We start from the raw sequence: 72089 nt of genomic DNA, 5'->3' as shown, positions 1-72089 counted from the left end.
CGGTCTGTCCTTCCTTGTCGGCGCGCGACCTTCCGAAGAGGGCATCATACTGCCCCAGGACTTGCTCCACCAGGACAGCAACTTCGGTGGCAGTGAAGCTGGTGGCCCTCTGCCTCTCTGGCTGGGGGTTGCCAGTGGTCTCAGATGGTGGTGTGCCCGACATGGCAACCCCAGAGACAGGAGTGGGTGGGCAACTGGGTCCTGGGGTTGGGCTGTGGAGTGATGGAATCCCAGTCGGGAGTCTTCGGTTCCAGCAGGGGTGGTCACAGCAACAGCACCCCTGGCTGACGTGCAGGCAGCAAATGGCAGGGCACGTGGGCAGCAGGCACTCAGGCAGCAGCAGATGGCAGGTGGAAGCGTGCTCGGGGCTCTGGGGGGCAGTAATTTGGCCTTCTGGGCAGGAGCGTGGTGTTCCATGTGTGAACGCGTGGCCAGCTTGATATGGTGTGATTTGGCACATGAAAATCTTGCACGTCAGCGTGTAATTCGAGGAAAGGCCCTTAGCGCGTAAGTGCATCAGCGCACGTATGCGATTTCATTGGACCAAAGGCCCTTAGGGTGTAAGCGCGTCTGTGATGTGATGCGCGGGGGTGTTTCCCTCATAGCACGTGATGACAGAGCACACGTGGAAAAGCTGCACGTCCGAGTGTCAGTGCGTGTAATTGGAGAAAAGGGCGTGTACACGCGTAAGTGACGTGTACGTGTGGGCCGGTTTAAAAGGTACGTGTAGGACGCCATTTCCTTGTACGTGCTTTTTGTGCAGAGCGAGTGGGTGGATTCTGTTCTTCTTGTCGGTTCACACGCGATTACTTCACAGCGTTTCAAGTTCGTACTCCCTATTACCTCTGACAGCTTTCATTTTTCTACTTTTTTTGGGCCTGTTTCCTCAAACAATATTCACTTGTCCTTTTGTCCTGTCCCCTCAGACAGCGTACAATTCTTCTTTTGGCGGGGGTGTTGCCAACGCGCACACACGCATATTTTTCATGTTCTTTTTCCAGGCAGATGGTGAGTTTCGCACGTACTTAGCAACTGTGCTTGCCCCGTGTGTCGCGTACCCCTTCAGAGGTCATTGTAGGCTGCGTGTATTACACGTACACTTATTTTTGTGTTTCTGGGTGCCACAACTTAGTGCGGGTTCATTTTTCCACGCATGTGGTATACGAGGGGTTGCGTGCACGTTTATTTTTGTTTTTGGGCTGCCTGTGCGTTGCGTGACCCGTCATCTTCCCCCAGGGGTCACAGACAGCCTTGTTAGAGCACTAGGGTACAAATTCCATCTAGTACCCTACCCCTTTGACCCCCAATTGACCAGGACAATAGTTTACTGCTCCTCCCATACCCACAACGACATCAGTGCCATGTTTGGGAGGCGATCAAGCGTTAAGGGAGGCAAAGGTGGCCGACCTTCAAAAGGTGGATGTGGTGGGCGCGGTAGGGGACGTGGCCAGGATTTACAGGGTGCCCGTAGACCCCCATGTGTGGAGGACCAATCAGGGACAACCAAGCCCCCCCACCCGATGGTTATGGGAAACGTGGCTGAGACCATCCCAGCTCAGCCCCTATTGGACCAGCCCATTGTGGCACCTGACCTGGCACAGGATGACTCCATGGCTGACTTCCAGGTCAGCAAGTCTAGGCCACGTGTGGCGGTGCAAGTTGTCACCAAGGCACGTGGATCTGGGGCAGCTATGTCATCTGCTGCCCCAAGTATGCAGGGTGGTGAGGCTGCAGGAGCAGCTGCAGCTCCATCCGCCCCAGCTCTGACTCTCCCAGCCAGGACAGTGTCGGTCCTGGTCCATCATTCTGATGTTCCCCCTTCCAACATCATACTTCAGACAATGCCTGCACCAAGTCCTATGGTCAATGTGCATTCACAAACTCCAACAACCCAGTCCACCGGTGATTCTGCCCCTACTGACCAGAGCGGCGTTAGCCACTCTGGCTCCGCACCACCTTCTAAAAAGAGGAACAAGGGTGCTCTGGCACGACAGGCTGAGACCCCAGGCACGGCTACACACTCTGGCACGTCAAGGAAGCCTTGCTTTAATGACGTGGAGCTTAATGCACTTGTGAGCTATGTGTTGCAACATAGCCACGAAATGGTGGTGACTGCAGGGTCCAAGACCACACCTGGTCAACGTAAGGCACACTGGCAAACCATCGCCAACGACATAAGTGCCCTTGGATTTGTGAGGCGCTCAGCTGATGATTGCTACAAGCGGTGGAACGACCTGAAACGCAGAGCAAAGGACAAGCTGGCCTCAAGTCATGCCGCTACTCTGGTGACTGGCGGTGGGTCTCCACATGAGGACAACAAACTCACTGAACATGAGTCTGTTGCTGGGACCTTCATCACAGAGGAACAGATCTGAGGTGTGGGAGAACTACCCGATTATGAAACATTGTCCGGTGAGTGCCCATGCGTGTGTGTGTAATGCATGTGTATGTTGTTTGGTTGATGGGTTCTGATTGAGTGGCAGGTGAGGGTGTGTGTGACTGAGTAGTATGCGTCACCCATGTGCTTCATCCAAAACATTCTGCGGCCTTGAATTTGGGTGTGACACTATCCCTTCTGCCCACAGTAGTAATTTAGCGCAACATTACGCCAGTTGCCCTTGAGGTGGCATCATGCAACAACATTGTTTGTATTTTTCACTGTTCTTTCAGGCTGATTGTTTCAATTCTCCCACTTTTGCAAAACATTCCTCAGCCCTATTGTGACATATGTGACATGCTTCTGTCAGTGAAGAACCCCACATAGGCCCACATGTGTCACCTTGGTAGTTGAAAGATTTGACCATTCAGGCTGAATGAGTATTGTCCTGATCACATGATGTTTTTGGGCCTGTTTGAATGTGGAACATGCTAGTTGTTTCCTGTTATGTTGAAGTGCACAACCATTGATGTGTACATGGCCTTGCAATCACTGTATTTTTGTACACTGGATGTGTTGCAGTGTGTGGCACATGGCGTATCTTTTCACACTATGTGGCATTTTTCATCTCTTCATGTCCATCTCACATGCGTGGTAGTACTCATTCACTGACATATGGATGTACTTGTGGAATGTACCATGGCTATGGTATATGCCATCTGTGTGATGGCATGTGTCATTTATGTGTATAGGACATGCCACTCACAGGCCAATGTGTAATGGCAGCGCTACCCAGCATGCAGCAAATGTGTTGCTCTTCCATCTTGGTGTCATCAGTGTCAGACTTTTGCCTCCCCTTCCAACTCTGTGACAGTGCATGCATGGGAGGGTTATAGTCATGTGGGACATGTGTAAATCATGTACTTGTTCTGTAGCTTGTCAGACCTATTTGTGTGCTATGGTGCTAATGCCTGTTTCCATTTTTTGTCTATCATGTTTTTGCAGGGGATGACGCACTTGATGCTGGTGAGGTTGAGGAGATGGTGCAGACCCAGGAGGAACCTGAGGCACAACCGGCCACCAGTGGGGACGTGGTGTGGTGGTGGATGAGAACCCACTCTTGCTGCAGACGATACTGTCAAGGGGTGTCTCTGGGTGCACCTCCCCAGACCTCTATTCAGGTGTTGATTCGGATGATGAGACCTATGTGGCGTCGTAGGTAAGTGTTTCTGGAAGGGGTTCTGTTCTGTCCAACCCACCTGCACCAGGGGTAGAACCCTCTATGGGGATGTCAGTGTTGGTTAGTCAGCCTTTGGCGGTTACGGGTACAGGGTCACACTCCACAACATCTGATCCTGTTCCTGGGCCAGCAGATCAGAGGGGGAATGCAGTCCTGCAGCCTCAGGCAGTGCTGGCACAGCAAGGCGCAGATCGCCTTGCCCCAAACAGGTGTGGTGCCCGCCGACGCGGTGGCCGTACGCCACCAGGCAATACCGCATGCGAACAATCCATTTACGGTACGGCAACCCAACAGGCAGCATCAGTTGAGATGATGGCTCAAGCAATGGAGAGGGTGGCCACTTCCATTGTCCCCCCTGAAAGGCAGATGGAGCTCCTAAAGCAGGCAACAGACTCCATTTGCCAATCACACAGGGAGGACATGTTGGCGTCCAACAGGGACAGACAGGTGGCACTGGAGACTCTACGCCAATCGATTTCAATAGAGTCCCAGGGCCACAGGGAAGCCCTGAGGGTAGAACTCCATCACCTCAGGGAGACTCTTGTTGACCTTGAGACTTCCACTAACTTGAGGACAGAACAGCAGCTGGAGCGGCTCACACGTTCGCTCTCAGCTGAGATGCAGGCAACTCGGGAGGAGATCCGGGCATCACGTCAGGTGCTGCATGGGGATCTCTGCACTATAATCCTCCAGAACGAGACCTTCCACACCCGCATGCTTGCTGCCATGGAGGACCATACCAGGGCTTTGCGTGGGCTGCCTCCCATAGCACCACCACCTCCTGTGGCAGCAGCAGAGGGTGTTCACAGTGACAGCAGAAGTTCTCCCACATTGGCATAGCCGTGCAGGCCATGAGCCCATGGAGGTGTTTCTTTTTCCCAACATCCACACAGGCGGCTGTTGGTGCGCACCCTGTCCTCGGACCTCCTGGGTGGCCTCCCCCCCTCCCTGGCCACCACATGGCCATTTTTGATTTTTGATTTTTGATTTTTGCTTTTTTGATTTTTGATTTTTGATTATTTTTTGACAGTGTGTTGCCTTGTGTTCGTGAGACACACACCACTCCTGCTTCCCGTTTCCATGGGCTTGCAAAGGGTGTGACCAAGTGACAGTGATGTACACAGTGATGTTGGGCTCCCATGAGCTGTGTGGGCAGTCTGTAGTCAATACTGTGTAGACATTCCTTGTGTATATTGAAGTTGTATTGTACACTGCATGTTGGAATTATGTATGCTTCTGCTTCCATGTCTTCCTCTGAATTTGCAGGTTCATTCCTCATGCCTTCACAAGGCCGTCTACTTTGAAGATGGAGTTCATGTTGTATGCAGTACACAGACAAGTTTTGAAGCCTGCAAGACTACAGTTGGAAGGGGGCGATGTGGTGGCATATTCAGGTTGTAAGACTACAACTACTTTAACTTAGTACTGTCATGTTTTAGTTATGTTTGAGCTTGTATAGCTGCATTGTATTGTTGGTAAGTATTTGGTCATGTGTGTTGTTAGTTCAACATTACTGGGAGCATATTGTTTGTGGCCAGTTTCCATTAGGGACACTGTACTTTGTGACACGTGTGTCAGGTTTTCGGGATTGCTTTGTTTGCTCTCACATAGCATGACATGCCATGGTGTGTTGGGTGGTGGTGCTGGGGAGGGGTTGGGTGACATTGGGGCACTGTTCTCATGTTGTATTTTGCAAGGGGGTAATGCATTTAGCAGCATATGTGTCTTTTGATGACATAGCATTGGTGGTGTTTCTGTAGGTAGGTATGCACACATTGTGACACTTCCAGGTGATCAATCTCAGGCTGGTATGGTAGTGACAGTTGACTGTCCCTTGAGTCATCATCATTGATTGTCAGATGGTATGTGCCAGGGCTGTGTGCACTCCACAGGGGTGTGATTCTAAGTGAAGTAATTAGCCACCAGCTGCGTTCGGCCTGTCTCACCCCGTGCCCTTTCCCCTCCGATGCGCAGCAGGCGTGCATGTGGTTGGGGATGTGGGGGCACCACCATGTCCACGGGCAGGCCCCGGCATGTTGCAACGTTGTGCAGGACACATGCTGCCACTATGATCCTGCACACTACTGAGGAAGCGTATAACAGCTGCCCGCCAGAATGGTCAAGGGAGCGAAAGCGTGACTTGAGCACTCCGAATGTGCGCTCCACTATGCCCCGGGTTGCAATATGGGCTGTGTTGTATCTTACCTCGGGTGGCGTGGTGGGGTTCCGAATTGGCGTCATCATGTGGGTGCTCAGAGGGTAGGCACTGTCCCCTGGGGAGGTGATGATGGGTATCATTAGTGGGGTTGTGACATTACTCAGTATCTGACATGCATGCAAGTGCAGGGGCATTTATACTCACCAAGCAGCCATGTATCGCCATGCCGCCCAGCTTCTAGGTCCCGGTTTAGGGTTGACATTCTGTAAATGAAACTGTCATGGGTGGACCCTGGATAGTTGGCATATACTGAGGTGATGATTCCCTTGGCATCACATACTACCTGGACATTGATGGAATGCCAGTGCTTGCGGTTTCTATAGATGTGCTCTGATGCCCTGGGGGACGTAGAGCCACATGGGTGCAATCAATGGCACCTAGGACTTTGGGGAATTGTGCCACCCCATAGAAATCCTGGACGGCAGCCTGCCTTTCTGCAGCTGTCCTGGGCAGATATATGTGCCTGCGGACTGATGGGCGTGCAGTCATGATGGCCAAGACCTGGTGTAGGCAGCGTGACTGCGGGGCCTGTGACACCCCCCCACTATGGCAGTTGTCCGCTGAAATGATCCGGTGGCCAAAAAGTGCAGTACATTGAGGACCTTCTCCAGGGGGCTGAGTGCTTGGGAGCAGAGGGTGGGTGATGTGAGGTCTACCTCCCACTCACTCACCAGGCCGAGTATTATGTGAGGTGAAAACCTGTACCTCCCATACACCTGGACACCAGGCATGCCAAAAAGGCTGGTTCTGGGTTTGAAAATTCTGGGCCTGACTATCCTCCTCCTCCTCCTGCGGTATCCCACGACCACTGCTGCTAGGAACGGTATGTTCATCCAGGCGTCTGAGCTTGCTTGTTGTTTGTGTGCACTTTTATGCTGCGCGGGTCCACGTACGCCTGCCTCCTGCTGGCGTATGTGTTTCCGGATTAGCGCGTCTTTTTAGGCGCGTGCGCGTTCCGCGCATTTGCCTCCTGTACTTTCCCGCCCACCCCAGTAATACACATACCCCGCTCGCCCAGGCCCAATCGAGTGTAAAACTTCTCGCGAGCCCCTGAAGTACACGTACCCCGCTCACCCAGGCACAATCGTGTGTAAAACTTCCCGCGAGCCCCTGAAGTACACGTACCCCGCTCACCCAGGCACAATCGCGTGAACAACTTCCCGCGAGCCCCTGAAGTACACGTACCCCGCTCACCCAGGCACAATCGTGTGTAAAACTTCCCGCGAGCCCCTGAAGTACACGTACCCCACTCGCCCAGGCACAATCGCGTGTGAAACTTCCTGCACACCGCCGCAATGCACGCTATTTTTGACACAGCGGGTGTCCGTGTTTGTCGCGTACCCCTTTGCACGTCATTTGCCCTAGAGGGCCACAGTATGGGACATTCATCAGAGCTGTATATACAGGCTTTTTGTTAGAGCAGGGACGCTACCACCTGCCTTCGTGTGGCAGACATTTGTTGTTGTACATAGTTGACTTTTGGTTTGTGTCATGAGATTGCCATTTCACTGCTGGGGGTGGGGGTCCAAGGGGACATGAGTGGGGCATGAGTGGGGGCCTGTTGGCAGGTGCCCCTCAGTGCTGGGGGGTGGGGGTGCAATGGGACATGAGTGGGGGCCTGTTGGCAGGTGCCCTGCACTGCTGGGGGTGGGGTTGCAAGGGGGCATGAGTGGGACATGAGTGGGGGCCTGCTGACAGGTGCCCCTCAGTGTTGGGTGGTGAGGGTGCAATGGGACATGAGTGGGGGCCTGCTGGCAGGTGCCCTGCACTGCTGGGAGGTGGGGGTGCAAGGGGACATGAGTGGGGGCCTGCTGGCAGGTGCCCCTCAGGGCTGGGGGCTGGGGGTGCAAGGAGACATGAGTGGGACATGAGTGGGGGCCTGCTGGCAGGTGCCCTGCACTGCTGGGGGTGGGGGTGCAAGGGGACATGAGTGGGACATGAGTGGGGGCCTGCTGGCAGGTGCCCTGCACTGCTGGGGGGTGGGGGTGCAAGGGGACATGAGTGGGGGCCTGCTGGCAGGTGCCATGCACTGCTGGGGTTGGGGGTGCAAGGGGACATGAGTGGGAAATGAGTGGGGGCCTGCTGGCAGGTGCCCCTCAGTGCTGGGAGGTGGGGGTGCAATGGGACATGAGTGGGGGCCTGCTGGCAGGTGCCCTGCACGGCTGGGGGTGGGGTGCAAGGAGACATGAGTGGGGGCCTGCTGGCAGGTGCCCTGCACTGCTGGGGGGTGCGGATCAAAGGGACATGAGTGGGGGCCTGTTGGCAGGTGCCGTGCACTGCTGGGAGGTGGGGGTGCATTGGGACATGAGTGGGACATGAGTGGGGGCCTGTTCTGCACTGCTGGGGGGTGGGGTGCAATGGTACATGAGTGGGGGCCTGCAGGCAAGTGCCCTGCACTGCTGGGGGTGGGGGTGCAAGGGGACATGAGTGGGGGCCTGTTGGCAGGTGCCCTGCACTGCTGGGGGTGGGGGTGCAATGGGACATGAGTGAGGGCCTGCTGGCAGGTGCCCTGCACTGCTGGGAGGTGGGGGTGCAAGGGGACATGAGTGGGGGCCTGCTGGCAGGTGCCCCTCAGTGCTGGGGGTGCAAAGAGACATGAGTGGGACATGAGTGGGGGCCTGCTGGCAGATGCCCTGCACTGCTGGGGGTGGGGGTACAAGGGGACATGAGTGGGACATGAGTGGGGGCCTGCTGGCAGGTGCCCTGCACTTCTGGGGTGTGGGGGTGCAAGGGGACATGAGTGGGGGCCTGCTGGCAGGTGCCATGCACTGCTGGGGTTGGGGGTGCAAGGGGACATGAGTGGGAAATGAGTGGGAGCCTGCTGGCAGGTGCCCCTCAGTGCTGGGGGGTGGGGGTGCAATGGGACATGAGTGGGGGCCTGCAGGCAGGTGCCCTGCATGGCTGGGGGGTGGGGTGCAAGGAGACATGAGTGGGGGCCTGCTGGCAGGTGCCCTGCACTGCTGGGGGGTGCGGATCAAGGGGACATGAGTGGGGGCCTGTTGGCAGGTGCCGTGCACTGCTGGGGGGTGGGGGTGCATTGGGACATGAGTGGGACATGAGTGGGGGCCTGTTCTGCACTGCTGGGGCGTGGGGGTGCAATGGTACATGAGTGGGGGCCTGCTGGCAAGTGCCCTGCACTGCTGGGGGTGGGGGTGCAAGGGGACATGAGTGGGGGCCTGTTGGCAGGTGCCCTGCACTGCTGGGGTGGGGGTGCAATGGGACATGAGTGGGGGCCTGCTGGCAGGTGCCCTGCACTGCTGGGGGCTGGGGGTAAAGGGGACATGAGTGGGGGCCTGCTGGCAGGTGTCCCTCTGTGCTGAGGGGTGGGGGTGCAAGGGGACATGAGTGGGGGCCTGCTGGCAGGTGCCCCTCAGTGCTGGGGGGTGGGGGTGCAAGGGAACATGAGTGGAACATGAGTGGGGGCCTGTTGGCAGGTGCCCTGCACGGCTGGGGGGTGGGGGTGCAAGGGGACATGAGTGGGGGCCTGCTGGCAGGTGCCCTGCACTGCTGGGGGGTGGGGGTGCAAGGGGACATGAGTGGGACATGAGTGGGGGCCTGCTGGCAGGTGCCCCTCAGTGCTGGGGGGTGGGGTGCAATGGGAAATGAGTGGGGGCCTGCTGGCAGGTGCCCTGCACTGCTGGGAGGTGGGGGTGCAAGGGGACATGAGTGGGGGCTTTCTGGCAGGTGCCCTGCACTGCTGGGGGGTGGGGTTGCAAGGGGACATGGGTGGGGGCCTGTTGGCAGGTGCCCTGCACTGCTGGGGGGTGGGGGTGCAAGGGGACATGAGTGGGACATGAGTGGGGGCCTGTTGGCAGGTGCCCTGCACTGCTGGGGTGTGGGGGTGCAAGGGGACATGAGTGGGGGCCTGCTGGCAGGTGCCCCTCAGTGCTGGGAGGTGGGGGTGCAAGGGGACATGAGTGCGACATGAGTGGGGGCCTGCTTGCAGGCGCCCTGCACTGCTGGGGGGTGGAGGTGCAAGGGGACATGAGTGGGACATGAGTGGGGGCCTGTTGGCAGGTGCCCTGCACTGCTGGGGGGTGGGGGTGCAAGGGGACATGAGTGGGGGCCTGCTGGCAGGTGCCCTGCACTGCTGAGGGGTGGGGGTGCAAGGGGACATGAGTGGGACATGAGTGGGGGCCTGCTGGCAGGTGCCCCTCAGTGCTGGGGGGTGGGGGTGCAATGGGACATGAGTGGGGCCTGCTGGCAGGTGCCATGCACTGCTGGGGGGTGCGGGTGCAAGGGGACATGAGTGGGGGCCTGCTGGCAGGTGCCCTGCACTGCTGGGGGGTGGGGGTGCAAGGGGACATGAGTGGGACATGAGTGGGGGCCTTTTGGCAGGTGCCCGCACTGCTGGGGGGTGGGGGTGCAAGGGGACATGAGTGGGGGCCTGCTGGCAGGTGCCCTGCACTGCTGGGGGGTGGGGGTGCAAGGGGACATGAGTGGGACATGAGTGGGGGCCTGCTGGCAGGTCCCCCTCAGTGCTGGGGGTGGGGGTGCAATGGGACATGAGTGGGGGCCTGCTGGCAGGTGCCCTGCACTGCTGGGGGGTGCGGGTGCAAGGGGACATTAGTGCGGGCCTGTTGGCAGGTGCCCTGCACTGCTGGGGGGTGGGGGTGCAATGGGACATGAGTGGGACATGAGTGGGGGCCTGTTGGCAGGTGCCCTGCACTGCTGGGGGGTGGGGGTGCAATGGGACATGAGTGGGGGCCTGCTGGCAGGTGCCCTGCACTGCTGGGGCGTGGGGGTGCAAGGGGACATGAGTGGGGGCCTGTTGGCAGGTGCTCTGCACTGCTGGGGTGCAAGGGGACATGAGTCGGGGCCTGCTGGCAGGTGCCCTGCACTGCTGGGGGGTGGGGGTGCAAGGGGACATGAGTGGGGGCCTGCTGGCAGGTGCCCTGCACTGCTGGGGGTGGGGGTGCAAGGGGACATGAGGTGGGGCCAGCTGGCAGGTGCCCTGTACTGCTGGGGGATGGGGTGCAAGGGGACATGAGTGGGGGCCTGCTGGCAGGTGCACTGCACCGCTGGGGGGTGGGGGTGGGGTGGAGGGTCATGCATTGGTGATCAGTAGTTCAAGGTGACATGTGGCTTGGCTGGGGGGCATGGCCATGGTGGATGGGCTGCCTGTGGGACATGACCAGGGGTGCAGGGTAGTCCCCTGTGGTGTGGGCTGCCTGCAGGGGCCGTGGAGGGTGTAGAGGGAACATGTGTAGGACTCCCCTGCACCCCAGATATACACGTACCCCACTTGCACAGGGCCTGTCGCGTGTGAAACTTCCCGCGCACCCCCGAAATACACGTACCCCGCTCGCCCAAGGCCAATCACGTGTGAAACTTCCCGCGCACCCCAGATTTACACGTACCCAGGCCAATCGCGTGTGAAACTTCACGCGAACCCCAGGAATGCACGCACCCCACTCGCACAGGGCCTATCGCGTGTGAAACTTCCCGCAACCCCAGATTTACACGCACCCCGCTCGCCCAAGGCCAATCGCGTGTGAAACTTCCTGTGCACCCCCGAAATACACGCACACGCTATTTTTGACACAGCGGGTGTTCGTGTTTGTCACGTACCCCTTTGCACGTCATTTGTCCTAGAGGGCCACAGTATGGGACAATCATCAGAGCTATATATGCGTGCTTTTTGTTAGCGCACATTTTGGCGCACATTTTTTTCATCCGCAGGGACGCTACCGCCTGCCTTCGTGTGGCGTACGTGTTTAGGCCTGTGCGTGTCTTCGCCGGTGCGCTGGTTTGCCCTATTCGATTCCATGAATACGTGTTGTAGGCGAGCGTGTGGGCATTCCGCGCACTTGCCTCCTGTACTTCCCCCGTGACGCCCACATTTTCACACGTTTGTTCCCCATTCCATGTGTCACACCCCGTGTTACGCCTACTTTTTATGTGCGCCGCGCTATGTGCGCTTTCGCTGTGGCCGTAGCACACACCGTTAGATGACCAGTGCGCCCACGTGCACCACGCAGATTTTCAGCGCACATCCCACATTTTACTGGCGCACAGACTTCCATGAATCGATGTGCGCGGGTTTTGCTGCGATTTTCGCACTTGCACTGCGATTCGCGCTGGAATTTTCAGCGCACATTAATTCCATGAATCGGGCTGATAGTGTTCATGGAATAAGACAAGAATTGGACTAGTGTGCTGGAATGGTGAAATTCACTGTAAACTCACAAGAAGATCCACAAGATTTTCTAATGTACTTACTACAAGTACTGGAAAACAAAAACATACCTATAAATGAAATCTTCCAGATTTCATACATGTGGAAACATTCATGCACTCTGTGCAACAATATGGCACAGGAACAAATCCCTAATGAACGTTTTGTGTATGTATCCATACCTAACTGTGAATCTGTTCCACCTGCAATTCAGATAATCGCTCCACCTTACAAATACAAACACATAGTAAATACGTAATACTATTGCTTTTACATTACAATGCAGATGGAACCAAAAACAACTGCAAGCTGACTGGATTCACACATTGTCAAGCATCACTTGGAAAGAAAACCTTCACAACAATAGGTATAATCTACCATGCAGGAGCCACAACCAATGCAGGTCACTACACTACATATATAAAAAAAGAATTGTGGATGGTTCGAATGTAATTATAATACCATTACTCTGAAGGAAAGATTACCAGCAAATCTTATAAACGCTTATTTAATATTTTAAAACCAAAATTTAATAACTAATCTGTGCATAATCATTAATAAAACTTCAATTACAGAACTATAAACAGAATATGCCAACGTGTATCTAACTGCCCCAAGATTCTGCAACAACCAAACAGATAAATCAATACCACTAAATTATAAGAAATAAACAGTTAGAATACGCCAACAGGTATCTAACTGACCCAAGATTTTGCAACAACCAAACAGACAAATCAATACCACTAAAATATAAAAAGAAATAAGCAGTTAGAATATGCTGACAGGTATCTAACTGCCCCAAGATTTTGCAACAACCAAACAAATAAATCAATACCACCAATAACTAATCCAAGAATCTGCAACAACCCAACAGATGGATTAGCAATTTGAGAATATAAATACAAAACTATAACCAGTTACAATTTGACAACAGGTATCTAACAATCTGCAACAAGCCAACAGATAGGAAATTAGCCAGCAACAACTAAGTAAACACTGAAAACAAAGAAAGAAATGTACTGTACCATAGCAAAAAAAGGTTTTTTTCATGGATTTGTTTTTCCCACAGACCCAAAGATTTAAGCAACAAACACAGAAACTGAGCAAATTGCACAGTACACTGGTTTTTAAACTACTAAATATGAGGGTCGAAATAAAGCAGAAATATCTATTATTCAATGGAAAAATTCTTTATAAACTACCTACACTAACATGATCTTTTCTTTTGTCACAGAAATTGAAAAAGATATATCTGCTCCAGTTATCCACGTCATGAAAAAAATATATCCAATCACAAAAAAATCAAACATTAAGTATATTATAATAAATACAACTCATAAATACTGCTCCATAACACAACCATTGAAGCAAACATCTAACCATACACCACAATACAAAATGTTTACTTCCATCGATATGTTATACTGCAGTGCTTGTTACCAAACTCTAGAATCTTAATGACATGACATAGCCAAAACTTCACATACAAACTATACAAATCAAACAGTACACAAACTGCAGATTTGCAAATATTTGATAGATATTCCTTCGGCCATGCACCAAGAATCTAGGCCCTGGCCACAACCACCGCAGCATATCACGCCCATAGGTCACACCCATAGAATCAAACATTTTAACTGGCTATATGGGCTACTGCAATGCATTTTTTATGTACGCGGACAGCGTGTCACGCTCACTTGGTCTCCACGGGGGAGTAGCTCATGCCCGAAGGATGATATCTGCACTGGCGTTGTGCTGCTTAAATGAGGATGCTAGCCCGCGTCTTCCCTTCGTTCTCACCTCAGGAGGCGTTTGCCTGCAAAGTCGAAAAAAGATATTAGCCAACTGAATGGAGCTGGTTTTGGCTTCACCTCCTTCCGATTTTTCCCCTCTTCCTCTGGCTCACCTTGGGTTTTTTAAAAGTGAGCACTCCGTCCTGCACACTCTGGCAGGGGCGCGGTTTGTACAGTCTTTCCAGAGATCAAGTTACTTCACTGATCTGATGGAGGTTGCTGATTTGGAAGAACCGGAGTAAGCAGGTAAGTCTCTATCCCAATAGCTTCTTGCAGTAGCTGCATAACGTCTTTCTCACTCAAGTTTAACTAATGTTTGTTCTTTTCTTTCAGGCGCAGCGTTGAGCGGTTTTCAGATAATGGACTGACTCTCCTTACAATGATGAGCAGGTTTCCTCCAGGTGAGTATAGCGCTGTGCAAGGCACGCTATATGTTCTTTAGAATAGCTTTCCTTTGCTGTGCGTGACTAACCTGCTGTGTCTTTTCTGTTCAGCAGGTGTGGCGCAATTCCATGAAGAAGATGGAAGAACCGCTCGATGGAGTTCCTGTATGATGTCGAGGTGCGTCGCAATTCAGGATGATGGAAGAACCGCTCGATGGAGTTCCTGGAGGATGCCGACCACAGGTGAGTGTAGCCACCCGAGTGGGTACCTTCTTGTCTGCTTCTTCTGCAGATGCGGCGGTCCATGAATAAACCGAAGGCGAGGCAAGGATGCTAGACTGCAGGTAAGGCCTTCGACGCTTTAATAACTCCTGTTCTTCTCCTTTCACAGGTGTCGATGGACGGGAAACTCTGGACGGGCGTGGCAGAAGAGGTGCAAGAGCTGAACAGACACAGTGAGCGTTACGCTGCAGGAGTGCAGAATAACGCGAAGCGTGTTCTGTTTGCAGGGTGCGGTTTAAATAGCCTTGCAAGTAGTTCCAGGCAAATAGTTCTCTTAACCGTATCCTGCCTCTTCAGGTAAAGTAGTCCCAAGCCACACCCTGCACTGAAAGGCTCAGCCTCCCTAAACTGAGCATATAGTCCCATGAAGTCAACACCTACTATGAGCCTGGTGCCAGCGGCGCCAGGACTGAGTCCAGGAGAGTCTATTTGGGGCTTGATAAGCCCTTAAGGATGCCAGTGTTAGGGATGGGCTCACCAGTTTCAGGGGTTTGGGAGCATGCACCATGACACAGCGGTGGTGACCGCGGACATGGCAAACACATCAGGGGTGCCTGCCACCTAAACAAATGCAGCATTTGACCCATCTCTTACTCCCCCACACTCGCCAAGCACTCTTACACACCAACACACTTGCCAAATTTGTATTTCTCCCCCGTTCGTCACCACACTGTCTGCGGATTGCCGCGGATCCAAGATGGCGGGCGCATCGAAACAATACGACGCACCTCACACTTCATTCCAGCCAATCAGTGAACACGTTGCATATCCACGGACATGAAGCAAGCCGATTAGCCAATCGGTGTCCTGTCCGTGGAGCGAACAGTGAAGTGTGTCCGCGGAGCGGACATAGATATCACACATTTTTTGTGACCTACTTTTTGGTCTTTTTAATAAAAACTACTGGACGGATTTTCATCAATGGTGAAAATCCGTCCAGCGTTTTAAATTCTAAGGAAAGTAGTGTAAGAACATGTGAGAATATCAACATCTATAAATGTAATACCTTTTGAATTTTAAGTTTCTTACTGTCAGTAAATAAAACCACCTGGCCTAGATATGGCAGTGTACAAAAAAGAAGGGGCTAGACACGTGATACCATCAGTGATGTCATCAATGATATTTGTGATGTCATCTTTGATGTCCTGGGTGTTAGTCTTAGCAGTGCACGGTGGTGGCGCGAGTTATGGTTGCTTAGCTTACCATAACTGGCAAATTTCAGGGGTTTTTCGATTTTACTTGTAACCATAACGTCCTTTTAACAATGTTTTTTTACTGAATTTCATAGGTTTTTAGTAGCACAACTTAACCATAATGTCCCTTTAACAAAGTTTTTTCATTGAATATATATATATATATATTATATTATACGTTTTTTCCCAAAAAAAGGAAGAAAACCCGCAAAGGCTCCGCACTCAAGGAACACTCTGTAACTTTTGCATAAGTGATTCACGGTGCTCTCATTCATCAATTTAATTATTTCTTATTTAATGCATCCAAAAAGGCATTAAAAAAAGTTCCAACTGACGCATTTTGCCCTAATGGCTTCCTCTGAGTTGAAACCGTATCTGCTCACATTCTGTTTTTATACATATTTTTGGGAAAACCACCTTCTTGTAATACAAAGACATCCACTGATTTGTGTGTTTTAACATGTTACTTTCATTTGCCATCTTGGAGTGGTATTATCCATTCCTCCTTCTAAGTGATCGTTGGCAATCTTATTGGACACAATTGTGCTAGGATGGATACTTTAGGACACTCCAACAGTTCCCTGACTGGCATGGCTATGGTAAAGCCAGGATAGAATGTATTGTCATCCAATGCTTGCATTACTCCAGATAATACAGTACATTTAGAAATTCGCAACTTCACATCTTATACCATTACAATGCACAGTGCCCCATAACTCATGAACTGCATCATACTTCCTCTAAAATCACATCATTTGACGAATGCTATTTCTAGGCTTTGTCATTTGCTGTCAGATCATCTATACATCATAGGATCAGAGCAAGATGCACCATGCCATTGATGCTCAAAATGTTCCAGACAATACAGCATGAGTTCCTACTTCAATCATTGACGTATACATTGAGGTATCACATATACACACACCCACAATTACAAATCATCATTTTAATGCTAATTACATCATTTCAGATTTGGATGTGTAGCATGCACATGACAATCATAGAATATTTACGTCCTGATCATCAGGAAATAATAAAGTGCATAATGCAGATTGTAGTGCACTTTCTTTAAAGTGCATTGTGCATGACCAAAAACTCACTAAGGTGAACAATGTCTGATCATAAATAGGATGCCTCGTGCAAAAAGATTTTAAAGTGCATGGTGAAAATGATATTGTGCTCTTTTTGGTAAAGTGTATAATGCCGATATAGCACTTTCATTAAAGTGCATAGTTCATAATTAAAAACTCATTAAAATGCATAGTGCGTGATTACAAATTAGATGCTTAATGCAGAAAGAAATGCATGGCATGAGTTGTATCATGCTCGTAGTATCAAAGTGCATAATGAAGATAATATTGTAGTTATTAAAGTACATAGTGCATAACAAAATATACATCATTTTTTTAATTGTAATTTAGTTTATTACAAACTTTATTACAATTTTATTTTTGTTCATTTCCATACATAATCAATCCTTTCCAATATAACTTTTTTAACACATTTACTTAAATACTCTGTCATCACTATTATTGTCCATATCCTTTGTGACTTATTGCATAGAATTAATCAGAATTTTATCAAGATAGTCAATTGTGGCACAAATATACTTGCAATTCTGGCCAGTTCGTAAAGTCTGCCACCACTCTTCATGTCTTTGTTTTTTGGTGCGTATAGTCCAATAGATAATACCTGGTCATATATGAAGTACCTGAAGCAACAAAATAATAAAGTGCAGGATATAGATGTTATCGCCTGTAGCATTTAACAAGAATTCATTAAAATGCATAGTGTCTGATCATAAAATAGGGTGCTTAATGCTACATCCCACATTTAAGATCACAAAGTGCACTGTACATTACATGGCCGCGGTAGCGGCCATGTAGTTATGGTTAAGTTGGTGTTTCCATAGGAAGAGCACTTTTTGGGAGGCTTATAACTTCGCTCCCCCTGGACGAATCCTCGCCAAACTTTGCAAAAAAAAGTATATGGCCCACTCTGAATTTTTTTACAAGGTTTGGTGAGGATTCGTCCAGGGGGGGGGAAAGTTATAGTGGGGGTCCCAAAACTTTTTTTTTCCCCATAGACTGAATGGGAAAAAACTTTGCGCACGGCTACAGCCCGAACCGCTGGACGGATTTACACCAAATTTGCGGCAGGAGCGGCGGCCTGGTCCCGAAACCGTGCTTTTGCAAATTTGGTTTAAATCCGTCCAGTAGTTTTTTAAAAAGTGACCAAAATGTAAGGCAAAAAAATTAGTGATATCTGTGTTCACTTCGCGGATGGACTTCCCTGTTCGCTCCGCGGACAGCACCCCGATTGGCCCAGCGGCTTGCGTCATGTCCGCGGACTAGCGACGTGTTCGCTGGTTGGGCGGCGTGGTGCGTGATGCGCGTCAGATTTTCTGTCGCGCCCGCCATCTTGCATTTGCGGACGTCCGCGGGCAGCGCAGTGAAAGTTTGTTCAAAATGTGTATTTAGTAGGGTGTGTTGGTGTGTAGAAGTCTTTGGGGAGGATGGGGTAGTATGGGATAGGTTCAAAGTTGTATTTTATTTATGTGCTAGACGCTTTTGTTGTGTTCGATTTGTCCGCAGAGAACACAGCTGTTCTGACATTTTGTAAATAAACTAAATGGTGGGGTGTTTAGAGGACGGAGTATGTGTCATTTTTGTTCACAAGGAAGGTAAAAATGAGCTATGAACACGCGCAGTGTACTTAATTGTTCGTAAATACACAAACTCGGGGTGTCCTCAGGACGCTGTCCGTATTGTAATCTGTTTAGTTGAATGTGTTCTAAGAACACGTGCAGTGTCCCGAAATGGTTGCAATTACACAAAATGGGGGTGTTCTGAGAACGTTGTTTGTATTGTTCGTTGTCAGTGTGAAAGTGTTTTAAGACCAGTCCTTTTGTCCGCTAATAGTACAATTTCCTATTGGCGTCAACCGACTTTTTGTCCACTAAAGAAACGATAAATCCGGCTGGTGTGCGCCGACATTATGTGATAATCCTTTGACTGGCGCTATTGACCTGGCTGACTTGCTTTTGCGACACTAAATCATATCTCCCGCCCTAAGCCTGATATTATCAAAGCATTCATATTCCCCGCCTCTCTCCGTGACGTTACAGGGTGCGTCATCAAACGCGCCGAGTCCTCTCCAGTCCTAAGTGACTTTACACAGAACCCGGAAGACAACACATATTATGTCACAACACACCGCGCCACAATTCGGAATGTGAAACAGAGATTTAAAAGCAAACAACAAGATTGTACATTTTGTAAAGTACATTTATTTGACATCAAATGTTTAGAGAATATTCAGCAATTTGCATTTGTCTTTGTTGTCGATCCGCAAAAGTTCATGTTGAGGCACACGATGTTCCTTTGCGGTACAGAGGGTGTTAGATCAGCTTACAACTCAGTGCGCCACAATTCGGAATATGAAACTGTGGTTTAAAAGTAAACAGCAGGATTGTACATTTGGTAAAGTACATTTATTTCACATGAAATGTTTAGTGAATATTCAGCGATTTGCTATTGTCTCTGCTGTCGATCAGCAAAAGTTTATTTGGAGCCACGCGTTGTTCCTTTGCGGTAGATAGGCTGTTGGTTTATGATAAAAGCAGTAAATGGTTGCTCTGATAATCGGAAGGTTGCTCCAAAAACGAGCCATTAGACCACCCTATTGGTTGGTATGTTGTTTGTAGCCGCTAGTATTGCATAAGGGCATATTGGTCCTTGGCGACTGTCCCATAAAATGGTGAGGGTCATGAAGTTGCATATTTGGACCTGCACCTGGCAGTTGAAGACCCCATCCGCTGGAGTCTGTAAATCGTGACATAGGCAAAATGGGGCCACATACCTGTTTTAAAAAACATAAATTAGTCTCACCAGCCGATCTTCATTAAAAATCATCATTTTATTTATTAGGGCGTGAAACTATTTGCTATCGAAGATAGTGCAACGGAGTATGTTAATAATAAAATAATAATATTTTCCAATTCATATAGCGCTAAGAACCGTGAGAGATCTAAGTGGTGCTTATTATTAACCCCGGTGTGTGGTGCTCATTTATCAACCACGGAAGGATGAAAGGCTGAGTTTGGCCTTGCCAGGATTCGAACTTGCGTTAGCAAGCTGTGCACAGATGTCAAAGCGAGCGTTGTACTCGCTGTGCCATTTGACAGGCTACAGTGAAGTGGCACAGTGAGTAGAGCGCTTGACCGCCTATAGACCGGTTACATTATTTGTATTAACCCACCCTGTGTCGTCTGCCTTTTTCAGAGCACTCTAAACAACAGGGGATCAATTTGGTGGTGATAGTGCGCGGTAGAAAACATTATGCCACTTTCAACGAACAAGTTCAACTTGAGCGGTCTTTAATGCTACGCTATTGTAATTATATTTGGTATAAAATAATCTGAAGGGTTACTTACAGTACAATTGCAATTTCCATTGTCTACCAGTGGTGCAGTCCCAAAATACGACTCCGCGTGTGCCAACGATCTTTCGCATAGTGATATAATATATAAAAGTGGTTTCGTTTCATAAATTTCATCCTTATCTTCTCTTACGTTTTAGCAACACTCCTTCAAGAGAAGTCTTTCATCACAATCTCTGACTGTCATGGTCAAAACACAATACAACCTTATAGTCCGCTTCGTGAGCCTCTCCGGGGCCCGAGAAAAAAATGGAAGCAGCTGACCTTCACTGTGAACGAGCATAAATTCTTACTTTGCAACATTCTGTGTAAAGACATCTGTAGAAGTTGAATTCACAAAATGGGGGTGTTCTGAGGACGTTATTCGTATTGTGTGATTGCTTAGCTGTATGCAATGAGGGAATGGCACAGAGAGTAAAGTGGACGCCGTCAGCAGACACCGCGGCTGTTCGTGGACAGGGCGTGCTACATCCAGGTTTTTCCAGGAAATCCAACATGGAAAGAAGACTGTACGGATCAGCCAATCAGATGTCGAGGTTGTGGATTTGTGTTGAAAGAGACTGTGTGTGGTGAAGATGGCAGAAGTGGAGAAAGTCAGGGTGTTGGTGCTCGGAGATATGTTTGTGCATGGTTTACAGCAAGACGCTGAATGCAGGCATGTTGCAAAGAACTTTGATGTGAAAGGAGTGGAGGTGGTGTGGAGCACTGTGCCTGATTGCAATGTATGGGAATTGTACAAGTTTGTGAGGATATGGCCACGATGAACAGTCCGCATGTGGTAGTTTTGCACTATGGTGCTTTCCATTTGGGCAACATCAGTGCCCCTACTTTGTTGGCTGATTTGGAACGCTTGGTTCAAGCCGCAATATGGGACAATAGTTCAGTTTTTTGTCCTCAGCAAAACATTGCTAGGTGTGTCATCAACCGAGGCATGTGTGCCTTCATGCTTAGAGCTGGTATGTTCTTCTGTAACAATGAGAATATTGATGCCAGTAATGCTGTTAATTTTAAAGAAGATGGCATTTCTTTATCTTTTACGGGAAATGCCTTTCTATTTTGGAATGTAAGGGTTGCTTTGGAGAAGGTTATGTAAAGATTTTAGGAGTAAAGTAAGAAAAAAAACAAGAAAAAAAATACAAAATAACAGGTGTCTGTCAAGCAGCTGTAAAAAAAAAACGGCTCTTTTCAGAGCCAACTTCAAAGGGGAAATGGGGCACAATATTTAAATTTACATTCACCACGCTTAGATTTTCAATGTGTCCGTGGACATGGCGGTAGTCCGCGGACATGAAAATCACAACCAGGGGGTTAGTATGTTCTATGTTACATTTATATGAAGTCAGGGATATTATGGTTAAGTTGTGCTACTAAAAACCTATGAAATTCAGTGAAAAAACTTTGTTAAAGGGACGTTATGGTTAAGTTGCGCTACTAAAAACCTATGAAATTCAGTGAAAAAACGTTGTTAAAGGGACGTTATGGTTCAAAGTAAAACCGAAAAACCCCTGAAATCCGGCAGTTATGGTAAGATAAGCATCCATAACTCACGCCGCCACTGTGCACTGCTAACACTAACACCCAGGACATCAAAGATGACATCACAAATATCATTGATGACATCACTGATGACATCACATGTGCATTTACCTTTCATGAAAAGTCTGTACAAGGGATTCTTAGTGTAATGTTAATAAAAAAAGTGTCAAAGATTATTGGAATAAATATCAAGTGCTAATCAGTGCATTAAGCTATGCATTGATATAAATAGCATTCTATTATTAACTTCAATCCAGTATACTAAGGTACTCATGTAGAAACATAGGCATTCTGTGCAGCATACATGACGGAGGTGCAATATTCATAAGCTTGCGATGTTGAATATTGAAATGATAACTGTTTTCATATTAGAGTTTTGCATACAGTGAAACTTGTGATAAGTAGGTAATAAACCCACTTACTACATAATTGCATTATTATACACAAATCACAAAGAGACAACACCACATACAAATATGAATATATACAAGGGAATTGAAGTAGGAAAAAGAAACAGTAATAGTAGCAGAAAGTGTTCATAACCTAACTGATTACCTTTATGTCGAGAAATTATTGCTCTGTTTCAAAGCTGTTACTTACCCTATCTAAATATATCACATAATGTGTCTGGACCCTAAGGAAAATAGTGTGAGTACAACATATAAAAATATGAGCATATACAGGGAAAGTACAGTAATAAAAAAACATCAAAAGTATCAGAAAGTGCTGATAAATCTACTGATAATTTTAATGCACAAAAAGGATTGCTGTCTTTCAAGGTTGTGACTTCTCCTATGTATATGTTTCATATGATATGACTGGACCATAAGGGAATTATTCTAAGAACATACTTGAAGGATAAGTCTACGAATATAGTAATTTACAATTTTTAGTTCCTTACTGTTACTGAAGAAAATCATGTGGCCTAGATATGTCAGGAAAGGAAAAAAAGGGAGAGCCAGCCACGTGATGTCATCAGTGATGTCATCAATGACATTTGTGATGTCATCTTTGATGTCCTGGGTGTTAGTGTTAGCAGTGCACGGTGGCAGCGTGAGTTATGGTTGCTTATCTTACCATAACTGCCGAATTTCAGGGGTTTTTCGGTTTTACTTTGAACCATAACGTCCCTTTAACAAAGTTTTTTCACTGAATTTCATAGCTTTTTAGTAGCGCAACTTAACCATAACGTCCCTTTAACAAAGTGTTTTCACTGAATATATATATGTATATATACATATATATGTATATTACATGGCCCTTGGTACCGGCCATGTAGTTATGGTTAAGTTGCTCATCTCATAGGAAGACCACTTTTTAGCCGGCTTATAACTTCACTCCCCCTGGACGAATTTGCATCAAGCTTTGTAAAAACGATATAGGTGCCTCTCTGAATTGTTTTGAGACGTTGGGCGAGGTTTCGTGGAAGGGGGGCAAAGTTATAGGGGGTCCCAAAATAATTTTTTCCATAGACTGAATGGAGAAAAACTTTGTGCAGGCCTACAGGGCAAACGGCTGGATGGATTTTCACCAAATTTGTGGTAGGACCGGCAGCTTGGTCTTGAATGCGTGCTTCTGTATATTTGGTAAAAATCTGTCCAGTACTTTCTTTAAAAACAGCAAAAATGTACACCTCTAAAAAATAGTGATATCTGTCTACGCTCCATGGTCCCATTTCCCTATTCGCTCCGCGACCAAAGTCTCATTGGCCTGGAGTGTGGCGTGATGTCGGCGAACATTGGACACACCTGGTGGTTGGCTGGAGGGAAGCATGCTGTGTGTCACAATTTTGGGTTACGCCGCTATGTTCTATCTTTGGACAGTGGGCACCGAAAGGGCCTGGCAAACATACTTTACGCCATGTGTTGGTGGGAAGAAGGGATGGAAAGGGTGGGGGAGTGAGAAGTGGTTCATCTGATGTATCTCATTAGGTGGTAAAAGACTGTGGTGTGCCTGCAGTATCCATGCATACTGCACACATTTGCGGGTACCTCCAGGGGTGAGTGCCTTGTGTGGAGAATGCAGGCAGCCTTCGTTACGGCATGATAGCTTGTGCAGCAACCTCTTTCAGTGGTGACTGGTGGCAGGTCAATTGCAGAAGGGGAGTGCATTGCACATGACATTAATATTTTAACATAGAGTGTACTGTGGTGTGTTGCGTGTGGTAAGCCCGTAGCCCATTACATGCATGGCTGGAGGCCTTGCACCGACAACTTTGTGCCCTGGTTGCAAGTAGGTTTGACATTGTTGTCTTGTGTGTGTGGTTTGTCAACATTGCATATATTGTTGGTTCCATGGGTGTGATGATTGTTAGCAGCTCCTACACTGTTTAGTCCATGGCTGGAGCTCATGGAGTGAACACTCCTGCAGTGGGTCAACTGGGTGCAATGTTCAAATGCTGTGTGCATGGAAGTGGATAGGATTCAACTGCATATTCTATCGGCTTGGGTAGTGTCCATTGCATGGAGTGCTGACTACTGTGCATCACAATTTTGGGTTACGCCGCCATGTTCTATCTGTGGACAGTGTGGCACCGAAAAGGCCTGGCAAACTAACTTTACGCCATGTGGTGGTGGGAAGAAGGGATGGAAAGGATGGGGGAGTGGGAAGTGGTTCATCTGATAAATCTGATTAGGTGGAAGAAGACGGTGGTGTGCTTGCAGTATCCGTACGTACTGCGCCAATTCATGGGTACCTCCAGAGGCGAGTACCTTGTGTGGAGAACGGTGGCATCCTTCGTTATGGCACGATAGCTCATGCAGCAACCTCTTTCCGTGGTGACTGGTGGCAGGTCAGTTGCAGTAGGGGAGTGCATTGCACATGACATTAATATTTTAACATATCATGTACTGTGGTGTGTTGCGTCTGATAAGTACGTAAACCTGTACATGCATGGCTGGAGGCCTTGCACCGACATTTTGGTGCCCTAGTTGCAAGTAGGTTTGACATTGTTGACTTGTGTGTGTGGTTTGTCAACATTGCATATATTGTTGGTTCCATGGGTGTGGTGATTGTTAGCATCTCCTACAGTGTTTAGTTCCTAGCTGGAGCTCATAGAGTGAACACTCCTGCAGTGTGTCAACTGGGCGCAATGTCCAACGCGGTCCACGGTAGCGGCTGTGTAGTTATGATTAAGTTGCTCATCTCATAGGAAAAACTCTTTTTGGGCAGCTTTTAACTTCGCTCCCCGGACGAATCCTCACCAAACTGTGCAGAAAATGTATATGGCCACTCTGAATTGTTTTGGCAAGTTTGGTGAGGTTTCTTCAAGGGGGATCAAAGTTATAGGGGGTACCACATTTTTTTTTTCCGTTGACTGAATGGGTAAAAACTTTCCGCACACCTACAGCCCAAACTGCTGGGTGGATTTTAACCAAATATGTGGCAGGGGCTTGGTCCCGAAAGCGTGCTTTTGTATGTTTCATGGAAATGCAACCAGTAGTTTTGTTGCAAAGAACTGAATTGTACGTTTCAAAAAATGAGTGCTAACTGGCTCTGCTGCGCGGACCCATTTCCCTTTATGCTCCACAGTCAAAACTCTCATTGGCTTGGAGTATGCCGTGATGTCGACGAACATTGGACACGGCTGGTGATTGGGTGAAGGGTAGCATGCGTGCGTCACAATTTTGGGTTACGCCACCATGTTCTATCCGTGGACAGTGTGGTGCCGAAAGGGCCTGGCAAGTATACTTTAGGCCATCTGGTGGTGGGAAGAAGGGATAGAAAGGGTGGGGGAGTGAGAAGTGGTTCATCTGATATATCTCATTAGGTGGAAGAAGACAGTGGTGTGCCTGCAGTATCTGTGCATACTGTGCCAAATCACAGGTACCTCCAGAGGCAAGTACCTTGTGCGGAGAATGCAGACAGCCTTCGTTACGGCACAATAGCTTGTGCGGCTACCTCTTTCCGTGGGGACTGGTGGCAGGTCACTTGCAGAAGCATGTACTGTGGTGTGTTGCGTGTGGTAAGCCGTAGCCCCTTGCATGCATGGCTGGGGGCCTTGCACCGACAATGTTTTGCCCTGGTTGCAAGTAGGTTTGACATTATTGTCTTGTGTGGGTGTGGTTTGTCAACATTGCATACATCGTTCATTCCATGGGTGTGGTGATTGCTAGCACATCCTACAGTGTTTACTCCATGGCTGAAGCTCATGGAGTGAACACTCCTGCAGTGTGTCAACTGGGTGCAATGTTCAACACGGTACGCAGTAGCGGCCATGTAGTTATAGTTACATTGCTCATCTCATAAGTAGACCTCTTTTTGGGCAATGTTCAAATGCTGTGTGCATACAAGTGGATAGGGTTCAACTGCATATTTTATCAGCTTGGGTAGTGTCCATTGTGCAGAGTGCTGACTACTGTACTGCACTGTGAATTATTGGTTTCGTGCACTTAATAGAGTGCTGGAAGCAGGGCCATTGTTGTGAAGATTTTGTGGTTCGATTGGCACTAACACCATAGTATGGGAATGAAAGTGGGTAGGGGTGCTGGAGGCTGTGTTATCTTTGTAGATTCTGCTAACTGTTGTATGTATCCTTGCATAGCTGTATTATGGTGCGGAGGTTGGGTAGGAGTGCCGTTGGCTGTGGTACATTTGTGGATTGTGGTGCTTGGTCACATGTTCGCATGCATGGCTGCATTACGTAGCGGTGGATGTGGCCAAAGCCTAGACTCTTGGGTGCATGGCCAAAGCCTGTAGGCCGTAGGCCATGCACCCAAGAGCTTAGGTCTGGACCACACCCAATGCAGCCATGCAGTTTTCACTCTGCATCTCTCAGGGGGTGATGACCTTTAAAGAATGGTTGTGGAGCACATTTCAGACATGGTAGCGCACCAGAAGTGAACTGACATGCGTATATTGTTGGTTCCATGGGTGAGGTGATTGTTAGAACATCATACAGTTTTCGGTGTATGGATGGAGATGCTGCAGTGACAAGTCCTGCAGTGTGCCCACTGGGTGCAGTGTTGGAATACTGTCAGTATAGAAGAGGGTAGGGTTGAAGTGGATTTTCTATATGCTTTGGTACTCTCCTTTGTGCAAATTGCTGGGTGAAGGCCCAATGTTGTGAAGATTTTATGGTTTGATTGTCAGTGACACAATACTTTGTGAAAGAAGTGGGTAGGGGTGCCAGAGGCTGTGGTAGGTTTGTGGATTCTGCTAACTGTTACATGTTATCATACATTGCTGTGTTAGGGAGTGGGGGTTGGGTGGAAGTGCCGCTGGCTATCTTACATTTGTGGATTGTGGAACCTGGCCACATGTTCGCATGCATGGCTCCATTATGTTGTGCTGGGTATGGGCAAGGCATAGACTCTTGGGTGCATGTCCAAAGTCATGATGGGTGCCGCTCTGGATGATTTCGGAAGCTGAAATTGTGGATTCTTTTACAGAACTTTCTACTGGAGTTGTTTGGTAGCACACGTGACCTGTACTCGGAGTGTTTAATGGTACATACGGAGTGCTGTACAGAAATGATAGTGTTGGATGCCAAGGTCTTGGATGTGATTGGTGCATGTGTGTGTGAATATTTCACAGTACCCAATGAGGGAGTGCTACAAAAAGAACAGTGGAAAGGGAAGAAGGACTGTCCCTGCTTTACTGGGGTGCAGCCCTCGCTGTAGCTGGGAAAGCACATGTGCCACATCCTACCCTTCTGAGCATGGTGGGCATGAGACTGGAACTGTGGGGATGATCCAATCAGGTGTTCAGGGTGTGATTCACAGGAAGGGGCAGTACTATTTGTTTCCACTACTGTGTGTAATGAGGTTGGCAGAGATGGAGACACGCACAGTGCGGATCATGGGTGATACGTTTCTGCAAGATCGCACAGGTATGCCCTGCAAAGATGCATTGCTGCTAATTTCAGGTTGGAAGGAGTGGAGGCTTTGTTAACTCCCTACCGCCTCATTACGAGGTCTGCTCGCGGGACCCGCTAAGGATGCCTGGTAAAACCAGGTGTCCTTAGCGGGTCCCGTGAGCAGACCAGGATGCTAACAACTGGCCCATCATTAATGGGCCCCTTGTTAGCATTATCTCCATTCCCATTGAGCCCTATGGGGGCTGAAATGGGAATGGGGATGTATCGGGTCCGGGTTCCTTGAATGGGGAAATATCGGGCCCTCCAAGGTCAGAATGGTCCAGTATTTCCCTATTCAGGGAACCCGGACCCGGTACCCAGAATGGGGGTAGCCCTGCCGCAAAAAGCGGCATGGTTACCTCCAGGGTTGTAATGAGGCCCAATGTTTTTTAAGCACATTGTGGACATTCAGTGGCAGATACCGTGCTCAAAGGCACCTATAATAGAGTTGTAAACATACTGTACAAAAAGTATTCATACCTCTACTTTGTGGTGATGGGTGCCCATGTGGATGCAGAATTCTTGGATAGTTTTACTGAACTTTCTACTGGAGTGCTTTCAATTCACCCGACACTTGCAGTCTTAATGTGTAACGGTACATATGAAGTGTTGTACAGAACTGACAGTTTTAGATGCTGATGTCTTGGCTGTGATTGGTTGATGCGTGTGTGACTATTTAACAGTACCCAATGAGGTAGTGCTGGACAAAAAATAGAGGAAAGGGAAGAAGGACTACTCCTGCATTACTGGGGCGCAGCTTTGCGGTACTGGGGGAAGCACACGTGCCACAGTCTGTGCTTCTCAGCATGCTGGCCAACGGAAATGGGACTCTGGGGATTATTCAATCAGGTACTAAGGGTGTGGTTCACAAGAAGGGGTGGTAATACTGTTTTCCATTACTCTGCGTAGTGAGGTGGGCTGACATGGAGAGACGCACTGTGTTGATTTTGGGTGATGCCTTTGTGGTAGATCTGCACAGGTATGCCCAGGAAAGACACTTTGATGGTGATTTTGGTTTGGAAGGAGTGGAGGCATTTTGGTGCGCTGTCGATTTCTGCAGTTTCGGCATTGTGCTGGCACTTTGCAGAGAAGTGTCCAGTTTTGGAACTGTTCATGTTGTCGTTGTACAGTATGGCGGCATGCATTTGGGTTACGTGGCTTGTTCACGTTTGTTGCATCAACTAAAGAGATTGATGAATGCAGTGAAGAGGCTTTTTCTCACTGCCCAGGTGGTTTTCTCAGCCATACCACCAAGAAGAGTATGGGACTATCCTAATGTATCTTGTTCCCAGCCAGAGGTTGGAAGGTGCCTTATCAACAGAAGCATGTGTGATTTTTTGGCTGCTCGTGGGATGTTCTTCTGCAACAATGACATCATGAATTCTCAAAATGCAGAGTTTTTCCATGCAAATGGTATTTCTTTGTCCAGCATTGGTGATGTAAATTTAAGAGAAAAAACAAAAAATGTTCTTTGCAAGCAGGTAAAATAAAACAAGAATCAAAAACCTATTTTCAGAGCCACCACTAAAGACCAAATGCCCTACCCTGTTTCAGCTTTCTTCCTCCTCCCGTTCTTAGCACGGTAACTCCACGGACCCCACGTTAGTTTCAGGATTACACGTGTCACATCCTGGCCTTCTCAGGATGTGACACGTGTCACACACATCCTGGTCCGCAGTTTTGGCATTGCCCTTGCACTTTGCAGAGAAGTGGCCAGTTTCGCAGCTGTTCATGTTGTCGTTGTACAGTATGGCGGCATGCATTTGGGTTACGTGGCTTGTTCACGTTTGTTGCATCAACTAAAGAGATTGATGAATGCAGTGAAGAGGCTTTTTCTCACTGCCCAGGTGGTTTTCTCAGCCATACCACCAAGAAGAGTATGGGACTATCCTAATGTATCTTGTTCCCAGCCAGAGGTTGGAAGGTGCCTTATCAACAGAAGCATGTGTGATTTTTTGGCTGCTCGTGGGATGTTCTTCTGCAACAATGACATCATTAATTCTCAAAATGCAGAGTTTTTCCATGCAAATGGTATTTCTTTGTCCAGCATTGGTGATGTAAATTTAAGAGAAAAAACAAAAAATGTTCTTTGCAAGCAGGTAAAATAAAACAAGAATCAAAAACCTATTTTCAGAGCCACCACTAAAGACCAAATGCCCTACCCTGTTTCAGCTTTCTTCCTCCTCCCGTTCTTAGCACGGTAACTCCACGGACCCCACGTTAGTTTCAGGATTACACGTGTCACATCCTGGCCTTCTCAGGATGTGACACGTGTCACACACATCCTGGTCCGCAGTTTTGGCATTGCCCTTGCACTTTGCAGAGAAGTGGCCAGTTTCGCAGCTGTTCATGTTGTCGTTGTACAGTACGGCGGCATGCATTTGGGTTATGTGGCTTGTTCACGTTTGTTACATCAACTAAAGAGGTTGATGAATGCAGTGAAGAGGCTTTTTTACCACTGCCCAGGTAGTTTTCTCAGCCATACCACCAAGAAGAGTATGGGACAATCCTAATGTATCTTGTTCCCAGCCAAAGGTTGGAAGGTGTCTCATCAACAGAAGCATGTGTGATTTTGTGTCCACTCGTGGGTTGTTTTTCTGCAACAATGGCATCATTAATTCTCATTAATTCTCAAAATGCAGAGTTTTTCCATGCAAATGGCATTTCTTTGTCCAGCATTCGTGATGCTCTTTTGTTTGCCCATAAACAGGATGCGTTGAAGAGTTTACTGTAACAATGTGAGGAGAAGAAAACTTGAAACACTATAAAAACCGAAAAATAGGTGTTTCTCTAGAAGCAAATAAAAAAAAGAAATGGCTCTTTTCAGAGCCACCACTAAAGACGAAAACCCCTACCCTGGTTGCAATTTATTCCCCCACGCCCGCGCAGAGCACGAAAGCCACATACATGGCTTTTGAGGATGGCTGGCATGGAAATAAGGACTGTGGAGACTAAGGGATTGCGCACTAACATTTCTGGGTGTGGTGTCTATGCAGAGGACTGTTGTACAGAACTGGGAGTGTTACACGGAGAGTTCTTTAATGTGATCAGTGGATGCGTGTGTGACTATTTAACAGTACCCAATGAGGGTGTGCTGCAAAGAATATAGTGGAAAGAGAAGAAGGACTGTTCCTGCTTTACTGGGCCACGGCCCTCGCAGATCTTGGGGAAGCACATGTGCCACATCTGTTTTCAGTATGCTCCCCATGGGAATGGGACAGTGGGATTATCGGTACTGAGTGTGTGGTTCACAGGAAGGGGTGTTAATACTTTTCTCCATTACTGTGCACAGTGAGCCAGTGTGACATAGTTGCCATTACTTTCAAAGGTAATGTAGCATAGCAGAGTTGCTCCAAAATCAATTACAGCTCAAAGCAATGTGGCCGGACTGCGCATGTGCTCCCGACGCATGCGGACCTAACTACCTCGGCTCCCGGCGGCCGCTACAATTATCCTGCAAGAACTCCCGTTAAAGTGTACTATTCCCACCCCAGCTGCGCCCCGGGGGTAGCGGATGCAGCAGGGACCAGTGCCCGCATCCCCGAAGAAAATCAGAGTAGGAGACGCGAGATCCTCCCCGAAGTCGGCGGATGGACGAGGCGTGGCTGTTGAGGCCCTGGCGCAGCTCCCGCCCCCTCCACGACATGGCGAGCGTGGGGAATCCTCCTTGAGAAGGCACACAGAGACAACCAGACTCCAAGAACCGGTGGCGCCCTACAGATACCTCTGGAGACCCACTTCGATCTCCTCCATCAGCCCGACACTGGCAGTGGGCGAAGGGCCCAATCCTTAAGGCGCCTCTCCTGGCCCCGTCGGCGATGTGAGCGGGTGAAGCTCCGCGACTCGAAGGCCCGCACAACTGACTACCCGCGGCTCGGGCCCACGCTGCCCGTCTTTTCCCACCTCCCCCCCAATCAGCGAGACAGCAGCACCGGGGTCGAGCTGCAGCAGGACAAGGAGAACCGGGGGCTGCGCTACCCCGTGGACTGGAGACACGCTACCAACAAACTATATTAAGGTACGCGCAGCTCCCCGTCTCCCCCTGTGGCGCGGACAACGAAACCACGGGGGCGACCATAGGGGACAGAGAGGGGCACCGGCCAGCGGCATACCAGAGCATGGAACACTGGCACAGGCCCCCCCATGCGGCCTAGGCGCAGTGGGCCGGAACTGCGATTGATGAGGTGAGAGCCACTTCTCCGTACATCCGGCTGGACCACCCCCCCGCGCTCTCCCACTCAAGCCCGACGGCCATGGAAAAGAGACTATTACCCACAGCGGCCATGTTCTTCTATCCTAGGCACAGCCAGCAAACGGACATACGACGGGCCCCAGCGTTGCTTGGGCACACCCGCCTGGCATACGATAGCCCTTCTCCAAACCCTACATCCACCCCTTGGGTGAACACGTGAAGCAGCTGGACCCCCACTGCACGGGGCTTATCAACCGCGACATGGGGAAGGAAAAGACCAAGCAGAAAACACTGCAAAGCAAAATGGACCTCTACACTGTGTAGGCCCCTCCACGCCGCGGACCTCAGCCCCCAGAAGACGAGCCCCAGGAACCCCCAATTTCCTTGACGGACCTCATGAGAGCGATTGGGGACTCGAGGACATCACTGGAACTTAAAATAGGTGGCATATCCACCGAGGTGTCCCTTATACGCCAAGACCTCCGCAATCCATCGGCCAGGGTTGCTGAGGCGGAACAGAAAGTGTCAGACACAGAAGACACGGTGCACCGCTTGGAGCAACAACTTGCCGCGATCACCCAAAAAATTGCCCAACTGGAATACCGTGCTGAGGACAGCGAAGGGAGAGCGCGGCGCAATAACCTAAGGATCCTTGGAATACCGGAGAAGGAGGAAGGCCCCAGTGCTGAACTTTTCCTGGAGGATTGGCTAACTCATGTCTTCTCCCCCAAAAAACTATCCAAATTCTTCTCCATAGAAAGGGCGCAGAGTCCCCACCGGCCCACCTACCCCGGGCTCCCCGCCTAGAACGATAATCGCACGCCTGCTGAACTACTGTGATCGAGATGCGATCCTACAAATGGCAAGGGCCTCTGGCCCGATTACATACAACGGCTATAGGGTCGGGTTCTACCCTGACTACACCAAGGAAGTCCAAAAGGCCCGCCAATCTTTTGACTCGGTCAAGAAGAAACTTCAGTCGCTTTCTATCAAATATGCTTTATTTTTCCCGGCATCACTCAAAGTCCACTATGAGGGCACCACTCATCTATTCTACACTCCCAAAGAAGCATGGGACTGGCTGGAAACTCAAGTTCTCACGGATTCCAGAACGAGGCGCACACCACCGGGCCCACCCACACAGAGTCCCCGGTCCGAGCGGCTCTCGCCCCCTCGATCTCCGGCCAATGCAGACAACGACATGACGGGTACCCCCACGGAAAAGGCGTAAGGCCCACGCAATGGGGGGGACTAATCTGCAATGTAATAACATGGAAGCACTCACCTAGCGGCCGCTGCTCCTAATGCGGCGCGGGCGTTATTGCAGTCAGGGTTATCCCGAGGAAGTTTACCAAGTTATAAGTTTAATGTTTGGGCGACAGGTGCTCCCAGTTGTGGGGGAAGTACAGGGTGGGGGGAGTTTTGGGGACCTAAGGCAATTGAATCATGGGACAAGAAGGCTTGAAGCCGACAAACGTAGGCAAGGAAAGCAAACACTGTCTTTGGCCAGGACCGTGGACGCAATTATCAGCCAGTCAGCAGGCACTTCAATGCGAGGCAACCCCCGGATGTCTCCCCTGAAAGGAAACCGCCATATGTCCCCAGAAAAAGTGTAATTGCCACTAATCCTCCCAGATGTCCCAACAAGAAGACTCACGCAGATAGAATGAACTCCAACAAGTTAACCATACTGTCCTGGAACGTCAATGGCCTCGGCTCCAGCATAAAGCGAAGATTGGTGCTCCAGTACCTAAACCGACACTCGCCGAACATTGCCCTCCTAAATGAAACGCACTTGATAGGCACAAACACCAACTTTTTCAAAAGATCCAATTATTCGCATACCTACCATGCCGGATTCACAAAAGGTGCCAGGGGCACGATGATACTCGTCCACAAGCGAGTTCCCCTCCAGGTTAGGAAGATCAGGACCAAACCCACGGGCCGCTATGTACTGTTGCTAGTTGTGGTAACAGGAGTGGTGGAAGATGATGGGGTGGAGGATGTCTTACCTGAGGATACCCTTACCTGAGAAAGGTATCGCCTTCCACAGAACATTCGGGTGGTTAGATTTGGTGTGGTGCCTCATGGAAGTTGTCCCATAGGAATGCAAACCAGGTTTCCTGTGACTGAGTACAACTTTGCACTTCACCTTGCTTGCACAAGCCTTTGGGACATTTCTAACGGTCATAAAAAATTGCCACACCCAGTACTCACTCCGATTACTGGAGATAGGGACATCTTCCACCTTCATCCTCTTCTTCCTCTTCATCCTCATCTTCTGTATCTCTATGCCCGTTGCTCTGTCCAGGACATCCAGGTTGTTGAGGTGGTGGGGGTGGTTGGGAAAAAGAGATGGCCATAGCCTATGTCATTGCAGCAGGTTTTCAAAAATCTGCAGAGCACGTGTTTCCCAAATGCTCTCTCCTGGACAACCAGATTGAGAATGAGGAAAACTAATGGGTGGGTCCCTCCAAAAGAGCTGTCGATGGACCACGCGACTGTCCATGGACAACCGAGTCAGAAATAGGCCTTGGAAAGTTGTAAAACATTGCCAGATCAACTAAGGATGTGTCTAGGAGCTCTGAAAGGGTACAATTTGGACGTGAAACACCCTAAATTGGTTGAAAATGCAGTTTTAAACTGTCCGCGGTGACAGACACCATCCGTAGACACCTCCATCCTGCCACACGGGTGCAGTCACATGATGATGTCCGGGGATATCTGTGGCCCCGACGGCTGTCTGCGGACACCCATCGGGCGGGAGTCATAGTGCGCATTTGCACAAGTGTCCGTAGAAAAAGCACAGTGTCCGCAGACTAATTAAAAGTGTGTCATACGAAACCGAACATGTCTGAACATCTCGTCTGTCTGGGGGTACCTCCATTTTAAGTGTGGACATCCTAGAAAGTTGCAGTGTCTACGGAATGATAAATGGGCTTTCGAAAGAAAAAAAAATCACATAATGATAAACAACATATTTATAGGGATGGGGTATCGGAATGGGAAACATAGATGGTAGAATTAGGAATTTCTGTATAATTTCTGTACAATTATCCTCAGGGGAGGAAGGGAGTGAGGTTTCACCAAAGCGTCTTTCGTTTACATTTTGGGGATTTGATGGGGATGATTGCTGGGGCCAGGGGGCACAGGTGCAAGAAGGACAGTGATATTGAAAACTTTTAATGACATGATTTTTGACATATTGTAAAAGTTCCTTAAAATCATTACTTAGTTGATCCAATTTTGCAGGCAAGTTCATGATTTGATCATGTACACTTTGGGATAGGGATCCTCTTTGTAATTCTTGGGATTGTGTACAATTAAATTGGGCGTGGTTACTTCATGAAAATTATTTACTGTAAGAAAAAAGAAATTATTATTTCAGTGAGATATGTACAAATTACATTATTTGTTTATGTTAAATGATGTATTGAGTACTATGAGAGATGTTATCATCACTCATTTTTTTATTTTGGAATATCTCCTCTAACCACTCAAGTGTGTTTTCCATTTCTGTCCAAATGAAAAAAATAGTGCTTTTTCCTTATAAGACATGTTTACATAATGAATGCTAATAATGAAGAAATATTGTGTACTTACTGTTTGGTGAGTGATTGTTTTAGAATAAGCACTCAGTGTATGTTAGTCTCTATAAACAATTGTATTGAAGTGATAATATGAGGTGTAAAGTTATGATTTATGCTTGGTGCATTCCATTATATTGAGTGTTATAAATACAAAATAATGTGTCCATTTTTTTTCAACTTGTTTTTTATTAACATTTTACTTTAAACAATGATCAACCAAGACAGAAAGACCAAAGACCAAAAAAAGAAAAAACATAAAAACCCTCCCTCTCCCCAAATCCCCACTCCCCCTGTATTCCAGGAGCAGTGTGATGATCTTTACCCCCTCTCGTGAAAATCATACCCGCAGCAAAGAGTTTTAAGTCTGTATGTCCTTGTCTGGGACTGGCTTTAGACATTTAAGCATTTCTCACATTCATGGATCGGAGTCTGAGGGAGTATAATTCCAACTAGTGACATGCTTTTGGAGCACCATGCTCTGCGTGCGCCCTCCTTCAGGAATGTTAGAAGGGCAGCCCAGTCAGATGGGAGTCATTGTATCTTAAAAGCATTAATAATACATATTGACTATGTGATTGTATATGTAACGTCAAACAATTATCAGAATTGCAAGAAGTACACAATATGCTATGGTTTGCATTTTGCACCAGTTGCTGAAATGGAATGGATTCACAGTTAGGTATTGATACATAGACAAAGCGCCTGTTAGGGACTTGTTCCTAAATGACATGGTTGCAGCGTGCATTTATGATTCCACTTGTAGGAAATCTGAAATATTTCATTTATGGGTATGTTTTTCCTTTCCAGTATTTGTAGTAAGTACTTTAGAAATTCCTGTGGATCTTCTTGTCTGTTTAACGTGAATTTCACCATTCCAGCACAGTAGTCCGATTCCTGCCTTATTCCTGAGGCACTGTAAGTGTTGTCAGGATTATTTGCTGCATTTATGTGAAGGATTAGAATTTGTAAACACAACTGGTCTGAGCCATTTAAATAAATGTTTTCAACAATTGCTGCCATTTGGAATAGAACATTCAGTGCTACATTTGCTTTGCAATTTACACCAGTTGTTTTGGACAATTTAAATGGACCAGGTAGTTCTGTGTCTGAGTACTTTGATGGAAGTGCACATGGTTTCTTTGAAGAGGTACTTTTATTTGTGTGTGGAGTTGGATATGTGTTGTCCTTTTCAGTAAATATTTCTGTGTTTTTGGTGATTGATGCAGTATGAGCTGATTTTAAATTCTTTGGTGGTACTGTTGGGAATTCATTTAGAACTTCTGATTGCAAGAGTTTTCTTTTGAAGCCTTTGCGTTTTTGAGGAACAGGGTACATTTTGAGATGGGGTGTGTAGACTACATGTAGTCTATTGTACTCTATGATGCAAGGAATGTCAGCGCTGACTGCACTTGCATCAAAATTGACTACATATAGTCATTCAAGTGTACATAGGTGTGACAGTGCTATTTAACTCATGCCTTCTTTAAAGACTGTGCTGACAATATCAATTAATGCTTGAACTAAGGTTAGACCTTGTGATTTATGAATAGTCACTGCATAAGCTAGTGACAGAGAAAACTGTTCTCTCCGTACATACATGTCTTTGCAAAGAAGGAATCGAGCTGTTGTGTGTCCTATCCTTTTAACTTCTGAAAGTTTGACAAACTGGATGTTGATAAACTGAATGCTGTTGTCCTATGTCTAGAAGCCAACAACTGTACCAAGTGCTCCTTTAATTAAACCTTGCTCTACATCAAGGTTACGCTTTAGAATTACACACATAATGTTAAAATAAATTCAAAACCAGCTGTGTTTTCTACGGTATTTAGTTGTGCTATGGCTTGTTCACACATAGGTATTGCCATACCATGGACGTCCAGTTTGTCTGTGGAGTGTATTTACACTAGTGGTTGCATTTCTTTTTTCAGCATTGTTGCATTGAATTGTGCACAGCTTGCTAGAGTTGGCATTAAGGACATACAGTTGCCATTTTTGTGAGATAATTGTTCCATGACATAAGTAGCAGATGTGTTATGGATGCGTCTGGTATTTAGGGTAGACTGTGCTTTCTTTGATAGTACACCAATCTGCATGTTTTTTAAAATGTTGGCGTAGTTGAGGCCTGCAGACTGACACATGTTTTCAGTTAGTTCTCTGTATTGGAAATGTTGCCAGTGTGGGATGTCTTAACCCACTCATCCAAGCCCTGCAACATCATTAGGCATTGCTGGCAGCAGAAACATCAGAATGGCCATTGGTGTTGGGTGTCCTGACCCACGTTTAAGCTATCATGCCACAACATTTGGTGCTGTGGGCTTAGAAAATTCAAGATGGCGGAAAACCCACATGTGCGCCGAAATCCAGGAAAGCTGCGCAGTTTGTGCGCACACCAAAATGGTTGCCTCACTTGCCACCCACCAGTGCGAGAATGAAAGGCCGGGTTGCCATGAGGGAAATGGGTTGCCAAAGGAAAAACAGTAGCGCCGGTTAGCTTCAAAGCGCTTTAAAACCACCATTAGACTATCCACACAGTAGTCTGAAACCATTGGGAATGGCAATGCTGATTGCCAAATGCAACCTAGAATTGTGGGGAATTCATTTGTTAAATCCCAAAAATTGGTGCAGTACCAGTACTCACCACTATCCAAAAGCCGGCGTTTTAAAACCACCCTGTGTTTCTCTGAAGGCAGGCTCAAAATGCCTATTTTCAAACATTACAATATGTGCAAAATATTCACTGAACACCAGCAGACATTTGGCAGAATGGAGTTTTGTGTGCCTACAAAATCTGGGAAATGAAGAGCCCAGAACAATGCTTATAACAAAACTGGCTGAGCTATGGAGTCAGCAGTTTAAGTTGCACTGGATTTAAAGACACTAAAATCGAAAATGTTTAGATTAAATGAGTGACCTATGTTTGGTTTCACATGCCTTTGCAATTGTTTAAATGTCATAGTTTAAACTTAGAATCAGCATTCTAGCTGCATGTGTAAAATTGCAAGTTAATTTAAAAAGCAACAAAAAAAAACATGACAGTTAGCTGAAAGTCTGGCTTAAGGAACTTGATTTTGCTTGACAACTACCCCCATCAGGAGTGAAACTTGAGTCACAACTGTGTTCCCAGGCCAATCTGCCTTTTGCTGGACACACTAAGGATATGCCATCTATCTGATAATTGAATTACCTGTGCTCTACAGGAGCTCTGAACAAAGCCTGTCTTGACTCAGGCAAAGGTTTTATTACAGCGGTCGTAAAAAGTGGCTTACTCTTGGCAGAAACTGGGAGGGGGAGAAACTGGAGACAGAAGCTGGCTTGGCAGAACTGGATAAACCAGTATTTCTACCTTGTGCTGAGAGGAAACCACACCCCTTTGGAGCCAGAACATAACTTTAAAAAGATGGATCATTCATAGAGTGGACATGTGAAAATTTTATAAATGATACCATAATTCTTGTGATTTTTCTGCCCACAGTTTAAGAGGTTTTTAGAACCGGTGGTATGTTCAGGGGGGTGTCAGCGGAAAAGTGGATATTACTCTAAATGTATGCATGTTAAAAATCTGAAACTTCATCAGTTAATGTCCATACTCCCTGCGCACATGTATGTAAAGTTGGGTCAATGTCAGAAATTGAAAAATCAGTTAAAAAGTCAATTATGTGCCATTTCTGAATGCAAGCTCTTAGAAACAACAGATTTGGACAGAGACATGGCTAAATTCAGCCACACCATGTATATGTAATTTCAAACAACTGTGTAACTGTGAAATATGGATTTTGATCATATATAGATTTGGGTGCACAGATGACAGGAGGAGTGGACTTTCTGCAGGCTGTAAAATGACATCACTCTGACACAACCTAGCTCCCCCAATCAAGTGAGAAATGGAAGTTTGACCAATTAGAAGCTGAGAGAGAGGTAGGGTCAGTGATGCTAGAACACACCCACATTCTAAACACATAAAAGCAGACAGACAGGACAGATAGGGACCTTCAATTCCATCTGCCGCTGGAAGCTCTGCCGGAAAAATCCATACTTACCTCCATCAAATTTCAAAGAGCCAACACTTAGACTCCAAGATAAACAGAGACTTCAGAACCTTAACCAGAAAGGCCACTGCCAGCAAGAGTATTTGTCAGCAGGCCTAAAAATCTTTTTGCAACTGAACTCTTCAGACAGCCGGCTGACGCCGTCTGAATTTTGCCAAGAACTTTTGCAAGAACCCGGTGACAGAAATATCCAAAGAGAAGGCAGGACCCGACCCAGAGAACCGGTGCCTAGCAGAGACCAGGCCATTGTATCCAGAGTGCTGACCCCGATGCTGTGAGCAGTTCCAGAGACCAGACGCTGTGCCCAGAGACCGTCCGAAGTCCAGACCTGTTGACCAGATCGTGACAAAGCCGCCTTCCTGTTTAAATCTCTTGTGAGTACCGCCAAACTGTACCAAACCAAAGCTCTTAGTTTAAATTCATCTAATTCAATCTATTTAACCTAAGTAGAACTGCCTGATAGCTCCAAATCTGTCACTTGTCATTCTAGCTGCAAAAGCTGCACTTGTCTTTTTGAGCTTTTAAAATTTCAAATCTGAAAAACGACCTTTATTCAATCGCTCATATCTCCGCGACCGTTTGTGCTAGAGACTTGCAGTAACTTTCATTTGAAAGCTTAGAATCTTAGCTTTGCATCGCACCAAGAACCACATTCCTACCCCTTATAGTTTTACCGCAATCGCGGAAAACGCACGCGCGAATTTTGCCGCGATTTGCAAATTTCTCCACGTGTAAAAAGACAGCAGTTTTGCTTTTCCTTGCCAAAAACTTCGTTTACCTGCTAGTTACTACTAAAGCATTGTTAAGGTGATCCTGAATTCATAGAGAGTAGCTATCACTCACCCTGAACCTCTGAAAGGGAATTAAAAGCATTTTAGCATACTTTTCACTGAATTGCCAGCACATATCAAAGCATTTTGCCTTTGTTTTAAACTTCTGTTGTCTAAGCTTGCTGGGGTGAACTGAATTACAGTTGATCGCATTTCTGAGAACTGTGTGCTTCCTTCCATTTCCTTGCATTGTATCAAGGGGGGGAGGGGATTGCCAGAGAAAAGTGATTACATTGTTTTGTTGAAATCATATTGAGTATTTTCTATACTGCATTTCATTCATTCAGCCTTGCATTTCCTTGAACCCTGTAAAGCATTCTCTACCACATTATACTTCTGTACCTATTTACCACTGTGCTACCTTATCCATTTCATGTCAACTCCTTATTGATTATAGAGAAGCGTGTTAGTGCCAGATTCTCCGTTGTTAATCTTTATCATATCAGATTAAGTGTGCTATTCAATTATTAATTTATTATAAAGCGTGATATAATATATATTGTTTAAATTATCAAATAAACCTTTTAATTTGCAAAACAGAACTACTTCTTGGCTCAGTGGGGTCAGGGGGATTCCAAGAGAGGGGTGTTATATAGGGGTAGTCATCCAGAACGCATGAACTGGACATAAAGATATATCAATAAGGGTTTTCATTCAGTATTATAGACTAGGCGTTGACTTAGCTGTAGTGTTGAATTGAATCCTCTTATAAACTGGGGGCTCGGCCGGACGTTTGGGTTAGAATACCACTTGTGCAGCTTAATACAGTGTGCTAACTGACGGGATACATACATCCGGTCGGATCACCACGCTGCATTACGCTGTGAAGCATTCCTCAAAAGGGACACTCCAAGAAAAGTTCTGTTCTGCAAAAATAAAATACTAACTTCTGTAAGTCAGGACAGAGACCAATCTCTAGAATGACGACCTTGGTAGATATGAAAATAGCCAGAGAGCACTTCTTACATAAACTATTTGTGAGAGGTGAATGGGCTGAGCAGGGCCAGGATGCCTGGTTGCAGGCCATCACGCGACAGGTCACTGAAACAGGGTCAGACTTATGGAGAGATCAGGGTCCATTACATGTGGCCCTGAGTGAACTATATATGGCTCCTAAGGCCAAAGATGAACACGACAAGATTGTTAGGATAGCGGCATACCTGTACCTATATATGGGAGACATGCAGGATAGATGTGCTGAAAGCCAAAATCTGGCAAATAGGCAACAGATGGCGTTAGAGAAGGTCCAATCTGACCTGGTCTCTTCTGAGCAGAGGCTGCAGAGGAGCCAGGAGTCAGAAGATGATAGTAGGCAGCACATCATTAAAATAAAGAAGGATATGGATGTGCTGCAACAGGAAAAGGTAGAACAGGATACCAGATTTCTGGCCTTGCAGAAGGAATACCAAGAAGGTTTGGACTCCCTACTGCAAAACCAGAAAAAGCTGGAGCAACAACTGGACTTCAACAGGGTATGTGCTGAGCAGGTAGTCACCCTGCAAGGCCACCTAGATAGAGTGAAGGCAGAGAGCAACAAACTAATTCTGAAAGACCTGGATACCCAGGCAGAGTTTGATCAGGAGCGCCAGAATGCTGGTGCCTTCCAAAGGCAAAGGGATGACCTGGCGGCACAGATGCAGGCTCTTAGTCAGGAAAGGGACACCTTAGGCCAGGAAGTCTGCCATTTAAAAAGAAAAATGGAATAAAATCACCTGGCCCACCAGGGACTGGGTGACCTCCAAAAAGAACACCAGAACTTGCTAGAGCACACCAGGAGGGTGGAGGATGCTCTAGCAAGAAAGGAGCAGGCCAATAGGGACACAGCTCAGGAGGTAACCCTCCTGCAGCAAAGACTGGCCCAGTTCTCCAGGACCAACCAGGAAGCACAGAGGGAAAATGAGGCTCTCTGCCAGCACAATGAGAGGCTCCAGCAACAGGTAGCGATGCAGGAGAAACTGATAGAGTCGAGTAAGGCCTTAACAGAGGAACTGAAAGCACAAATGCAGGCTCTTGCATTGCAACAGGGAGCAGGGGCGGATAGAGATGAGGTCCGCTGGGAAAGAGAGACTCCTGACCATAACCGCAGGAGCCCTAACACCAGGGGCCTTCATCTCCCCCAGTCCCTGGACTCTACCACCCCCATGTCCCCTGGCGCACATGAGCACAGGGCCACAGGGATGGCAGATTACTATCCAGCTAAGAGTATGGGGCTCATAGGCCAGTACCACTCAGGAATGGAGGGGTGGGCATCCGGGTATGGGCACCCAAGTACAGTACAGTTCAGTGGGGAACCCCAGGAGAGTAGGCCCATTAAGGGCATCCTGAAAACCTCTGCCCAGTTAGGTCAGTGGAGGGGGTACCCATCAAATCCTGGCAGCAAGGAGGAATCTGAAGACTCCTCTGAACTGCGCAGGACACAGGAGACCAGGTCCCCACATTCTGCCAGCCATTCCCAGGCTCGCAGAATCCGGGAAAACCTTGAAGAACAGACGGGAACCTCTGGGAGCAGTGCCTCTGAGTCCGAGGACGAATGGACAAGGGTTACCCGAACCAAAAAGGCCAATAAGGCAAAAAGGGCCTTGCTTAAGGACCCCTTAAAGCAGATTAAGGCGATCAGGAGCGTCATCACGCCTTACCATAAGAACGCTAAGTATTCTGTTTGGGAGCACTTAGAGTTGTTTGAACAAATGATGGAGACTTTCCATTTGAAGGACAGCCAAAGCTGTATTCAATATGTAAAGTGGACCTTCTCCCCGGAATACTCCAGTTTCTTTGCGGGGCTGGAGGACCAAAATCATTTAAGATGGTCCACCTATAAGGCGGCCATCTTGAAACATTTTTCTGTTCACAGAAATCCTCAAGAGGCTCGCAAGGCAGCCTACAATTTGCAATGTGGGGAGGATCAGGCCCCACAAGAATTTGTGCAGGAGTTAAAGCGTGCTTTTGCACAGACCACAAGAAGGGTGCGCACGGATAGCAGAGAATTTATAAATACGTTTTTCCATGCTTGCCCAAATATATCATGACCCAGCTCGTGAGGGATTTTCACGAGAAAAGATCTTTAGACTGGGTCATTGAACAGGCTACCCGGATCTATGAGGTGCAGAAACCGATAGATAGCAAAAGTAATGCCCAGAAAAACCCCAAAGCCAACAGCACCCCTGCTGCTGCCAAGGTGGCAGAGGTAAAGGTCACCCCCGTTTTGGATTTGGAGATGGGGGGGCCTAAAAACCTACCTGCACCTAATAATGCTAGGCCCAGGAGGTCCTCGGGTCAGTCACAGACAGGGAGCCAGGGAGGCAGCCCCACAAATGGGGTCCCTCGCTCTCCTGATTATGTAAGTCCCCGTTACAAGGGAAACAGACCCATCCTGGGTTATGTGTGGACTCCTCCAGCCCAAGGGGGGGGATCCAGCCAAGCACCTAACCCAGGGAACTTCCCTCCTAACTTCCCACCGGAGGGCAGAAACTCTCCAAATCCTGGGCAGAACTTTTTCCCCAGGTATCCACCCAACTTTCAGCCCCAAAACCATCCATCCTTCTTTCCCCAATTCCCTGAGCCCAGACCACTGAATCCGGGAGAGGGGAGGCCAAGGGTGGAGGGGTACCCAAATCTTCCCAACCCGGGGTATTACCAGAGGAGGGATAGCTACCCTTCCCGGGATCAGCCCAGGGGAGAAAACAGGGCCCCGTATCAGCCTGAGCGGGTTTCCCAGTTAGAGCGCCAGGTTCAAAACATGGCGCGGGATCTGGGTCACATACTGAGGGCTCAGCAGAACCCTCAGATCGGCATGCCGGCGCAGAACGCACCCAACTCTGGACCTGGTGCCCCAGAACAATGACGGGGGCAGCACCCCGATAACACACCGGTTCCCAGGGAGGAGGCACAAAGGGAAGGGGGGTGTAAAGCCTTGGAGGAAGCTTCCTTCCTCACTTGTAAACAGCCCCTGGAAACCCAGGAACCGGAAACAAAATCTCTTGCCCCTGAAAGTCTGCCCCCTAAGGAGCAGAGGGGGGGTGGGAGAAACAAAAGACCCAAACAGACTCAGTTTGAGGAGGAGGTACAGATCTTCCAATTTGAGGGAGAGGGATCCTCAGAGGATCCTGAGAAAAGGATCTTCTCCTTCAGAGAGGGGGGAACTCCTCCCAAAGAAAAATGGGTCCCTAGGGATGCAAATCCAGACTGGGGAGATGTGGAGACTGAGCTACCGCCGCCCACCATCTCATCCCAGAACCAACCGCAAGAAAATCCCCTGGTTCAAACCCATCCTGGTGACTGCCTCCAAAAAGGGGGGGGCGGCCCAGAACCGGAGCCAGGGGAACCCACAATGGCTCTGATCTCCAGTTGCCAACTTTTTCTTTCAGATTCCCAAGGCTCTCCACAGAATTCTGCCCAAAATTCTTCTCTCGCGATGTCCAAAACCAGAAAATTAGCCCACCAGCTGTCCAAAAATGTACATTATCTGTGCCCCCTTGAGGAGAAGGAGGGAAGATATTATGCCCCGGTACAAGTACAGGGGCAGGGTACAATCTCGGCACTGGTGGACACTGGATCTCAAGCTAACCTTCTGTCCAGAAGGGCCTTTGACGAACTGAATGCAGGAAGGGGAGAGAATTACCAAATTCCTCTCACCTCTCTTCCTGGACAACTGCAGAACTTTGACGGGAAGGAAATTCCCGTTGAGGGGACCGCAGATTTGGACATAAAAATTGGGCGACATAAGTTGAAGCACCCGGTCATAGTTGTGACCCCAGAGGGCACCCCTTGTTTACTAGGGAATGACCTCCTGAGAAGGTTGTCACCCCTAATAGATTGCGTAAACAAGGTCCTCTGGACCCAGACTAGCCGACCAATAAAATTAAGACAGAGTGTCAACCATGTTAGTTTAAACGGCACATGCCACATGGTTGAACAAAAATCTGACCAAGTAGAATTTCACTTCCAGAACAACCAAATTCCAGACGTGACAGTAATAGCAGTAGGACAACAGACTGGTGATGGGGGGCCCTCTCTATTTCTGAAAATCAACCTGCCTTCCAGTCTAAAGTGGTACTCCACGCTGGAAGGAAACACTCTGAGATTCTATACTAATCCACAATCAGAAACTCCCACTCCAATAGTCCAGAAAGATGTGAAATCAGCTCAGAGCCTGGCTGATATTCAGCAAATTGGAGAGCAGTTGTTCATCCCTGTTCAGTTAAATGATGGGAAGGACTCTGTTCTCGCTCGAGTGTGTGTGAACAACGGTAAGAGCTTCATCAGCGAAGCCATGTTCCGCCAACTCCCAAAAGATCCAGCCATTCCCACATTCAAACTGATAGACAAATGGGAAATGGACCTGGAAGCGCCTAATTCCAAACATCTCCTGCCAAGCAGGTGTATGCTCAAAATCTCCATTGGCAACAAGAGCATAGTCCACAATTGTTGGGTCGTGCGAGACGTCCCTGCCGCCTTTTACTTAGGCGGTGACATTCTCAATCGCTTTGCCATTAGTTTGGACCTAATAAACTTCAAAGCTTGGTCCCGATTAGCGGATAATCCCATGGGCTTTGATGATCCAGAAAAAGCATTCAGGTCAGCTCAATTGCTACCTTATGCAGTTGAAATCCAGATTAAAGAGGAGGTCACCATCCCAGAAAGGACCCGACAATTCTCCCTGGAAGTGAAAGTTAAAAGAGGACAACATTTGAAAAACCCTGATGCTTACATACATCTAAACGCTTCTCTCCAACAGCAAGGGTTGGGGGTAAACCCAACTCCATTAGTCAACATAGAACATGACACCATTCTAATAGAGGTGGATAACAGCGACTTAAAGAGTATTACTCTAGCCGCAGGCACCATTATTGGAATGGCGGTTGATGACCGACATTTTTCCATCGACTTAGTAAATGAACTGTTAGGACCAATCCCCAAGGACTGCTTTGACAGTGACAGTGATGACAATACAACACCAGACAGGATTTTTACCCGGCATGGGGGGAACTTCCTGGTGTACACTTCTTGCCCTTATGGTAAGGAAGATGTGACTTGTGACTTCAGGAGGGATGAGGTGATTTTCCAGGTCCATGAGGGCTGCCTTTCCCACCTGAAGCCTCCAGTCCAAATCAGCACTCTGACCAGGGACTTCTCCACCCAGCTGGAGGAGGCCGCTGAAATAGCCAAACCAGAAGTCTTTCCAGGCTTCAGGCAGATGGTGGAAGAGAGAGTCAACCTAGCTGATGCCTGTGTGACTCTGGAACAAAAGCAAAAGTTGAAACAAGTTTTCTTGGATTTCCAAGATCTCTTTGCGGTAGACTCATATGACTGTGGTCGCACTGACATCCACACAACAACAATCCCCACGGACCCTGGCATGACTCCAGTGTTTGTGAAGCAATATCGCTTACCTCTCGCATCAATGGAGTCCCTTACTGAAATAATTAAGAACCTTGAGTCCCGGGGAATAATCCGTCCAGTCCACAGCACCTTCAATAATCCGGTGCTGGGAATATTGAAGCTGAACGGCCAGTGGAGACTCTGCGCCGACCTCAGGGAGCTCAACAAACGGGTCCATACTTCCCGATGGCCTCTTCCCTACATTGACCAAGGGCTGGCCCAGATCCAGGGGTCACAGGTATTCACTGCAATAGACCTGACCAATGGATACTGGACCGTGCCTGTCAGTAGGGAGGACCAATACAAGCTGGCTTTTACCTTTGGGGGCCAGCAGTACACATGGACCCAGACTCCCTTCGGATACCTCAACTCCGGCAATGAATTCAACATTTTCCTACATAAGGCCATGCCCGACCTGGGTGCGAGGGGTAACCTGGCTTATGTAGATGATGTCCTCATCAAAAGCTCAACTGTGGAGGAACACATAGCGGAGATCCGTTATGTTCTGACCCAGTTGAGGGCCGCCGGAGCAAAACTTTCCTTTCAGAAAGCACAGTGGTGTAGAACCCGTGTTAATTTCTTGGGGCATGAGATTACTCCTCAGGGTCTCTGTCCCCAGGAAAAGAAAGTGGAAGCACTTCAGAAACTGAAAGACCCCACAACTCTGCGAGAACTAAGGAGCCTCCTTGGACTGACTAATTACAGCAGAAAGTTCATTGAGGGCTACGCAGAGATCACCAGACCCCTGATTCATCTCCTGAAGGGGGGGGTCAAGTGGGAATGGGGTCCAGAACAAGCCGAGGCGGTAAAACAACTCAAGAGAAGCCTCTCACAAGCGCCTTGCCTAGCTTACCCTGTCAGAAACAAGGAGTTCTTCCTGGAGACGGGGTTCTCTAATACGTGCTTGACGGCAGTATTATATCAAAAGCATGACAAGGTCAATAAAGTAATCTCCTATGCGAGCAAAACTTTATCCTCTGTGGAGGAAAAATTCAACGATTGTGAGAAGGCACTCCTGGCAACGGTGTGGGCATTGAAGAATTACCGCCCGTTTATCCAGGGGGAACACATCATAGTGGAGACTCCACACCAGCCTCTGCAATATCTCCAAAGTGACAGAATCCGGGCCGGAAATGTGAGTAATTCCCGAATTACTTCCTGGATTCTGTCAATGCAAGGCTTTCCTGTGGAGGTCCGATATGGCCAAAACAAGAAGAGTCCCCTCGCGCAAGGTCTGGCTGACTTGCATGATTGTGCCAGAGAAAACTGTCTCGAGGACGAAAGTCTAAAAATAAAGGACAACATGGAGGCATACCTTAATTCCCCCCACAAAGTCTTTGAAGAGGACAAGTTTGAGGGAATGCCCACTGTCTATGTGGATGGATGCTCTTACCATGTTGACAACAACGGGGAGAAAGAACTGGAGGCTGGCGTAGGGAATGCATGGGTGAATGAGTCCCCAGAACCCTCTGCTGGATACAAAATTGGTCCCCGAAGTAGTCAGGTGGCAGAATTGATGGCTGTGCATCAGGCCATCCTCACTGCTGTCCAGCATCAACTCCACGAACTGGTCATAATCACAGATTTGGATTATGTACGGAACGGGTTCGTGGATCAGCTGGCCAAAACCGGGGCCATCCAAGGGGATCTAATTGAGATTGAGTCCCTGTTGGGGGAAATCCAGGTCACTGCCATCACTAGGTCCCAGACAAATGCTCACAACGACCTTTCAATTGTACAATGGAGTAAGGAGACCCCTGATGCTGATTTGATTACCGCTCAGAAGGGGGATCCAATTATTGGTAAATTTTACCAGCACCTTGAGGACCCTGAGAACTTTCCCCTAACGGATACCGATTACATTGGGAAAGAGGACCTAAGAGTGTTGATGAAATGTCCAAAAATGTTCCGAATCCAAGACGGTTTGCTGGTAAGGAAATCCAAAGCTGGCCACGATCAGTAGGTGGTTCCTACCTCATTCCGAAGCCTGATGTTAAGTCACGCCCATGATGCGGCCACTGCCGGTCATAGGGGGTTTCACACAACATTGGAAATCTTAAGAGAGGTTGCATACTGGCCACACATGGGGCAGGACCTCGACCAATACTTGAAGGGGTGTCTTGTGTGTGCACAATTTCAGCCATCATCCCTTACGCACCGGGCGCCTTTACAAAAGAGGGGAATGACACTGCCATGGTCAGATTTACAAATCGACTTTGTAGGCCCTGTGATTCGCTCGGCTAGGGGGAATAAGTACATGTTGACTGTGACATGCTTGTTTACCAAGTGGGTGGAATGTCTCCCAGCCCCAAATTGCAAGGCAGAAACCGCAGCCGCCTTGATGATTAACCACATCTTTTCCCGTTTTGGTCTACCTCAAAGGATTGAGTCAGACAGGGGTAGCCACTTCACCAGTGAAGTGATGACAAAGATGTGGGAGATATTGGGGGTCAAGAGAAAGCTGCATATTGCTTATAGACCAGCTTCTTCTGGGGCAGTAGAGAGATATAACCGGACAATTGTGAGCATATTAAAGAAGTTTGTGGCAGATTCTGGGCCAAGTTGGGATATCCGATTACCTCTGGTCCTAATGGCTATCAGATCTACCCCTTCATCTGCAACCAAAATGTCACCATTTGAGTTGATGACTGGGCGCAAGATGGTGCTTCCTCAGCATTTGCTCTACAGGACCCAAGAGCAGACACTGATAAATGCCTCCACTACTCATGAGTATGTAGAGAATTTAAGGAAACACCTCCAACATGCTTTTGCTTATGCTCAGCGGAATCTAGAAAAACCAGCTGATAGCATGAAGACCCATTATGACCTGAAAACTTCCAGGAAGGAATATCAGGTGGGAGACCGGGTCTATCTATACAACTTCCAAAGGAACCAGGCCAAGCAGCACAAATTTTTGCCTACATGGAAGGGACCATTCGAGATCATAGACAAAATCTCCCCTGTGGCCTACAAAATCCACATCCCCAAAGGTCCTTTGGCAGAGGGAGAAGACAAGTGGGTCCACATAAACCAGTTGAAATGTTGCCATCCCAGGCACACTCTGCAACAACTGGAGGAATCCTCTGGAATCCTAGCGGGTACTGTCTCAGACTAATTCAGTTCCAATCATAAAACATACCACATCTAGTCTCTAAAATATTGTGATTTGCATGAAACTGTCTCTTAGTTATACTGTTTTTTTTTCAAAGTAAGAATGTAATGTTTCGTTATGATGAAATGCATATGCTGCCCCACTATCTCAACAGTGGTGGAAAAACGTCTATGAGTAGGTATTGCCGCTCTTCCTTTGTCGTCCTAGGAGAAAGAAAACCTGAAGACGGGCCAAGGAGGACGATCCAGAGACCGGGAACGAAGATCCAATGGGCCCAGTGGACCGCCCAATATTCCCATCAGGACCGGCGAGGAGGACCGATCGATCAGTACCGGATGGAGAAGAAGATGCTGAACTGTGCCATCTACAGAGTAGGAAGAAGATTATGCGGACAGACCGGTGCGTGGGTCAAAACCTTTGGGCACGCGACTCCCCATCGACTCAAATTCAAAGTGCAGTCGCGTGGGGGGGCTTGTTGGGTGTCCTGACCCACGTTTAAGCTATCATGCCACAACATTTGGTGCTGTGGGCTTAGAAAATTCAAGATGGCGGAAAACCCACATGTGCGCCGAAATCCAGGAAAGCTGCGCAGTTTGTGCGCACACCAAAATGGTTGCCTCACTTGCCACCCACCAGTGCGAGAATGAAAGGCCGGGTTGCCATGAGGGAAATGGGTTGCCAAAGGAAAAACAGTAGCGCCGGTTAGCTTCAAAGCGCTTTAAAACCACCATCAGACTACCCGCACAGTAGTCTGAAACCATTGGGAATGGCAATGCTGATTGCCAAATGCAACCTAGAATTGTGGGGAATTCATTTGTTAAATCCCAAAAATGGGTGCAGTACCAGTACTCACCACTATCCAAAAGCCGGCGTTTTAAAACCACCCTGTGTTTCTCTGAAGGCAGGCTCAAAATGCCTATTTTCAAACATTACAATATGTGCAAAATATTCACTGAACACCAGCAGACATTTGGCAGAATGGAGTTTTGTGTGCCTACAAAATCTGGGAAATGAAGAGCCCAGAACAATGCTTATAACAAAACTGGCTGAGCTATGGAGTCAGCAGTTTAAGTTGCACTGGATTTAAAGACACTAAAATCGAAAATGTTTAGATTAAATGAGTGACCTATGTTTGGTGTCACATGCCTTTGCAATTGTTTAAATGTCATAGTTTAAACTTAGAATCAGCATTCTAGCTGCATGTGTAAAATTGCAAGTTAATTTAAAAAGCAACAAAAAAAAACATGACAGTTAGCTGAAAGTCTGGCTTAAGGAACTTGATTTTGCTTGACAACTACCCCCATCAGGAGTGAAACTTGAGTCACAACTGTGTTCCCAGGCCAATCTGCCTTTTGCTGGCCACACTAAGGATATGCCATCTATCTGATAATTGAATTACCTGTGCTCTACAGGAGCTCTGAACAAAGCCTGTCTTGACTCAGGCAAAGGTTTTATTACAGCGGTCGTAAAAAGTGGCTTACTCTTGGCAGAAACTGGGAGGGGGAGAAACTGGAGACAGAAGCTGGCTTGGCAGAACTGGATAAACCAGTATTTCTACCTTGTGCTGAGAGGAAACCACACCCCTTTGGAGCCAGAACATAACTTTAAAAAGATGGATCATTCATAGAGCGGACATGTGAAAATTTTATAAATGATACCATAATTCTTGTGATTTTTCTGCCCACAGTTTAAGAGGTTTTTAGAACCGGTGGTATGTTCAGGGGGGTGTCAGCGGAAAAGTGGATATTACTCTAAATGTATGCATGTTAAAAATCTGAAACTTCATCAGTTAATGTCCATACTCCCTGCGCACATGTATGTAAAGTTGGGTCAATGTCAGAAATTGAAAAATCAGTTAAAAAGTCAATTATGTGCCATTTCTGAATGCAAGCTCTTAGAAACAACAGATTTGGACAGAGACATGGCTAAATTCAGCCACACCATGTATATGTAATTTCAAACAACTGTGTAACTGTGAAATATGGATTTTGATCATATATAGATTTGGGTGCACAGATGACAGGAGGAGTGGACTTTCTGCAGGCTGTAAAATGACATCACTCTGACACAACCTAGCTCCCCCAATCAAGTGAGAAATGGAAGTTTGACCAATTAGAAGCTGAGAGAGAGGTAGGGTCAGTGATGCTAGAACACACCCACATTCTAAACACATAAAAGCAGACAGACAGGACAGATAGGGACCTTCAATTCCATCTGCCGCTGGAAGCTCTGCCGGAAAAATCCATACTTACCTCCATCAAATTTCAAAGAGCCAACACTTAGACTCCAAGATAAACAGAGACTTCAGAACCTTAACCAGAAAGGCCACTGCCAGCAAGAGTATTTGTCAGCAGGTCTAAAAATCTTTTTGCAACTGAACTCTTCAGACAGCCGGCTGACGCTGTCTGAATTTTGCCAAGAACTTTTGCAAGAACCCGGTGACAGAAATATCCAAAGAGAAGGCAGGACCCGACCCAGAGAACCGGTGCCTAGCAGAGACCAGGCCATTGTATCCAGAGTGCTGACCCCGATGCTGTGAGCAGTTCCAGAGACCAGACGCTGTGCCCAGAGACCGTCCGAAGTCCAGACCTGTTGACCAGATCGTGACAAAGCCGCCTTCCTGTTTAAATCTCTTGTGAGTACCGCCAAACTGTACCAAACCAAAGCTCTTAGTTTAAATTCATCTAATTCAATCTATTTAACCTAAGTAGAACTGCCTGATAGCTCCAAATCTGTCACTTGTCATTCTAGCTGCAAAAGCTGCACTTGTCTTTTTGAGCTTTTAAAATTTCAAATCTGAAAAACGACCTTTATTCAATCGCTCATATCTCCGCGACCGTTTGTGCTAGAGACTTGCAGTAACAAGCACGCGCGAATTTTGCCGCGATTTGCAAATTTCTCCACGTGTAAAAAGACAGCAATTTTGCTTTTCCTTGCCAAAAACTTCGTTTACCTGCTAGTTACTACTAAAGCATTGTTAAGGTGATCCTGAATTCATAGAGAGTAGCTATCACTCACCCTGAACCTCTGAAAGGGAATTAAAAGCATTTTAGCATACTTTTCACTGAATTGCCAGCACATATCAAAGCATTTTGCCTGTGTTTTAAACTTCTGTTGTCTAAGCTTGCTGGGGTGAACTGAATTACAGTTGATCGCATTTCTGAGAACTGTGTGCTTCCTTCCATTTCCTTGCATTGTATCAAGGGGGGGAGGGGATTGCCAGAGAAAAGTGATTACATTGTTTTGTTGAAATCATATTGAGTATTTTCTATACTGCATTTCATTCATTCAACCTTGCATTTCCTTGAACCCTGTAAAGCATTCTCTACCACATTATACTTCTGTACCTATTTACCACTGTGCTACCTTATCCATTTCATGTCAACTCCTTATTGATTATAGAGAAGCGTGTTAGTGCCAGATTCTCCGTTGTTAATCTTTATCATATCAGATTAAGTGTGCTATTCAATTATTAATTTATTATAAAGCGTGATATAATATATATTGTTTAAATTATCAAATAAACCTTTTAATTTGCAAAACAGAACTACTTCTTGGCTCAGTGGGGTCAGGGGGATTCCAAGAGAGGGGTGTTATATAGGGGTAGTCATCCAGAACGTATGAACTGGACATAAAGATATATCAATAAGGGTTTTCATTCAGTATTATAGACTAGGCGTTGACTTAGCTGTAGTGTTGAATTGAATCCTCTTACATTGGAAAGCATGCTGCTTGCTCAAAATCATCCAAAAATGTGCAGTAAAAATCTGAAAGATAGGCTGCCATCCACTTTTGCCTATCTTGGTGAGCACAGGAGATCACTGGCCAAAACCACCATTGAGCTATCCACCAAGGAGCCTGAAACCACTTGGAAATAGCAATGCTGATTGCCAAAAGAAATACAGAGCTGTTTGGGAATCCGTTTCTTGATTGTCAAAAATTGCTAAAATCATGGCTCACAAACCACCTAAAAAGATCCAATCTCCTTGTTGGGTGGTCAACATCATTCTCCCGCAAGAATCTACATAAATATAAGGTCCACCGAAGTGTATCTATATCTGGATAAAGTATACTTTTAAAGATATTTGATGGAAAGACAGCCATCAAAAATGGGTGCAATACCGGTACTTACCAGAAGCCGGCGTTTTAAACCATTTCTTTGTAAAAGTTGAACAGGGAACCCCAAACTATGCCAAAGAAAGACTTGCTGAGGGGTGGACACAATGTAAACTATATTCTGAAATGACTTGAAGGAAGCAATTGTTTAATGTATGTATTACAAATATGGGTTATATTGTAAGAAGAGACAATTTGTAGACATTGGTTGCAGAGTTAAAAAGTGTTCCCACACTGGGATCAAACGGATTCCACACCTTATCCCTAGACAAAGGAGACTTCTCCTACCCCAAGCCAGGAGATTGACACACTGGTGTGAACAGGAACTGGGGAGTGGCACCCTGACTGATGTTCTGCTGCCTGGAAACAAGACAATGGATTCTTTCAGCTGAATAGAATATGCTGATTTGGGTGTGCCTGGTCAACAACTGCTCTAGCAGGAAAGCAGGCCATGTGACCATCTGACTCACCCAGCTCTGGGGGGTGGACCAGACTGAGGTGTGTATTGAATTGAAAGCAAATGTATGTTTTATCAAATTGCTTATAACAAATTTTACCAAGCTGACAAAAATATGAAACTTTGGGATTCTTAAAATGACAAATTCACTCACAATTTAATGCTAAGCTGGACGCCGGGTGATGTTCTGAGACCAAACCCCAGAATTTATTAATATTGTAGATACAGTGTTTATGCTATGAACATAAGAATTTATAGTAATATGCCCAGAGAGGATCTGCATGCATGTATCAAATTTGGTGCAGAACCAATATTGAGAAACCCACCAAATTCACGAATAAGTTGTCATTTCTGAACTAAAGCTCTTAGGAAGATCAGAGTGGACAAGAATGTACATTAAGTAATGTGTGATGTGTATATATATTATGAACAAGTTGTGCACCTTGGAAATATGTTTGTTATGAAAAAGAGATTTTCTCTGTTAAAGCAAAAGGGAGGGATTTCTTTTGGACTATAAACATAGCATCATGATGATACCTCATGACACACTGATCCTTTCACCAGTCAGGCGACTGGAAATCCTTTAACCTATCAAATCCTTAGGGGGTTGGACATGTACAATCAGCCTCCACAGCCACTTTGAAAACACATAAAAAGAGACTGCTTAGGACAGATAGGAGATTTTTTCCACTCTTCAACTGATTTCTTGGTGCAGCACCCTGCCGGAAGACTCCAGATAATATCCAGACAGAGGCTCCAGATAGGTCCAGAGACCAGACTCTAGAACCAAGCTCTAGAACCTGAAGCAGAGGCCAATCCCAAAAGCTGAACTCTTCTTAGCAGGCCTTCAGAATCTTTTGCAACCTGATTCTAAACTCCCTAGGGGCTCTCACCTTTAACAGCCGGGCTGAGCTGTTTGCTTCTAGCTAAGAACTCTGTGCTAGAACCGAGGTCCAGACCCAGAAAGCAGAGCTGTATCCGAAACCCGTCAGATCCAGTTCAAGAGACCCAGACCGCCGTGCAGTGCTGAATGCAGAACCCAGAGGGCCTGAGACATGTCCAGTGGCGAGAGTGAAGCCAAACCCCTTGACCAGATCTTTGACGAGGCCCATTCCATCATTCCATTCAAAAGCTAGGAGTGAGTATCTAGTCTAGAACTGTCCATAACCAATCTCTTAGTTTAAAGTAATCCTCTTCCATCCATTTCAACTTGTTCAGAACTGCATTATAGAATCTTGTGTCCATCCTGTTGATTTCGAATCTGTAAAGCGCAATCTGTCATTTGAAATCTTGACTTTATTTCTGCAAAATCTACCTTCACAAAAACATCCGTAATTTATGAACCGCACGTCCTAGAAGCGAGATGTAACTGTCATTTTAAAACTAAGATTCTAAGCTTTCCAACACACTCAAGACAACATTCATTATAGTTTTTCCATAATCGCGATTTACGCACACGGAAAAATTGCAGCGAATTGCAATTTGGCTAAATTTCCTCTCCTGTCAAAATAGCTGTCTCCTGTTTTCCACTGCTGAATTTCGTTTTCAATCTGATAATCATTCATGAATCATTGCTAGTGTTGACCTGAACCAGTCTAAAGTAACTATCACTTATCCTGAATATCCTTTAGTGAATTAAAATCATTTTAGCATATTTTTACATTCATTGCAATCCCATTCAAAGTATTTTTGCCTGTTTAAAATCATACCTGTTTCTCTAAGCTTGCTGGGGGAACTGGGATTGAACTGCATTAGTGATTGTATTCCTGAAAACTGTGTGCCCTCATTTCCATCTCTTCATATTGCATAGGGGGTGAAGTGAGTAGTCACAGGGGAAAAAGTGACCCTGTTATCTTTTGATTGAAACCATATCAAGTTTATTTTGTGTTGCATTTTTCCATCTTGCATTTCCTTGAACCATAAAAGTATTTGCTGCTACCTTATCCTTACTATTCCTACTCCTAAGTGATTAAAGAGATTGTCAATTTTGTAATATTACCCATTGTTGATTACCGTCCATATACATAAGTGTGCTACTCAAATATAATTTTGTTCATAAAAGTGTGATATATATATTGTTTATTTATTCAAATAAACCTTTTAATTTCCAAAACAAACCTACTTCTTGGCTCAGTGAGGTCGGGGAGATGCAAAGAGAGGGGCGTTATAAAAGGGTTCATCATCCAGATTTAAAGAACTTTGACATAAAAAAATATAGAAATAAGGGCTTCCATTGGGCATCCCAGACTAGGCATTGACTTAGTTGGAGTGCTGCATTGAAGTCACTTACACCAGAGATTTACATTCCCGATGCTTCCAAGACTTTTACGGCACAGTTTGTGTCCTAAGGTTTTAAAGATAGGTTCACCTTTCACTAGTGTTAATTGAAGGAGATCTCCGAAACAATGACATGTTTTCCTGCAAAGAGTTCTCTGTAGTCTGTTTTGAGGACCTCTTGCAATCTGAGGGGAACCAAAGCTAACATTAGGTTGGAAACCATGCTCACCTCATCTATTAGGAGCATTTTCATTTGTTTGGAAACTCTGTGAAGCTCCATAGCAGCTTCTGTTGAAAGTTTGTAATACTCTAATTTCTTTTGGTGTTCTACTGGAAGGAGTAGCAATCAGTGTAAAGTGACCCCAACTATGTTGTAGGCATTGAAACGTGTGGGGGCGGTTACAACAGCTGAAAGGTTGTTGTTTGTTAATTGTTGGATGAATGTACTGATAATTTGTATTAAGAATGTTTTCCCTGAACCAGTTTCACCACTTACATACAGCAGTACAGGTTTGTAGTTTTCACAGGTACAAGTTTTAATTTCATGCTGTATGACATGTTCAATTTCTTTAATTACTTTTAGAAAAATGGTACGCTGCTCATTGTTTAGTTGGGATTTTAGTATAGCAAACTATTTTGCAGATTGCTCATACTGACACATGGTGGTCTTTACTTCCATCATGGCTAATTCTGCCTCATTTGCTATAAGTGGCTGTCCAAGTGGTTATTTGCTTTCTGTCACAGAAGGTTCACTGCTCTCAGGAGTGTATATATTGAATTGTGTTTGAAGCTCCGCTTCTTGTTGGCGTTCATTGTCCAATATTGTTTTGTACCATGCAAAGTTTATATCTGTTATGGTACTTTCAGTTGCATTGTAAGCATCTTCATAGGAGGCGTGGGCGGCTAATAAATCTTCATCTTTTATCCATGGTTTGACAAGTGGCAGTAGAGCCATGTAGTACAGTTCTTTGTGTTGAGGAGTTTTTTATGACAATTTCATTTGATTAATCAGGCTGCGTTTGGTAAGTTTCACCAGGCTGCCTTCACAACTTTCGACTCTATATCTGTATCTACCTTTTTTCGCATCTGGTTTAATGTTACTTTTGTATGAGAAGTTTTGGGCTATCTGGTACAGGCACATGGTTTCTAAAGTAATACTCATGTTTGGGTAGTGTGTGTAGAATAAGTTGTTTTTCAAAATGTCCTGGCTGGTGGGTTCATTTTTGAATATTATTGTTTCTATGTCTTTGTATGATTTAAGAACTCTTTTACTAGATGCAGCAGGACCAAGGCTTAGCCACACTATGGGTCTCATTACAGGTCGGGCGGTCCGGAATTAACAGTGGCGGTAAAACCGCCGCCACTGTTAATTCCGGACTGCCCGATCCTGAGTCCTGCAGGAGGGAGGTGATGTTCCCGCCAGGTCTGACCTGACGGGTTTAACACCGCCCGCCTGCAGGCGAACATGGAAACACCGGCACTATCACGAGATGGTGCCGGTGTTTCCACTTCCCCATTCTCATTAAGTCCTATGGGACTATGGGACTCAATGGGAATGGGGATTTATTGAATTCTGCCTCCGGAATTCCCGGGACACCAGGGTCGTAATGCCCTGGTATTTCAGGGAGTCACGGAGGCAGAATGGTAATATGAGTCCGGCGGTGACCGAGGCGGTAAAACCAGCTGGTTACCGCCGGACTCGTAATGAGGCCCTATGTTTTCAGATTTCCTATATAAGGCATTGCCGGTTAAACGGTCTGCGGCTTCGTAGCAGACACATTCTCTGTGAGACAGCATTTTTATGCCAAAGCTGTACAATTTCTGTGACGGTGTTTTGTCAGATGATATGTCATCCTAGAGGTCTTTGAGCTCTGTTTTCTCTACTTTGGTTGAGTAGGCTGTGACATATCGAGCAACTGAAGCGGAATTGTCTGAAATGAACTGTACATATACATTTGCATTCCATAGGAGGGCAATTATTGCATTGTAGCCATCGATGTACTTTGATGCTTCTGTTCTTTTTATGCAGTATGTGTCTTTAGGAGATTTCCCTTTTACACTGTGTCACACTGAAGACATGAAGCTGTTTACTTGCCCTGTTGCTGAAACTAGTCTAGGGAAACCAGAGAGGCATTTGGTGTTGTATTTGCCTATGTTCTCATGTTTGCATCGACAATACTTGCCACACTTGTGTCTTTGAAACTGCAAAATGTGTGCATTTAGGTCACTATGTTTACTTTCTGAAGGGATTTTGCAAGTGACATATTTGTGAATGAACTGAAAAACAGTTGCATCACTGTCCTCACCCAATTTAGAAGCATTTTTAATCCACAAAAGCATATGTATGTGTGGTGCTCCTCTGTCTTGATATTCTTTTCTACACAAGAAGTGTTCCACTTCTACGAGGGGAGGAAGTGCTTTATTGCAAATGAAGTGGAGCATTGCAATGAAGCGATGATGGAAGTACCTTCATCCATTTACAGGATCAAGAGAGCACATTTCTCCTGGTGTTTTCATGTCTACACCTGTTTTGTTTTTGTTTGTTATGCGTAGGAAAGTGTGTAAGTCTTTCCCTGCATATTCTGCACAACTTAAAGTGGCACACCATGTGGGTGGGCCAAGGTTGCGTAGCATACACCGTACGTGTCTGTGCCGTCGGAACCATTACTCTTTTGTACCACGCATGTTTGCCAAGAGATTTGTAATACTTGACTGTAAAACCTCATCCTTGTCTTGCACCTTTTGAAGTAGCTGTGTAGCAGACATGTTTTTAAAATGGGAACCTGTTCTCAATGTGTGTGCAACTCCATAACATAGCGTTGCTAGTTCACTTTCAAAGAGGAGGTGAAATATGTATTCCACGTTTTGTCTAAATCTAGAGTCTTCAGAATACATTTGTAAAGAGTGGTATTCTGATGCTGTTATTTCTGTGCATCTTTCATCATATCTTCCACCTTTTCCAGTTTGGAAGAGTAGAGGAAAGGCTTGTGCTTCTATACTTTTTTCCCATATACTAATTGGTGATCCTTTCCCCTTGCCGCATTTGATATGTTTCTAGTGCATCATCTATGGTGTCTTTGGAGTGTAGTGGGTGAATTGTATAGTGATCTAAAATATTGGAGGCTGCAGTAGGATCTAAAAGTTCAAATTGACCAGTTGTTGAGGAGTCCTGAATTATTTTGCTGGTTTCTCTTAGGTGTTCTTCAGTGTTTATTTCTCTGTAGTATTCATTGTTTTCTTTAAGGAATTGTAAGGCTTTCCTAACTTTGTTTATGTCCACTAGTTGCTGCCAGATTTTATTATCTTTTGTAGGTACACCATTTACCAGGATAATCAATGATTGTTCTTTTGGCCTTTGCACTCATAGAGTGTCTACATTTTCTTTGAGATCTAATGGTAAATAAACTACTTTCCCATGAATGCCTCTAAGTAATTCGATGGGAGGCAATTTTGCAGTTTTTGGTTGAAGTCGTATCATTGCTTGAAATGGGTGTACTGTTTGGATTATAATGCTCTCATACAAATTAATCTGCTGGAGTGCGTTTAGCAGTGCACATACTTCCAAATTATTACTGATCGCCCGTGAAGGCATTTGGTTAGTGTCAAGTTTTGCTGAGCAGTATGTGCACAGCATGGAGGTGTTAGTAATTTCATATTTGTTTTCAGTTATAAGGTACAGAGCTAATTGAAAACATTGGGATTCCTCATTGTCTTCTATTTTGTGCATTATATCTATAGTTTTGGTGCTTTTTCTAAAGAAAGTTCTGCAACAACACACACATACTTGGTTTGGCACTTCAGCAGATGTGCTTTTGAACTTTTGTATTTCTTTTTGTATGTGTGACATAGATAGTTGAATTCTGCAAGGTTGTCACTGTTATCTGAACGTGCTGGAGTTTGTACGTGCTCTTCAGTTCCAAAATATTTCATTTGGATGTGCTCTTTTTCTTCGAGCACTTCTTTGGCTGTGCCGTGTAGGAGAATATAATTTAAATGTTGCACTGCTAAAGCTGGACTTTTCCATAGTACAGTTTGTAAAGGAGATTTCTTACAGTAGAATGGTGTGTTACTAACATTTTGATATGGTGGAAGGTGTTTTTGCAAGTAGGTCCAGAAATATAGGCTTTCGAATAACCTCGTAGTCCTGTGTATTTGCGCACTGGACAGGAGTCCATAGCTTGCAGTATTTTAATTTTTCTTCTGTCGTTGGCTTTCACATAGTGATTGAGGAACTGCTGCAAAGATTTGATAGAGTATTGGTGAACGTTACACATTGATGTGCAGGGCCATTTGTAGGTGAAGCGTATTGGGTTGGTGGAATGGAGAGTGGTATCTAAGTTTGATGGGGATATTTGTGAAAGCAGCATTTCTTCTTCCATTATGGTATTGTGTACCTTTTCCTTCCCTCGTCCACTGCTATGTATGGCAATTTGGTTTGTTTGCTCGTGTTTATATGATTCTTCATTGACGTATGCCTTTGTGCTGGTGGTGTGACTCCACTCACCAGAACAGATATTTCCAAAGGTATCTATGCTGATATTGTGTTTGTTTCGAAGTAGTAGTTGTGGTTTACCAATTAATGTTGTTAGTGGTTTCATTCAGTTTTAAATTAATATAAACAATTTCCATTTCTGGACCATTGTACTGTCTACAAGAGATTCCAGGATTACTTTTCTGCTGTAAGTTTTAAGGGTTGAGTGTGATTTCTCCCCTCTATTAATAAGGTTCTGAAGGACTCTGTGGTGGAAAATCTTTTGTAAAATTATTTTTTTGGAATGCTTCCTTGTGGTCACATTACCATTTGTACGTGCTCAGTTACAGTCGTGCGAGTTGCACTTTTTAGTGCTTTTCTTTTCATTTCCACATTTTGACAGAGGAATTACAGTTTCTTTACTAGTAGTTGCTTCCCTTTTCATTACTGACTGTATTAGCTGTTCTCTTTGAACTTTGTGTACCAATTCTGCTGGGGGTTGATAGCTACTTTCCATGCTTTTAGGTTGCGCTGATCTATTTCTGCATTGTTTTCCACAGAGTTGCTGTTTGGTAGGCATTCTGCAGTAGCTGTTGGAGAAAAAAGGAAAGTAAGGGTGTGCAGATTTTGAAATGTATATGTGTGCAATGTGCATGAGTGGTTGAATATGAGGGTAGGCATATAAATGGAAGTGTGTCACAGTGTAATGGGCTCTAACCTTTGCTTGGGAACACTATATTACTATCTGGGGGTTAGTATAATGGTGGCGAGATGATAATATATAGTGAGGAACTGTAGAGGTGTCATGAGTAAGAATTAAGCACATTCCAGTGGGTTGACGCAATTCTGTATCTTACAATACAAGGACACTGAACTCTCTCAGTAAGACCTAAAACACGATGATGGTACTGTACTCACTTTGTTGGTTGGTGAGAGTAGGTTTATTCTAGGCTCTATTTTCAAGTTCACATGCCAGTGGCTTTCAGGACAGAGGTGGGTACTGCAACTGTATAACAGTATTGTAGGAAAATATGTTTGTTAGTGGCATAGTGATTGCATTTGGAAAATACATTCTTTAAAAGTGTAGGGGTATGTCTTGGCAGGAGTGTGTGTGTATAAATTAATGGCTTAGTATATGAATTGGGACTTGGGAACATCAGCATGTGTGGTGAGGGGATAAGTGGGTTATTTGTAAGTGTGTTGTATGACATACTCTTTAGCAAGTGTGTATATTGGTGTAGAACTATTTAGTTTGAAAATGTATTAGTTCTCATTGTAGAAGGGTGAGAAAAAGGTGTGGAATGATGTACAGATTGCAAATGAGAATGTTTTTGTGTGTGCAATTACATTTACTTTTCTGCATATATATGCTTGCTACATGAGTGGATTAATTCTTTCAGTTCTTTCATTTATTTATGCACATTTCTGAATGGTACTGTTGTCAATGTACACATACATTCTTTTTATTTTTTTACGTAATTTGGCAATCTGTGAAGTGTGCAAGGTAAGTGGCAGGCAACCTGTTGTCATGCCTGCAATGTATGCACTTGGCTTAGTTTGGCAAGATCCATTCACTGATCCTTTTCTGTGGGATTTTTACAAATTTCATGGGAGGTGCATTAATGGGGGAAAAGATTGTAAAATTGACAGAAAGAAAGTAGAGAGTAATCGTTTGGATATTACAATGGCTGTTATGCATAAATGCCAACTTTGCAAGCACATACCACTGCAGGTGGAATTTGATGATAGGTGATGGGAGAAATGAAAGTATGTTTTTTGAGTATGCGCGACCCTTTCCATGCGTCTTTTTAAGGCCCAAATGTGCCCCCAGGCCCCCGTGTGCCCCGAGCTCCCCAGCCCCGCTTGCTGGTTCTTCCTCTCTCCCTCCCGCCTCCCATCCCGCCCCCCGCCCCTGATTGGTTGTTGCGGCCGAGGCAGCGTCGGTGTACCGACCCGCTTCCTGCACCTGCTCCTATTTCCCATCCTAGGAGCAGGTGAGTCGGTCCCCCTTGCGCAACCCTTTCCATGCATCTTTTTAAGGTCAAAAAGTGCCCCCAGGCCCCCGTTTCCCCAGAGCTCCCCAGCCCCACTTCCTGGTTCTTCTCCTCTCCCTCCCGCCTCCCATCCCACCCCGCCCCTGATTGGTTGTTGCGGCCGAGGCAGCGTCGGTGTACCGACCTGCTTCCTGCACCTGCTCCTATTTCCCATCCTAGGAGCAGGTGAGTCGGTCCCCCTTGCGCGACCCTTTCCATGCGTCTTTTTAAGGCCAAAAAGTGCCCCAAGGCCCCCGCGTGCCCCGAGCTCCCCAGCCCCGCTTCCTGGTTCTTCCCCTCTCCCTTCCGCCTCCCATCCCGCCCACCGCCCCTGATTGGTTGTTGCTGCCGAGGCAGCGTCGGTGTACCGACCCGCTTCCTGCACCTGCTCCTATTTCCCATCCTAGGAGCAGGTGAGTCGGTCCCCCTTGCGCGACCCTTTCCATGCGTCTTTTTAAGGCCAAAAAGTGCCCCAAGGCCCCCGCGTGCCCCGAGCTCCCCAGCCCCGCTTCCTGGTTCTTCCCCTCTCCCTTCCGCCTCCCATCCCGCCCCCCGCCCCTGATTGGTTGTTGCGGCCGAGGCAGCGTCGGTGTACCGACCCGCTTCCTGCACCTGCTCCTATTTCCCATCCTAGGAGCAGGTGAGTCGGTCCCCCTTGCGCAACCCTTTCCATGCATCTTTTTAAGTCCAAAAAGTGCCCCCAGGCTCCCGCATGCCCCGAGCTCCCCAGCCCCGCTTCCTGGTTCTTCCCCTCTCCCTCCCGCCCGCCCCTGATTGGTTGCTGCGGCTGAGGCAGCGTCGGTGTACCGACCCGCTTCCTGCACCTGCTCCTATTTCCCATCCTAGGAGCAGGTGAGTCTGTCCCCACTTCCCCTCCTCTAAAACCTCTTCCTGATCCCATCCCTCCCACCCACCCCCCTCTTATAGGCCCCTCGACCTTTATCACTGGTCCTCCCAGGGCAGCCCTCTGCCCGGCAGCCCCCAGCAGCTAAGGACCCCAAGGCCAAGGGCGGCTCCAACAGAGGCGGCTCCAAGATGTGTCTGCAGGTGTCCGCAGGGGAAGCCAATGAAGCCAGCAACTAACAGACACCACCAAAACCGTGAGTGTGGTATGGGTGGGGGAGTAGAGCAATCACTCCACTCCAGAAAGCCCATGCCACTCCATCTTACCTCCAAATAACATAGACTGCCATAATGTTAGCATGTCCACTCTTAGACGGAATTGCGAAGGTTAGCATGTCCACACTTAGATAGAACTGTGAAAGTTAGCATGTCCACTCTTAGATGGAATTGTGAAAGTTAGCATGTCCATTCTTAGACGGAATTGTGAAAGTTAGCATGTCCACTCTTAGACGGAATTGTGAAAGTTAGCATGTCCACTCTTAGACGGAATTGTGAAAGTTAGCATGCCCACACTTAGATAGAACTGTGAAAGTTAGCATGTCCACTCTTAGATGGAATTGTGACTGTTAGCATGCCCACACTTAGATAGAACTGTGAAAGTAAGCATGTCCACTCTTAGATGGAATTGTGAAAGTTAGCATGTCCACTCTTAGACGGAATTGTGAAAGTTAGCAAGTCCACTCTTAGACGGAATTGTGAAAGTTAGCATGCCCACACTTAGATAGAACTGTGAAAGTTAGCATGTCCACTCTTAGATGGAATTGTGAATGTTAGCATGCCCACACTTAGATAGAACTGTGAAAGTTAGCATGTCCACTCTTAGATGGAATTGTGAATGTTAGCATGCCCACACTTAGATAGAACTGTGAAAGTTAGCATGTCCACTCTTAGATGGAATTGTGAATGTTAGCATGTCCACTCTTAGATGGAATTGTGAAAGTTAGCATGTCCACTCTTAGATGGAATTGTGAAAGTTAGCATGTCCACTCTTAGACGGAATTGTGAAAGTTAGCATGTCCACTCTTAGACGGAATTGTGAAAGTTAGCATGTCCACTCTTAGACGGAATTGTGAAAGTTAGCATGCCCACACTTAGATAGAACTGTGAAAGGTAGCATGTCCACTCTTAGATGGAATTGTGAATGTTAGCATGCCCACACTTAGATAGAACTGTGAAAGTTAGCATGTCCACTCTTAGATGGAATTGTGAATGTTAGCATGCCCACACTTAGATAGAACTGTGAAAGTTAGCATGTCCACTCTTAGATGGAATTGTGAATGTTAGCATGCCCACACTTAGATAGAACTGTGAAAGTTAGCATGTCTACTCTTAGATGGAATTGTGAAAGTTAGCATGTCCACTCTTAGATGGAATTGTGAAAGTTAGCATGTCCACTCTTAGATGGAATTGTGAATATTGGCCTGTGTCGCATCTAGATGGAACTGTGAATGTTAGCATGTGAAAGTTGCATTTAGAAAGTGTGCCCTACAGCCTCTCCATCAAGTTTAGAAATGTGCCCAATAGCCTCTTTGGCAAATGGAATTTAGAAGTGCGCCCAAGATCCTCTGTGAAAGTTGCATTTAGAAGTGTGCCCAATAGCCTCTCTGTGAATTTTAGAAATGTGCCCAATAGCCTCTCTGGTAAATGGAATTTAGAAGTGTGCCCAAGATCCTCTGTGAATGTTGCATTTAGAAGTGTGCCCAATAGCCACTCTGGAAAGTTGCATTTAGAAGTGTGCCCAATAACCTCGCTGTGAATTTAGTAGTGTTCCCAATAACCACTCTGTGAAAGTTGCATTTAGAAGTGTGCCCAATAACCCCTCTGTGAAATTTAGAAGTGTACCCATTAGCCTCTGTAAGAGTTACATTTAGAAGTGTGCCCAATAGCCTCTCTGGTAAATTGAATTTAGAAGTGTTCCCAATAGCCTCGCTGGGAAATTGAATTTAGAAGTATTCCCAATAGCCTCGCTGGAAAATGGATTTTAATAGTGCGCCCAGTAGCCTCTCTGTGGAAAATTGAATTTAGATATGGGCCCAATATCCTCTGTGAAAGCTGCATTTAGAAGTGTGCCCATTAGCCACGCTGTGAAAGCTGCATTTAGAAGTGCTACCAATAGCATCTGTGAAAGTTGATTATAGAAATGTATCCAATAGACACTCTGGAAAGTTGCTTTTAGAAGTTTGCCCAATAGCCTCTCTGGAAAATTGAATTTAGAAGTGTGCCCAGTAGACGCTCTGTGAAAATTGCATTTAGAAGTGTACCCAATAGCCTCTGCAAGAGTTACACTTAGAAGTGTGCCCAATAGCCTCTCTGATAAATTGAATTTAGAAATGTTCCCAATAGCCTCTGTATGGAAAATTGTACTTAGAAGTTCGCCCAGTAGCCTCTCTATGGAAAATAGAATTTAGAAGTTCGCCCAGTACCCTATCTGGGAAAGTTGCATTTAGAGGTTTGCACATTGAAAGAGCATATAACCCATCATACCACACCCCACGCTTACTCTCTCCTTTACATCACCACTCAACTAGAACACAGAGATACTATGACACCATTCGGTATAACTGTTCTCATACGAACATACGCCGCTTACTCCACATCATTCTATGTAAACACTGCTGGTCTCACACCCCCAGCCAGGCGTTTTCCTCAGGCCTAACGCAGCCACATCCGTTCCGGATAAATCCTGCCAGAACTAACACATTCTCCTGATCTCTCAACCACCACACCTACCGATAAGAAGCAGCTATTACACGTGTACCGCACGAGCTGCACACATACCCCTTTTGACTCTCCCTACTCTCTCTACTGATCTGAACTTCGGTTCCCAAGGGCGTTCAACCTACCAGCGCCTTCAGACCATACCAATGGTATATAAGGCGCTATATAAGTGCAAAATAACAATAACAATAACAATATGTTATGGAGGATCAGTGGCAGGTACCCTGTTGTGAGGCACTTATAACACAATTGCAAATGTACTGTATAAAAAGTATTGATAGGTGCAGGTTGTGGTGATGGGTGGCGATGTGGATTAATGTGGATGAAGGAATCGTCGATAGTTTTACAGTACTTTCCAGTGGATGTGCTTTTGATTCACAGGACACTTGTACTCTGAGTGTTTAACGGTTAGTATGGAGTGCTGAACAGACATGCTAGTGTTAGATGCGGAGGTCTTGGATGTGATTGGTGGATGCGTGTGTGACTGTTTAACAGTACCCAATGAGGGAGTGCTGGAAAAAGAGTACTGGAAAGGGAAGAAGGACTGCCCCTGCTGTACTGGGGTGCAGCCCTTGCGGTAGTTGGGGAAGTGCTTGTGCCACATGCTGTCCTTCTTACTATGCTTGGCATGGAAATGGGACTGCGTATTATCCAATCAGGTGGTGAGGGTGTGCTTAACAGGAAGGGGTGGTAATACATTTTTTAATTGCTGTGTACCGTGATGATGGCAGAGATGCAGAGAGTAAGAGTGCTCATTGCCGGTGATTTGTTTGTGGGTGACCTGCACATATACGCCCAGGGTAGCGGCGTTGATGAAAATTTTGGTGTGGAACGAGTGCACGCATTGTGGCATAATGTGGCTCTACCGAGTTTTCAAGGTGTGATTGCAGAGTACAGAGATGTGGCCACCTGGAGTACTGTTGACATACTAGTTCTGCATTGTGGGGCACTGCATGTGGCTTTTCGTACTACTGCTGCAAGTTTGCTTGGTGAACTGAAGGAGGTGCTGAAAGCGGCGATGCGCCTTTTTCCCACAGCAACACTGATTTTCTCATGCATACCACCAAGACTAGTGTAGAACAATCCTGATGTACTTTCTTCCGAGGTAGAGAAGGAAAGGTGTCTTGTAAACGGTGGCAAGTCCGCTTTTCTGTTTGATGCTGGGATGTTCTTCTGTGCCCATGAGAACCTTAGTGCTTCTAATGTGAGGGTTTTCAGTGAAGCAGATTTTTTTTTGTCCTCCATTGAAAATGCTCTTGTGTTCCAGAATCTAAAAGCTATTTTGGAGAAGCTTGTGTAATAATGTAAGGAGGAGAAGAAGAGAACAATCCCCAACAAATACAAAAAAAGGTCTTTGTTTAGAAGCACCTTTACAAAAAAAAGACTTTTCACAGCTACCAACAAAGAGGGATCCTCTACCCTGCTTGAAATGTGTTCCTGCACCCACGCACACAGGATCATATGTCCACCGACACCGCAGCATTTGGAGATGAACACGTGCCACGTGCAGGTCTTTTAGAGGGTGGCTGGCATGGAAATGGGACTGTGCAGGCATGGGGATTGGTCAATAAGGTTTCCTGGGTGTGGCAGGTAAGGACAGATTGTGCCAGAAGGTGTGTTTGCAAACAGGAGTGCACATGGCTATGGCTATGGCTGTGTCGTTCAGGAGGCAGAGTGTATGGCTTTTGGGATACATTGGGTGAAAATGTACGCAGAACGCTGTGGAGTGGCTGCACACCTTGGGTTCCATAATGTGGATGTCCACTGGTATGGAGTATGTGGGATGAAGTGGCTGCATGTGGGTCCTCTTTGTGCCACTTTGGTGACGCTCGATCATCCATACATTATTATTATTATTATTAATTATGGAGGGAACAGTTTAGGATATGTTACCGGCATCTCACTGCAGTTTGCAAAGAAGGAGACATTTCGGGAAGTCATGGAAATGTTTCCAAAATTGCAAGTAATTTTTTCTCGCCTTGCCCAGAGACAGATGTGGCTATGTTATTCGTCATTTGAGCCACACATGGAGAAATGAGGCAGTGAACTAGTTTGCGCCTTTTTGCGAGACGTTGGCATGTTCTCCTTCCACAATGGAAACATTAAGTTTCGTAGTACTAACATTTTTCGTACAGACGGAGTCCATCTTATTGATGCTGGCAATGAGCTGTTTCTGCGTAATATCCAAAATGCAGTGCAGCGCTTCTTGCAAGTATAGCAATCATTTCCCCGTAGGTGTTCAACACTTCAAACCTTCCAAACACAAACAGCACAAAAAGGCTATTTTCATTTCCACCACTTCCTTTTGGGAGTTTGTGCAATGTTTGTGACAGAGGACGCCTCACATTTTTTACTGCGCTGTCTGCTGAGTTTATAGGCTGCACGGCGGCCTGCATCCATTCATTTAAATTCTATTTTTGCACTGTGAAAGGTGGCTCCAAAAAGAGCCTTTTTCCCTTTCTGATTGTTTTGCATTTCTCCTTTTCTTCTAACACATGACACAGAAGTAAAGGAAGGGAAGGGAGGTTAGGGAAAGGGCATCAGCCACAGGGATAAGAAAGGGCAAGTGGAGAGAGGAAGATGTTGGGTGGCCCTTATCTAGGTAGGGGGCACTCCTTGTCATGCTCCTGGACCAAAGCCTTGAAAGCACTTTGAAGTTGCTCTCCCCTGCAGAGTACCGCATCACAGTACATGCACAATATAGTGACCTTTGAAAGGTATGGGTCTGCTGCAGTGCATATGGCCTGCAAGGCTGGTTTAGGGATCTGCTGCCCCAATGCAGTGTCCCTAGTTGTGGCGGGAGTAGATGCAGAGAATGCTGTAGAAGAAATTAACCTACTGCCTTGTTCGAAGGGGACAACCCTCCGAACTGCTGCCTTGTTGTTTGATTTGAGGTGCCACTGCATGGAGGTGGTGCCGTAGATGTACAAGCCAGGTTTTCTGCTACTGAGTACTTCACTCACCTGGTTAGCATGAGATTTGGGCACGTCTCCTATGGTGGTAAATAGTTTCCGCACCCATGTCTCACACTGGCTGCAGGCAATGCGAAATTGCTCTACTTTATCATTGTTCATTATGGTTGGAAGTCATGGTTCAGTTTCCCTAATAAAAAACTATGAAATTCAGTGCAAAAGTTTTTTTTAAAGGAACATTACAGTTACATTGGACTAATAACAACCTATCCATATTATGGTTACTAGTAAAACCGAAAAACCCCAGAAATTCGCCAGTTATGGTAAGCTAAGCAACCATAACTCACGCCACCACTGTGCACTGCAAGGACTACCACCTGTGATATCAAAGATGACATCACAAATATTACTCATGACATCACTGATGACATCACATGTGAATTTTGTTTTAATGCACAGCCTCCACAAGGGATTGTCATTAACCATAACGTTCCTTTAACATTGTTTTTTCACTGAATGTGATAGGTTTTTAGTAGCACGACCTAAACATAACGTCCCTTTAACAACGTTTTTTCACTGAATATATATACATTGTTCTCCTATAAGTGTGCTCTGCGTTCTATCAGTTGGTGCTTAGGGACATGATTGGAGTTCACCATTGTTCATTAACACTAACAAACACAACCACTCAAAAATGCCCCAGCACTTGGGCTCATTATGTGCAAAAATATACATTTTACTTAACCAGCAGTTTCAAAAACTCCAATCAACATGAATTTACTAAGCCTCTAGGTTCCATTCAGGTTGCCACTGAAAATGCCACACGTTCCATCCCATTACTGGGACTTTGTCATGCAATAGTTACATGTTCACAATACAAGCTGGTTTTTTTATTTCCCTTTTTCCGCATCACAGCTCAAACTCATACTATATCATGTGACCTTACAAATGCCTCATACTCATCTAAATCCACAATTGCAGCGATCTTACAATGTTTTAGTACCTAGTTTATCTCCATTGATAACTAGATCAACCTGTTTGTTACTGATCATGGCAGTTGTTGCTCGTTTATCAAACTCTGTCCTTTACAGAAATGGTCTAAAATTGTTTCAATAGTTAATCACAGCTTCTCACATCAAATGCCAAATAATGATCTCACCATTCATTACCACTGTCGTGTAGTATTCCAGTGGCTGGACTTGAGTGGAGTAATTATGAAGCCTTTTGTATGCAACAACACTAATTTGGTTCATCCCCAGTGGGCCAGATTCTAAATTAATCATATAAAAATCTACATCTCCTCAGCCAGTAATAATAATTCTACATTTATATCTGACTCTTCATATACCGTTTACTCAACATGTCTCACAGAACATAAAATCACTAGTCATCCGCATAATGCACTTGTTCTTCCTCAAAATTCAATATCACATTCTTAGAAACACTGATCTTCAAATCGTTGTAGAAATGTACCATCAATTCTTCATCAAAATTGTGGCCTGCTGGTTTTAATATGTTGAATTCTATTATGAGTTTGGATTTGAGTTTTCTTAATCACCGTTCCCTATTACCTTTCCTTTTGTGGTCAGGTATATGAGCTAATGCAAAGAATCTGATCAAAGCTGCATTACTGTTATGACTTTCCACAAACTGTAGTTCTCATCTCTATTCTTGATAGCCCTAAAATGTTGTAAAATCCTGATTGTTACAATGCAAATGGTTGAACCAATATACAGTTTCTTACATGGACAGCCAATTGCACACGCCACATATCTCATTTGGCAATTGATTCTATGAGATCTATACCATTTCTTACAATCTTCTATGACATGCTTTACAACAGTCTTAGATTCTGCATATTCGTACATCTTACATTCTCTACATCTTGAAAAACCCTTCTTCACAAACTCATTAGTCCACCAATTACTTGTGTCCTTTCCTGGTCTGAGATAACTTGGGGTAATTATGTCTTTTAAAGTTTTGGCCTGAGAGAAAGTAATACTTGGACTTACACCTAATAACTTCTTAAGATCCGCCTGTAAGATTGGCCAATGTCTTTGCATAATTTGTCTGATTTGTTTAAACTGCAAACCATATTATGTAATAAATCTACTAGTGGAGCCCCACCCTTATGCCTCCATTCATTAGATTTCAGCAAATAATTCCTGTCACGTTGTGTAGTTTTCTTATATGCACCAGTAGTACTGCGCTGAATAGCCTCCATCTGAGCAACGTGCCCCCATATTACATGTTTCTTTTGCTAAATCTTGCTCTAGAGTACAATTACGATTTGCCCTGACAAACTCTCCATATGGTATATTATGTATCAATGATTTAGGGTGGTGGCCTCGTGCAGGTAATGTTGAGTTTGATGCTGTTATTTTCCTGTGTAAATTGCTCCACAATTTCTTTTTTTCCATAAAAAATGTAACATCACGAAATACCAGTTCAACTGCACTACTCAAACATGTAATTCTCTGATGCATCTCATTGTCATTTAGTTCATGACCATATGCTCTTCGTTTTTGTTCTGTACCAGTCCACACTAAAAAATGAT

Source organism: Ambystoma mexicanum, chromosome 7p, assembly GCF_040938575.1.
Source record: "Ambystoma mexicanum isolate Mex_15411 chromosome 7p, UKY_AmexF1_1, whole genome shotgun sequence".
In the NCBI taxonomy this organism is placed as follows: domain Eukaryota; kingdom Metazoa; phylum Chordata; class Amphibia; order Caudata; family Ambystomatidae; genus Ambystoma; species Ambystoma mexicanum.
Note: the sequence above shows the minus strand (reverse complement) of the source record.